At 45.3% G+C, this 72,089-nt stretch overlaps 1 protein-coding gene and 1 long non-coding RNA gene across 4 annotated transcripts in view; both read left to right on the top strand.

The window, feature by feature from the left end:
• Window positions 1-4,316: 4,316 nt before the first annotated feature.
• On the top strand, window positions 4,317-45,588 carry parvin (beta-parvin). 3 transcript variants are annotated; one of them, XM_084583906.1, is made up of 14 exons: window positions 4,345-4,770; window positions 6,850-7,198; window positions 10,533-10,933; window positions 14,488-14,744; window positions 29,605-29,694; window positions 29,859-30,032; window positions 32,456-32,599; window positions 36,667-36,782; window positions 37,047-37,105; window positions 40,681-40,700; window positions 41,736-41,797; window positions 41,880-41,948; window positions 43,334-43,508; window positions 45,120-45,588. In XM_084583906.1, exons 1-14 carry the CDS (start codon window positions 4,733-4,735, stop codon window positions 45,191-45,193), a joined length of 2,028 nt encoding a protein of 675 aa, XP_084440032.1. In that variant the 5' UTR covers window positions 4,345-4,732; the 3' UTR covers window positions 45,194-45,588. The 3 variants fall into 3 exon arrangements, with proteins under 3 accessions (XP_084440033.1, XP_084440032.1, XP_084440034.1); XM_084583908.1 differs by lacking the exons at window positions 4,345-4,770; window positions 6,850-7,198; window positions 10,533-10,933; window positions 14,488-14,744 and adding an exon at window positions 28,934-29,091; XM_084583907.1 differs by lacking the exons at window positions 37,047-37,105; window positions 40,681-40,700; window positions 41,736-41,797; ... (1 more) ...; window positions 43,334-43,508; window positions 45,120-45,588 and adding an exon at window positions 35,440-35,494 and having other exon boundaries at window positions 4,317-4,770.
• A 21,759-nt stretch (window positions 45,589-67,347) lies between these two features.
• LOC146172933 (uncharacterized) overlaps window positions 67,348-72,089 on the top strand; it is a 6,777-nt gene continuing 2,035 nt past the window's right edge. The window contains exons 1-2 of the long non-coding RNA XR_014701941.1: window positions 67,348-67,478; window positions 67,766-67,928. This is a non-coding gene — a long non-coding RNA (uncharacterized LOC146172933). The remainder of the gene's footprint in view (window positions 67,479-67,765; window positions 67,929-72,089) is intronic.

Consider the following 72,089-nt stretch of genomic DNA (forward strand, 5'->3'; position numbering starts at 1 on the left):
ACCAAGTCCGACTCAAGCGTTCTCGTCGCCGATGCACTGGTTGCAAACTCTATGGTGGGATCGGCGATTCGGCGCGTCTTGGCGTCTTCCGAATCTTCTTGCTATACGACCGGCTTCTTCTTCTCCAGTCGAATGGAGCAAGAAGATTCGACCGGCTTCTTCTTCTTCTCCACACCGCCGGGGTGGCACAGTGGTTACGGCGCTCGACTACTGTTCCCAAGGACGCGGGATCGAATCCCGGCCTCGGCGGCCACTTTTCGATGGAGGCGAAAAGCAAAGCACCCGTGTGCTGTGCGATGTCAGTACACGTTAAAGAACCCCAGGTGGTCGAAATTTCCGGAGTCTTCCACTACGGCGTCTCTCATGGCCCGAGTTGCTTTGGGATGTTAAAACCCACAAACCGAACCAAACCATCTTCTTCTTCTCCCTCTTCTCGCTTCCCTTCTTCTGTGGATCAGAGTAACTAGTTACCATAGTTACAGCGCATGCGTAGTAGCGACTAGCGACTCTTACCCTCAATGATCCGCTGACTAGCCTGCAGTGCTGATTTCGCTACAAAATAGCAGGCATGCCTCTGGATGGCGGTTGGTAGGTGACATGACCGGGCACTGATTGTACGTGGGTTTGAGCGAGACGTCATGCTACCCCGTCACCTGGCCGATTGAGGAGGAGCTACCGACTCGAGATTCTCAATTCAGATCGGAAGCTGGGGGAATAGAACCCTCCAGGACCCTTGCATTCCGAGGCAGACATGCTGCCACCAGGTATGGTGCACGAAGGGACGAAGGGGGGTTGGTACGGCTTGGTTGTGCGAACCTTTATATCTCTATCGGATGGACTTTCACGTAATATGAGTTTACAATTGTATGCTAAACCATGTATAAAAGCACACCTATAATGCCTATATTACCTATATACATATATACCTATGCACATGTAACCTGTAATAGAGGTACACATTATAGGATTAATAATTATAAACAAATGACAAAGCCCATTTAGGCTAAGGGGAGTCTAGAAGGAGGAGCTTTCACATCATACCTTTAAATACGGGGCTTAAGTGCCATCAAACTTTTTTCAATAGTTCAGTTCAGTTCAGTCGTTCAGTCGTGTCCGACTCTTCGTGACCCTATTGACCATGTCACGCCATGCTTTCCGGTCTCTCACTATCTTCCTAACATCACATAACTTCATCTGCAGTGCCTCGAGGATGCCATCTAACCATCGCGTTCGCTGCCTACCCCTTCTCCGGCGACCCTCAACCTTTCCCAACATCAAATCTTTCTCCAGCGACTCCTCTCTTCTCATCAGATGACCAAAGTAGCTGAGCTTTAACTTTAGAATTTGACCTTCCAATGAGCAGTCAGGGTTTATGGTCGACAATATTGACTGATTTGATCTTCTGGCAGTCCAAGGAACTCTCAAGAGTCTTCGCCAGCACCACAATTCAAACGCGTCAATTCTTCGGCGGTCAGCCTTTTTCACAGTCCAACTCTCGCATCCATACATCACAACTGGAAAGACCATAGCACGAGTTATACGGATCTTGGTTGGCAGACTAATGTCTCTGCCCTTTACTAGGCGGTCAAGGCTAACCATTGCTATCTTTCCCAGAAGCAGGCGTCTCCTAATTTCATGGCTGCAGTCTCCTTCCGAGGTAATCTTGGAGCCCAAGAAGAGAAAATCTGTCACAGCTTCCACTTCTTGTCCCTTGATGCTCCAGGACTTGATAGGGCAAGACGCCATGATCTTTAGTAGTACTATGTTAATTAGGCAAACGACATGATTACAATATTTGCGCATTATCTATTGGGCGTTGCCTGCGCAACTAATTTCATTATACGCCAGCTACTTCCAGTCGTAACGATGTCAGTGCACGTTAAAGAACCCCAGGTGGTCGAAATTTCCGGAGTCCTCCACTACGGCGTCTCTCATAGCCTGAGTCACTTTGGGACGTTAAACCCCACAAACCAAACCATACCAATCTTTCCCTGTTTTGGTCACTCTTCATTTTCTCTAGTACGGTGGACTCCAGACAAGGAACAAGTTACTCCGGCCTTCCTATCCGCCCTTCCTTAACATTTAAGCTCCCCTCTCTTTCCTTCGCAATTAGAGAGGCATCAGCCAACATATGATCACACCCTTGGCCAGCCCCATACGGGATAAAAGTGCACGAAGTTGTCTTCATCATAACGTATTTTGAGGAATCAACCAGCATCGAAAACTCTTATCGGCAAAATGAGCGACAAAAAATCTGCTCCGCATGCTTTCATATCCCCTTGGCTCACTATAAACGTCATTTTCCCGGTCGATTAATTTCATTCAAGAACACTAAAAGACGACACCTAAATCAGCACTGAATTTAGAGAACTTTACTGTCGTGAGGAATGCATTTGTTGTATCCGAAGTTCGTAGTAAGTGGACATGCTCTATTCTTAGTACATAAAAAGACTAGCACAAACAAAAAACGGGGACAAAGAAACACAAAACGATAGGACAGCGCCCGTACTGTCGTTTTGTGTTCTTTTGTCCACGTTTTTTGCTCTGGTCTTTTTATGTAATAAGTATGAACCAACTGGCCCAAAAGAGCTATTTTGTCCTATTCGTAAAGTCAAAATTTCCAAACCAAACAAAGGCGGTGCTTATTTCTTTAAAATATCCGCTTATGTTACAAATCAGTCTATCAGGTCGCTTTGTAAGCACTCCAACGGTGTCATGTGCTCCTAAGTATGGGCCCTTTCTACTTGCTGCGGATTCAATCATCTACAAGGATGTAGCGATGAAAATACTGTAACTCCTGTGCGCACAAGAATTACAGGGCGCATCATCCGTAAAAAAGCACTACAGTAACGCATCGTGCTCGAAGTAAAAGCGACAACTGCTAGGCTCTTGAAGCAATCTTTTCACGGATGTCAAGCAGCATGGCTGGCAGCAGTTGGAAAATGGCGCCGAGAACTATACACGCTTACTGGTCAGCTTTCATTATTTCGTACATACTGCTGCAGTATGATAAAACTTTCTAAAATAAACAGCAGTTGTTAACTATGGGCAGGAATACGCGACGTGTGTATTACATCGCTGAACAGTAAGCAAAATCAGTTTTGTACATTTGACCAGATATTCGACCACACCAAACATGCCAGAGACGTTCAAATTCTTGAGCTTATAATTCGGTCTGGCCTTTCGTTTTTTTTTTGTTTTTTTTTATATAAAATAACTGGAAACAATTTACCTCCGTACTACTTCCTGTCGCGAAAGAATTATGCGACGGTTAATGCAGACTTAAATTATATCCAATCAGTTTTAATGGATTGGCACGTACTGCTAGACCCCTCTACACATCGGTGACGCTGTCTGCACACTGCCTGCCTCCACGTGGCATGCAGCAGCGCAGAAGATGGAGATCCGACTGGGCAGGTGACGCAAGCCACTTAACCGGTTGTGTCAGCGAGGCATGCGCCTTAACTAGTATTTGGACTTTTGAAACCGCATTCAACCAGTTGATCATCTGCCGTGTGATATAGTTTCGCTTTCAAGGCACTTAGCACACTTCTGCTTTAACATGAGACGCTTTGCTCAACTAACACACACACTCGCACTGATTGCCCTTGTGGCCACCCTCAGTGCGTTTGGCTGGCGGTTAACTTTACAGACATTTCCTCTTTATTTAGCACTATAGAGCTATGCAGCACGTTATACAGAAAATTCCGGCGTCGTTGGCGTTGTGAACGAAAAACCACGAGCCTGGCGTTGACAGTTTGTAGCTGGCAGCTGACGTGACTGAGCACAGATTCTTCGATGGTATGTGCGACTTAACGAGACCGCATGATATCCGTAAGTTGGGAGAAGCTTCCAGCTCGAGTTGTTCATTTGAGGTGGAAAGGTGGAATACGAATACACCTTTCAATGCTCTTTATGTTCTTTATGTTAACCTTATATGTAAAATGTACTTTTTGGCGCCATGTTCGTCGTTCCGGAATTCTAACTAACTTTTTTTTTTATATGCAAAACTTTATACAAGTTGTTACCATTAAAAGAATAGCGTTTGCCACACGAGAAGGCGAGAGGAACGCGTGATATCGAGCGGACCGTGCACCCCGAGAACCAGCCTGTGTTCCGTCATCGTCTACCCTTTCGGCGGAGTCGCAGGAAGTCGGGCCTCACAGCCGTTTGCAGGGGCAGGAAACGGCGCAGCCCGGACACCGTCCTCCCCTTATCGCCGTTCATTTCCCGGCCCCGCACGAACGGAGCGTGAACGCCGACATACCCGAGCGAAAACATTGTTTACGAAGCGCGGCGTGGTATACAGAGACGGAAGGCCTGACTCCTCCTCCTTCGGTCAACTGATCGAAGTGACATCTCACGTCTTCGGTGCATAAGACGTCGTCCCGTAATTCGCTCGATGCAGCGTTCTAACGTCGTTCAGCGTTAAGATAGTTCACCGACAGATGGCGCGACAAGCGCAAGCCTGTGCTTGAAAGTCCCACGGCTCAACGGAGTTGGAAGTACCATCCAAGCGTGACTCCGGCGGCAGTGGTGGAAGTAGCAGTCATTGACGTGGTTCCACAGTGTGATGTGCAGCTCAGTCCGCAGCCAGTTCCGGGGAGGTCTGTCGCTTCACGGCATGCAGCCTTTAGTTCCCACTTCGTAGTGATACGGTCCCTTTCCCTCGGACTGATTCTTAGTGGAGTTGTTCCGTGCTGATTTACTACGTAGGATTTACTGTTTGACGATGGATTACCCAGGTCGTCAGGCTACGCATGACCAAAGGTGATGTGCTATTTTTCATGTTTTCGTTGCGTGCAACCTTTATTTTTAGTTTCGCACAATGTCACTTCCAGTGAGACAAATAACAATAACTTCTTTTATTACTGCGTATAATTTATATATCACTGCGACTCAGAATATTTCTCAGTTTTTCCTATCTCTTGACGTTATTAGGACACGGTGTTTTCATCGGGGTAATCCCTTAAATAGCAGAAGTGAGTTCAGTAGAGAGATGACACCGTATAATCATCTATCGATAAGTTCATTTATCGTTATATATATATATAACGCACAGAGCCAGATAAATCACTGTGTAGCACCGCTTAACGCAGAGCGGTGAATCAAAACGTGTTGGACGCGCATTCGCACCCCACTTAATCACTCAACCCCTTTATTTATTTATTTATTTATTTATTTATTTATTTATTTATTTATTTATTTATTTATTTATTTATTTATTTATTTATTTATTTATTTATTTATTTATTTGTGATTACCCACACCCTCATTTGTGGCATTACAATTGGGGGGGGGGGGGGGGCATGCACGGATTACAAACAAGAAAATATGTGCCGATTGGCGAAATCTTCAGGCGCCGCTCGGTTTGCTAGCAGTTGACCATTCTTTTTTTATTTTTTTGCCTATTGCAAATCCACAGTATTTCTGCCTCTATCGTTAATAACCAAACCGCTGTACAAAATAAAAAACAATGAAAAATAACTTAAGTCCAATGAATGTTTCGTGACCGCTTTTACGCATCTTGTCGCCTCACACACATAGTATGCCAAAACTACTATGCACTACTATTACCAGACCGAATGCGAGGCCGCGAGAGTGAGGGTGTTTTTGTGAGAGACGCTGTCAAGCGATTTCGTCAAACGCTGTCGGACGCAATGTCAGTAATGGGGTTTTCTTCTGGCAGCTGTCTTACGATTCTTTCATACCATTACCAGGCGTTAATGAGCGCCATAGTTCAACGTACCGTTTAAAGATTATGTAAACACGAATGATCACCGTCACCCTTGGGCAACAACCTTTGCTGGACAAAGAATTCTGCTGATAATATCCAATTGTCTCGGTCCTACAAGTGCAGCGTCCGCACTATCTCAATAAGTCGGGTCTCGTTTTGGCCCTCGATCCACTAAACATTTAAGCTCCCTCTGACATGCGAGAACCGTGAGGTTTTCAGGACGGGGCTAATTAAACATTGCCGGGATGGCGTGATAGGTGCAGACAAAAAGAAAACGTGACCGGAAAGTTTGAACCTGTTTCAAAAGAATTAAAAGTAGAGTGCGCATAAATAGCACTAATGAATAATGAACCGTGCAGGCGTGGACACGCGTAGACTAAGTACGTTGTGATGATTTTGTCCCCTAGCTAGCTACTTTTTGCCCCATTTTCCGCCGTGTCTGTTTAGCAAGAGCAGCTGTGAACACGAGTGGAATCTATCCAAGTCTCGCCTGCCTTATTTTGATAGAAGTTATGCGTAAAATGGGTTGCTTATTGAGATAAGGCACACGCTGAAGAACATCGTTCGGTGGAACTCAATGTGGAGCTGTTCACTGCAGGGTGCCTCGTGGCCCACAGCGTTCTACTGTCACGTTCAAGCGAATTAGCAGGAGCTTTCAGCAGCGCGAGGACGTACTAATGTTAATTGTATACCGATTTACCGGACCCCTCCTACGCAGGCGGAATGGCCGTGATTGCCCCCACCCGTGCCAATGCGTGTGCGTAGAAGACGTCATGTAAACCGCTATACGTCTACCACAGTACGTCTCCGGCAAGCCGATCTCTCTATTCACATCAAAGTGTGACTCACGTACTTGTGAAGATATCGTTCATAATAGAGAAATTTATCAGAGCGGAGACGTACGAATGTAGACATATAACGATTTACGAGACGCCTCCTGCGCATCCGCAGTGGTTACAACTTGCCCCTCCCACTGAGCGTGCGCTGGAGGCGTCCTGTAAACCGGTATACGTCTACACTCGTACTTGTCCAGTATGCTCAATCTCTCTAATTTTGCGCACGTAATCACGACTTTGTATTCCTCTTTGTACTCCGCTCTGACTCTAATTCAGGTTCGAGGATGCGCCGCCAGAGGGCGACACTGTCTCCCGCCGCAAGATGTCCGCTGAGGAGATCCGAGCGGTGAGCAAGAGACTTTTCCGGCGTTCCACGCTCCTGGAAGCGCACAGTGTTGCTACCGCCACAGCAGACACGGCGGCCTACTGTTCGTCCGAAGACGAAGACCCGCCGCCGCCTCGCGTCGTTGGTATCCAAGTGGTCCCCGAAGGCCCCATCTACGAACTGCCTCCACCACCGCGCAAGGTTCCGCCACCGCCTCCGGTCAGAAGGGATTCCCTGAAGGCGCCTCCCGGGGAGTCTCTGCTACCGCCACCTTCTCGAGATCTGTTCCCCTCCGACGATGTAAGGTCCATTGCGTTACGTTGAGTCAGGAGTATGGTTTGGGCTGCATAGTAATTAAGCGCTCATGTTGACTAGGCGGTGAAGCAGTCACAGGGACACGAGGCAAGAAATACTTGCACTGGAGCCCTTCTAACAAAGCCAAGCGGCCGCTTTGCTGTGTTCTCATTGCTCCACATCCAACGAAAATTTTCGGAGCACACGAGAGGCATGGATATAGGATTGCTTTGGTTATTGCGGTGTGAGGAGGAGGAGGAAGGTCGAGCTTGCGACCAAACTGCTCCTAATTGATCCCGAGGGGATAAACTGAAATTCAGGGAGACATTTAAGTCCCTCCTTAAAGGATGTATACCCCGGCCACGTCAATGGCTTCCCTCTGCGGCTCCGTTTTCGGATCCTCGTTTGCATGCATGCTATTTTGCAGCTCGCTTCGTCACTAATCCCTCAATTTGCCTTTCTGTTATCTCATACATACCCATCAGCATGCAGTGATAAGCGACCACACAACATGAAAAGCCACCCGACATAGACACAAAACATCGCTTTCACCTGTAGGCGTATAGGACGCGTGACTCGCGGTATCCAAGGGTCCCGGATTGCTCGATTCCAGGTTACAACGCTTGCCTACTAAAGCCATGTCGTGCGTTCTCGTGGCGTCAGACAACCACCCGAACAATCAGTGTCCTTCCAGGTTGCCTGACAACTATACTGTTAAAGGCCCGCTAGTTAATTTTCGCTTATACGCGGACGCCGGATTTTTTGGGACAACGACAGCATAACATGTGAACATCTCAGGCGGCCAATATCTTCAAATTAGCAGATAGATTCGCCAGCTGGGATATATCGAGCTTGCTATTAAGTTGATATTACCCACACTGTCGCTGCGCTTCATTCGAAGTTTCCGGCGTCCAAACAAAGCTCCTTGTGCTGTCATAGGTATCTTGATTTGCCTTGACGGTCCGCCAAAATTCAAATTTAGGACCAATCAGTGGCCTGAATATTAAAGAACTGACCCAACGGAGACATTAGCGACTACTGTATTAATGCAATAGCATTAAAGACTCGGATCTGCAGAAAATTCGCCGTTGCCGGCGTTATGAGCGAAAAGTCATGTGCATGTGGTTTTGGAAGGTGAGAGATGGCAGCTGAAATTGCTGGGCTCTCGTTCTTCTATGGGTTGAGATGATGCAACGAGGCAACATTATAGAGTTCGAAGGAGATGCCTACTCTGGTCGCTTGTTAACGCGATGGCGTTTAAGATCCCGTTCACCGAAAATTTGGTGTCGGCAGCCGTCCGCCGGCGTCGTCGGCGAAAAATCAAGAGCGTAATGAAGGGAGGCGGTAGCTGGCAGCTGACATGGCCGCGCACTGAAGGAATGTATGGTTACCTGACTTTACGTCTGACAGGAGCTGCCAACTCGGGTCTCTCATTTCATATGGGAGGGTGATACCAGATTCAGCTTACCAGAACCCTTGCATTCACCTTACCCCTAGGCCACGCAGGCCCGTTCATACGGCTTGGTTAAAGTGGTGGCCTACACTATCGCGTCACACCCTAAAAGGCGGAGCTTAAGTTTCCATCATAACTTTTATTAGAGCTGTGTCTATATTTTCAATTTGTTTTAGTGCATGTATGTGGTCCCAGTGATGATAAATATGAATAATTAATTCCAGTTTACCCAGCCCACGCTCAGAGGAGTTGAAAGACTGATTTCCGTTGAAGGTTTGGTAGTTTGTCAGAAGAGCTGCGATTTTTACTCGCACAAACTTAGGCTTCTTATCAGGGTAGTTGTATTAACACGACAGCCTTAGAGACCCCATTCTAGAGAAATTATGGTGTCGGAGTTGTCAGCGAAAGTCAACAGGCACACCATTATCAGGTGGTATTTGACAAGTATCATGGACGGACAACAGAGTGGTCGTCGGGGTGTGTGACGCTTCTAGTCCACACGACACGGCCGAGTTGGCAAACACTGGCAGCTCGAGATAATCCTTTGAGATGAGGATTGAACGCTCTTGAATCCCTGGATTCAGAGTCAGACCAAATACACCACGCTGGCACGTTCGTACGGCTCCCTTAAAGCTTGGCGTCGCTTTGTCATGAGCTAACACATCATGTGGTAACTTATGTCTATGCTAGTGAGCATGCGCAAGATAATAAAGGCACAGACTGGTTTGTTTTAATTTATGAAGTTTAACGTCCCAAATCGATTCAGCCTATGTTAGGCGCCTAAGTGGAGTACTCCGGTATTTCGACCACCTGGCGCTCCTTAACGTGCACTGACATCGCACAGCACACGGGCGCTTGCTTCTCGCATCCATCGAAAAGCGGCCCCCGAGTTTGTCAGTGCACGTTAAGGAACACCAAGTAGCCGCGGCCGGGATTCGATCGCGCGTCTTTATCTAGAGCGGACGAGCGCCCTAACCACTGCGCCACCGCGGCGAGCAAAGGCGCAAACTAAAGGACTAGTCATTAAGCGAATAGACACGTGTTAGAACAGGAACAAGGATTCGCATGAGGAGCCGCATACTAGATCCGCTAATTCTCTTCCGTCAAAACCTTGCGTGGAAACATGGAAAGTCCAATTAGTCAGTAAGGCATTTTTGTGGAAACAGCTCAAAACACGGCAGACAAGCCAGAAGGAATCGGGACGAGCTGTCGTCCTGCTATAATCTTGCTTGTCTGCTGTGTTTTGCGCTGTTTCTGAAAAAGAAAAAAAGAAACCTGGCGTAGCTTACGTTCCCCTCAGTGTTTGTTTGTTTGTTTGTTTGTTTGTTTGTTTGTTTGTTTGTTTGTTTGTTTGTTTGTTTGTTTGTTTGTTTGTTTGTTTGTTTGTTTGTTTGTTTGTTTGTTTGTTTGTTTGTTTGTTTGTTTGTTTGTTTGTTTGTTTGTTTGTTTGTTTGTTTTTACAGTGCTGAAGTTACACGTGAATAAGGGTGCAGCATGTAGGCCACTCTTTTGCATCAAGCCGTTTCATACGGTTGTAGATTGCAAGTTTAGACAGCAGTGTGACTCAGACATGAAGAAGCTGCGAAACCGCTAGAATGGAAAATGAAACCCGTGGAGGCTGTGCTCGACCTAATATCTGAAAAGCAGTTGCATGCGTGTATTCACATCTGTAAGCAGGAAAATATCAAGCTTGCTATTGGCTGATTCCATAAATTGATTGATGGTGGCATGAGTGGTTCGATGGCTAAAAATCATGTCCCGATCCAGCCCCGAATTAGGTACGTAATTTTCCTCCAGAAAGAAAATCATAAATTCACTGATCGAACACTGAACAGATGGGCGTGTTGATCAAACAAACAATGAACCGACTCTACTCTGTTAATTCAGGAAGAATCCCAGTCGACGTCGGCTCCCACCGTACCGCTGCCGCCCAAGAAGTTTCCCAAGCACGGCGGCCTCCGGCTGACTACCACTGCCCCCGCGTCTGACGCTGAAACGCATCCTGGCCAGAGCTCCGCTGAGCTCACAGCGGAAGGCTTGACGTCACCGCCGCCTGGCGCCGCCGGCGTCAGACCTGGAGTTCGCTTCGCCGCTGCTTCGCCCACAGTGGTGCTGGTTCCGCTAAGTCCCGAGGGCGTCAGTAGTCCTCGCAAAAAGTCCGCCACGCTGGGAAACTTCTTGGACACTCACGAGACCAGCTGGAAGTTCACTCCTGGTCATCTGAAAACCGCAGCGGCTGCCCACGAGTCACCAAGAACGATGCTCGAGAAAGATAGCAAGGAAGAGGCGTAAGTGGGCCGAGCTGTTTCTGCGTAACTTCTCTCACGGCATAGCTATCTTAATCTTATTGAGCTAGAAGCATAATCCTAAACGCCAGCTAAATTCCCTGCTTTTCATTGAAGAGTTCTCTCTCTCTCTCTCTCTCTCTCTCTCTCTCTCTCTCTCTCTCTCTCTCTCTCTCTCTCTCTCTCTCTCTCTCTCTCTCTCTCTCTGTCGATCTCTCACTTTTTATCGTAGCGGGAGTTGTATGGCGTACCGAGCGCATTAATCTGGCATAGAGCGCTGCACTAACGTGCCTCTAGCCGAACAATATGAAATTAGGAAACTAGTTTGTCTGAGCTATAATACTCAGACCTTTTTAGTATAGTACATGTCGCCTTGTTTGCCTGTGAAGTGCTCCTTTATAGCTTTGTGCACAGGAAATCATGCCAGTGTAAACTGCAGAACCTGAAACGCTTGTCAATTATCTCCAGTGCGTCACCTGCATTCACCTTGCCTTAGGATGTGCTAGATAGATTGTAATGCATAAATTTTGTGGCTGCATTTCATATTATGTCAAGGCCTAGTTAATAACGACCTGATTACTACATAAAAGGGATGATGTCGTTACTTTGTTCACTCGACTGTGCATATTGCATTGTCACTACCACGTGACAATCATCGTCATCATCATCATCATCATCAGCCTGATTATACCCACTGCAGGGCGAAGGCCTCTCCCATATCTCTCCACTTAACCCGGTTCTGTGCTAGCTGCATCCACTTGACCCCTGCGAACTTCTTAATCTCATCCGCCCACCTAACTTTCTGCCGCCCCCTGCTACGCTTTCCTTCCCTTGGAATCCAGTTTGTTACCCTCAGCGACCATCGGTTATCCTCTCTTCGCACTACATGTCCTGCCCATGCCCATTTCTTCTTCTTAATTTCCACTAGAATGTCGTTAACTTGAGTTATTTCTCTGACCCACTCTGCACGCTTTCTATCTCTTAATGTTACCCCTACCATTTTTCGTTCCATAGCCCTCTGGGTTGTCCTCAACTTAAGTAGAACTCTCTTGGTTAGCCTCCACGTTTCAGCCCCATAGTTGAGTACAGGCAAGATGCAACTGTTGTATACTTTCCTCTTGAGCGATACCGGTAAGCTGCTAGTCATAATCTGCGAGTGCTTGCCAAATGCGCTCCATCCCAATCTTATTCTTCTTGTTATTTCCTTTTCATGGTCCGGATCTGCGGTTACTACCTGTCCTAAGTAGATATATTCGCCTACTACTTCCAGTATTTCGCTACCTAATGTAAACTCCTGTTCCTTCCCGAGGCTGTTGAACATTACCTTAGTCTTCTGCATATTGATTTTCAAGCCTACCTTTCTACTTTTCCTGTCTGGGTCATCAATCATTATTTGCAGTTCATCTCCCGAGTTGCTTAGCAAGGCAATGTCATCAGCAAATCGCAGATTACTGAGGTATTCTCCATCTAGCCTTATCCCTAACTGCTCCCATTCCAAGTCTCTGAATACTTCCTCTAAACAAGCTGTGAATAGTACTGGGGAGATTGTGTCTCCTTGCCTAACACCTTTCTTTATGGGAATTTTGTTACTTTCTTTATGCAGAACTATGGTTGCTGTGCAGCCACTATATATATCTTCCAGCACTTTCACGTACGGCTCGTCTACCCCCTGATTTCGCAATGCGAGCATCACCGCCGAGGTTTCAACTGACAATACCCTAAATTACGTGACAATACCCTAAATTAAAGATGTGCTCTTTTAATCTGCAACAAAGTGACTCCGCATTTGTCTCCTTGCCTTTTATTTGCATTCCTTAAATGAGCCTTCTCGGAGTGATGTCTGGTTAGGCAGGTGCTTTGTTTATTACAAATGAAACCTTCTTTAGTGAAACTGACTTTACTCCTGTTCTTCATGTCCCTGAATTTTAAACGGACAGTGAAGAGAACAGCATACAATTTAGGTTACTGGTAAAAATCGACTCTTCACAACTTTATGGTCATGATTATGCCGTATCGAAATGCTTATTTGTGTCTAAGAAAACCGCGTTTCAATGTTTTGCGCCACTAGACTGAAACTGATGACGCCCACACAGAAAAGCGCTGAGTGATCACCGCTTTGAAGTGAATTGCAGGGTATACCCAAACTTTCCAAATTCAGAAGTCGACGAGCGCGCAGTATGTTTTTTGGAATCGACCGGTGGTAGTCGGATTTGTACTAATTTCTTACGGTCGTCAGAGCTGTGAAAAAATTATTGCTTGTATCTCGCTGGTTGTCATAGCAACTGTGACAACAGCCGTTGTGAAGCCACCGAAGCGGCGAGTGGGCATGCCCAAAGATGTCACTGAGGAGGGACTCCTCCCCTTTGTCGCCTCTGGAGCGCCATTTGCTCGTATGTCGTCACTAACAGAAATCCATGCGGCGCCCGCAAAATGTTAATATACTATGCATTGGTTTTTAGGAAAGGAAAGGCGCATTTTCTGTCACACTTTGTTCGTGAACTGATTTATTTATTTATAGGAAGGGAAAGGCGCGGTAGCTGTCTCACTTGTTTTCTGTGGACACCGCAACCGTGCCGTAAGGGAAGGGAGGAAGGTGGGAGTGAAAGTGGAAAGAGAGAAAGAGGAGCCGTAGTGGAGGGCTACGGAGTAATTTCGACCACCTGGGGATCTTTAACGTGCGCTGACATCGCACAGCACACGGATGCCTCTTCGTTTCGCCTCCATCGAAACGCAGCCACCTGAACCGCGCCGTAAGGGAAGAGAGGAAGGTGGGAGTGAAAGCGGAAAGAGAGAAAGAGTGCTCATAGTGAAGGGCTGCGGAGTAATTTGAACCACCTGGGAATCTTTAACGTGCGCTGACATCGCATAGCGCACGGACGCCTCTCCGTTTAGCCTCCACCGAAACGCAGCCTCCGGTGGTTGGGTTCGAACCTGGGTACTCCGGTTTAGTAGTCGAGCGTCTTAACCACTGAGCTGCCAAATTATCGAGGGGTGGCGCAGTGATTACGGCTCTCGACTACTGTTCCCTAGGATGCGGGCGGCCTCGGCGGCCGCTTTTCGATGGAAGCGAAAAGCAAGGCGCCCGTGTGCTGTGCGATGTTAGTGCACGAGAACCCCCAGGTGGTCGAAATTTCCGGAGTCCTCCACTACAGCGTCTCTCATAGCCTAAGTCGCTTTGGGACGTTAAACCCCATAAAACACAAATCACAGATATAGGGAGTAAGGGCACTAATGTACACCAAATCGGCTTGCCACTGGGCCGCAGAGGCTAGAGTTTCTGAGTTCGACCCCAGCCCCAGCGGCTGCGTTCAAATAAAATGAAATGCAATATACGTCCATGGATATACTTCGGTCCGCGGCATAACAAAAAAAAAATCAGTCATAAAAGGTTCAGGTTGTAGAAGTCAAGCATGCGACAGCTATAGTCAGAAAAGTCATGGCCTTCACCGTCGCTTTCACAGAAGGCCTTTGATCGAGCATTTCAGAATGGTTTCAAAGAACTGTTTTTCGCCCCGGTATGCAAGTCATTCTTTCTCAAGCGCTACCACTTTCTGCAGAATCACATCGTCCTCGGACACAGACGACCTGGATGACCTCCCACCGCCTCCACCCGAGTGCTGCGTCGAAGACTCCACGGATTCCAGCGAGAACATATACGAAGACATCGAGCCGATTCCCGAGCCAGGACATCAGCGGCCTGAGGGTTTCGTTAGTGTCGCTACCATGTCGCTGGTTCGGCCTCCCAAGAAAAAGAAGTCCGCCCGCACCTTGCAAGAAGTGCTCAGCGCCCAAAGTGATACGCCCAAGGCCAAAAGTGAGAGTGTGGCTCTTCTTAGTTCGGCTTGTTTTTAAATTTATTCCTGAGCATCGCACACAAAAAAAAAGTGATGGCAAAATAGAGAAATCAGCTTCATTTAGCCTAGCTCATGACGTAGTCGTTATGCCTCCATATCTGCACTACTGGTACAAGTATATTATCGCAACCATTCACAGTATGTTTATGTCAGTTGACGTCTCCGAAACCATCAGTAAAATAAACGTTACTCTCGACATAGTCTGAGAAGACAAACTTACCGGACGCTTACCCTGGTGGTGATATCTGGGAAGGCGCGAAATATTGAAGCCAAATCAAGTGTTTAGTAATTAGCAACGAGTAAAGAAGTTGTGTTCAGTGTATGCCGCTACACTTGCGTCATCATCTAGAAAAGCTCTAGTGTCCACTGACAGTGCGGGAGTGGCCATGCATATGCTCCAACCAGTATTTGGTATGAAAAGGGGACGGGGGCTATAAAATATGTGTCCCGCATAGTCGCCCATGGTCATTTGCATCTTAACGCTTTTCAAAGGGTCTTCGCTAAATAATGGCAAGATTGATGCTCAAATATGAAGCGAAAGTTTATCCCAGAAGGCATTTTTATATAGGCATTCCACGGTGAACACAAAAACTGTTAATGCAGAGTCAAGGTAAGATATTTCTTATCCTGCAAGAAAGCACATGAATTACCCTGTATTCTTACCACGACTGACAATATCTTGCTTCCACTTTTTCTGAAATTATTTCTCCTGCCTAGGAAGCAGTACTTCAGATCGGATGAGACACTAACACACGGCCCTGCTGTATTTTCACTGAAAGTCATTCATCGATCTATGTATAGCTTGTGTGCAATGTGGCGGACTGAACGAATAGGAAAACCGGAAAAGGCAGGGTGGTACGCGCGAGATATCGTTAATTGTTGAAGCTTTTATCAGCTCAGGATAGGGGCTTGTGTTGTGAAGTAGGAATGTCATGCTTGTGACAGTGAGTCAAATACGACCACAGTAAACAGTCGAGGGGTGTGCAGATGGTGTTACCAATGTAGAGGCGAGGCAGGTTGACTTTTATTTGGGAAGAGAAGGGTAGTTTGGTAAGTACACAGGTTGTGACCTAGGTTGAACTTACGGTTTAGTAAATTCGAGAGTGCGGCGTGTGGCAGATGACACGATCGTGCAGAGCATTCATGCACGAGTGGCTGATAAACACTGAATCTAAACTAGTTGTCCTTTGTGCTTCTGCCTAAATATCAACGCGCAACAATATGATGTTATATGCCAGTTAGCCCACAACGAACATATGCCTGTGCTAATCAGAACCTGCCTGTTTGAATCAATAGCGAGATCAACGTACTGTTTACAGGAGTCTCAAAACTGTACCTAGATTTTCCTCGCATGACGTTCATGTGTTCCCACATAAACTAGGCAACTATACGTTTAGCTGCAGGTTGGGTCTGCTATCAGGTGGAAGTAAATCAGTTTTGCTTGTCCGGCAGCCAAACAAAGGAGTGAAAATATAATGGTCTATAACTTGTCTGTGTTATGAAATGTCTATGTTGAGCGCACTTATCCTGAACTATACGCTACGCGCTGTGAGCACAGCCTAAAGGGGTCGAACTCCTGAAATACCTCACACGGCAGATTACGCAAACAGCGGCTTGATCTGCTTGCCGTGTTCACATTGTTGCCACGCGCGTGCCGTCGGCACTTCCGTCTTATAGCGGCCACTACGGCTCGAGCTATCAGCTGATATTACTATTTGATGTTGTTTACCTGTACTCGCCTATGGGGCTGAAACGTGGAAGCTAACGAAAAGGGTTCTACATAAATTGACGAAAACGCAGAGAGTTATGGAAATGAAGATAACGAGTGTAGCGCCTAGGCAAGAACCGAGTTTACTAGATCAAGAAATGAACTCGTAACATTCTAGTTGAAATCTTTATTAAATGGACATGGCATGTAAAGCGAAGGCAAGACAACGAATGGTCGCTAAGAGTACCTAAGTGATTCCAAGAGAAGACAAACGTAGCGAAGGGGGCGCAGAAATTTAGGTGGGCGGATGACGCTAGGAAGTTTGCATTGATGTAGCGGGCACAGGACCGGGATAGTTGGATGGATATATGGAAGAGCCCTTAGTCTTGAGGTAGGTGGATTTGGATTTGGATATGTGGCTTCCCATTCCACGGATGGTCTTTGCGAAAAAACTTCCGCAAGTGTCCTAGCTGAATTACGTAGGGGTCCTACAGTCTATTTCCCTTCACGGGGATCTCTCTCCACAACGTAGGTCTCCGCTTTGTAAAAAGGGAGTAATTACTCGCTGGCATCCACCCAAGCGCAGCCATACGGCTACAAAGGAAAGCTCGGAAACTTCATTGTTAAAGAAAATTCGTCCTGGGCCGATTTCTTTTGTTGCCGTATGACTGCGTTTGGGTGGACGTCAGTCATTATTTACTCCCTTATTACAAATCTCCTCTACTTTATGGGATTCCTCTAAACATCCGACCAACACCATTCCTATTTTGAGTTATTTATCAATGCTGTCCCGCCGTTTACCATCTGATCTACTTGCCGCCCTGGTTAGTTCAGTTCGTAGAGTGACTGTCCCGGAAAGGCGGTGGTCCCGAGTTGTATCCCCGGACCAGGACGAATTTTCCTTTAAATAGGAAGTTTCTGAGAAATCTGTATAGGTTTCCTATGTAGCCGTATGGCTGCACTTGGGTGAATGCCAGTCAGTAATTACTCCCTTATTACAATCTATACTCCACCTTCGGGGATTCCCTGAAACATTTGACCAGGTCGTAGCTTTCTTGTTACCTCTGTTGCTTTCACATCCCTAACCATTTCGGCTGTCTCTGCGCTTATTATCACCGTGTCTCCGGCAGCCTAACAGTCATCGATCAGTCGTCGAGGCGGGAATTTAAGTGCATTTTCGAAAGTCATTCCGGCCTGATGCCGTGGTTGAAGTACTGCTTGCTAGCACACCCCATACATCACCTCTGTTCTGTCTGCATTCCGTCTGCCGCACTTCACCCCCAAAGCTTTGCCCGTATACAGTTTCCGCCAAAGCAGAGCATGGTTGATTATATCATATATTTTTTTGTGATGACTATTACTTACACTTTGTTTTCGACAGAAGGAAACTTCTTAGCTGCAGGGATCAGGGACAGAGATGGAGCGGCGCTCTACGAGAGTGGTCGAATCTTCGATGTCACCGCAGTATGAGGTACCCAATGTGCGTGTGCGCTAACTGCTTGGGACAAAGGTCAACGACGGATACGAAGTACGGTTGATTCTAGTTACTTCTCTCCCAAGCTTCTCAACGCCGCATGTATGCTGTGTGTGGGCTGTCAAATCTCGGCACGTCATGCTAATATCTAGAAAATATATCTAACCCACAAACCGTGCACCACGGAGCGAGCTATATACATACTCACGCGTCGCGCCTCTGGTGTCATTTATTTGGTTGGTTTGTGGGGTTTAACGTCCCAAAGTGACTCAGGCTATGAGAGACGCCGTAGTGCAGTATACTCCGGAAATTTCGACCACCTGGGGTTCTTTAACGTGCACTGACATTGCACAGCACACAGGCGCCTTAAGTCCTCACCATCAAATTATCAAGCCAATGTAGAAACGTAGGTTTAGGCGCGGGTACCTCACAGTTTTGACAATATATTTCGGCACCATGCACTGCACATCTAAGAGTTATACACAACTTTCAAAGGCGTGACCCTGTTCATGCAGAAATGCAAACATGCAATCCGGATCACATATACGAGGTGACCAGATTCCCATGCCAGTTTCTTTTGTCCTGATATGAAGCTCAAGGCACTGTTGCGATTCACACCCACAATGATTAAGGTAGCAAGCCTGATCTCCGCAGCCACAAAACTCCGGTGTTGCAACGCTAAATCCGTCTCGGAGATTAATAGTGCGCTAATCCGATCATCACTATATTCCTTAATGTCTGCCTACGGCAGCAGATGCCATCATGTCAACTTTGGCGTTGCAATCATGGGCGAAAAGAAAAGCGACAAGCCAGCAACAAGCTGCAAGCAAGCAGTAGCATCCCGGTTACTGTTTCGCAAAAGCGACTGCAGGCGGCATAGCCGGCGCAGCTGGCGTTGGGTTGGTATGCAAAACATGACTACCGGCAGGGCCAGAAGGAAAGTGGTCGTGGACTTCTGGTTTGTGGTTTGTTGAGTTTAACGTCCCGAAACGACTCAGGCAGGCTATGATGGACGCCGTAGTGGAGGACCCCAGAAATTTCGACCACCTGGAATTCTTTAACGTGCTCTGACATCGCACAGCACACGGGCGGCTTACTTATCGCTTCCATCGAAAAGTGACCGCTGAGGCTGGGATTCGATTCCGCATTCTTGAGAACAGTGAACGTGCTAACATGACTGGTTTGTAAGCTATGTAAGTCAAAGCCTAACAGTTGAACGCCTACCAGTAAGAAATCTGCTCAAAGTGAACTATTAGAGTTATAAAATAACCCCTTGATGGGCAAATGCCCCAAGCACTTGGTACCTGGCGTCATCCTCCGAGAAGGCCACGAACGCTGCCCGTTCGAATCGCGTTTCTCTCTCTCTCTCTCTCTCTCTCTCTCTCTCTCTCTCTCTCTCTCTCTCTCTCTCTCTCTCTCTCTCTCTCTCTCTCTCTCTCTCTCTCTCTCTCTCTCTCTCTCTCTCTCTCTCTCTTTCTCTCTCCCCCTCTCTCTCCCTTTCTTTTTTTGCGGCATGGTAAACGTTGAGTATGAAATCTAGGTGCGCTAGCAATAATTCCAAAAGATGGAAAATGTAGCTTCGTGCTTCAGTTCTTGCCCCACGTTTTTCACCAGCACAGGCCGTTGATACAGCGGAAAATAAATTTTGAAAGAGTAGCACTCTGTTCTTCAACTTTAAATAAAACTCTTTCTATAAGCTTTCACGGCCAGTCCTCAAGAGCGCACCAGATTTTCCCGTATTCATAAAACGGTCACCATCATCGTCATCTTGACTGCACCCATAGCACCCATATCAGGGCAAAGACTCGGACACCTCACATATATTTCCAAATGAATTGTTCCTGTGCCACCTGCCCCATCTTATCTCTGCAAAATTATCAAGCTCGTCCGGCCACCTCATTATTTCCTGCTATGAAGCCTCCTCTTGGAATCCAGTCGGTTTCCCTTAACGACCAGTTAGTTATTTCAACCTTCGGATTGGTGCCCTGCACACCCCCTTTTTTTTTTTTCTTAATTTTAACAATGTCATTAACTCGGGTTTGTTCCCGACCCACTCCGTTCCCTTCCTGTCTCTCAACGTTACACCACTCATTTTCTTTTCCATAGCTCGCTGCGTTTTCCACCATATAAGTTTAACTCTTAATTAGCCCCGTTTTTTCATCACACAGCAGTGTCTGTGATAATTTAGCGTAAACCACAAGTTCTCGATTTTTCTCTCCCTCCCTATATGCGAGTACCTGTAATTTACAGCTGTTATATACTGCCTCTTTATGAATATGGTACAGTTCTATTCGTGATTGTACTCTGGGAGCCCATTCTATTAGAAAAAGAGCGTTGATTAGCTAGAAAACTCATAAAACGAAATAATGTATCAACGTTCCTTAGGGTGTCACAGTAACAGCACGTCATTACGTCAATTCTTTCACTGAGAATGCCGACAGTCGACCCCTTTTTAGGCCATAGAGCCGCCAGAAACTCTCGATGGCTCGAGCTCTTTGCGATTGGTAAGACTAGCTTCAGCGCTAATTAAAAAAGATGCTGAGGACAAGACCACTCGATCAGCTGTTGAGTTCATTAAGCATTGCTTTTGTGACAGTCCATTGATGTTGAGACTAGCTTGTCCAGCAGCAAAAGACGCATTTGTTGCCAAGAAAACCAGATTCAAAGATCTTCTTACCAGTCGATTGGAATCTGTGACGTCATTACCGGAAAGAACGGGTCGTCACCATTTTCAAAACGGAGGTACGTGTAGCATAGCCTCTGAGATCCGCGCAGAAACATGGGTATTTATGCGCGCATTTTACTTGCGAAATTGGCTCAAATTTAACGGTGGTGCACGTGACGCCAAGATTGACATTTTAATCTCTTCTAGCTCGTAAACGAGAGTGATCGCTTCGCGATTAAAACCTGATAGCCTCGACGCAGGTCTGCTTACAAGGTTTCCCTACACGGCTTAACCTAGATTAAATAATTGATATAAAAATGTCTCATATCAATGTTGGGAAAAGACAGATCTGTTTATGTTGTTTGTAGGGCTTAAAGTCCAGAAGCAACTCCGGCTGTGAGGGATGCCATAGTGAAGCACTCCAGGAATTGGGATCACCTGGGGTTGTTTGACGGGCACTTGCATCGCACAGTACACGGGCGCCTTGCTTTTCGCCTCCATCAAAAAACGGCTACCGAAGAGGAGAATCTTCATCTTCTTCTCCTTCTTCTTCTTCTTCTTCTTCTTCTTCTTCTTCTTCTTCTTCTTCTTCTTCTCCTCCTCCTCCTCCTCCTCCTCCTCCTCCTCCTCCTTCTTCTTCTTCTTCTTCTTCTTCTTCTTCTTCTTCTTCTCATTCTTCTTCTTCTTCTTCTTCTGCTTCTTCTTCTTCTTCTTCTGCTTCTTCTTCTTCTTCTTCCTCGTTATAATGGCACACGATCACGCGTCTTTGGGGTGCAAGCCTGTTTCTGTTCTTTTATTAATGGATTTTTGTTGAAGTGATGATCACGTTACGTTATAGGCGTCTCGTAAAGGTGTAAAAAGCTAAAGATCTCAGAATCTCATGAGTTTTTCAGCAGTGCGGTCACCTTTCCGCGCAGAGAAACCGCGCAGCTATTATTGTCAGCCTAGCCGCGACAGCTTCGGCCTTTGTTGCGTTTTGGAGGAAAATAAAATGTTGGGTTCTTGCTTTTTAACCCGAGCTGATTTGGATAGGCCCACACGCCACGTGCCTCCATTACCGTATACCTCTGAAGCCTATCCATTGCGACGCCTACCCGTAGGCACCCAAGTCTCGCCTGGTGTCCCTGATGACTGATCGAACCCGAACCAGGGGCCGTATTGCGCAATTAATCACATCGCAGGCCTGTCACAGAAGAAAAAAAATTTACAGGGGTGCACTGAATGCATAGCGTTAAGGGCTACTGTTTTGTTTCTGTTTGCGTGTTTTTAATAGAGCTGGACGAGCGTATCTCGGTGAACGCTCGGTTGACGTGGTTGTTGCGTCGTTTAGCATTTGATGTTGGATTCCAGTTAGCACCGAACGTTAGAGTAATGTTATAAAATTGTGGTCTAAGTTGCCTGAATGTTTCCTAGCGGTCTGCCACATAGCAACAACATTAGCAGAACATTCAAAAGAAACGTTGTACTAATAGAGAGATTTAGTTTAGCGGGCTTTGCGACGATTGCGTGATTAGAAGAAATAGCGGGTCAGAAATGCGCATGCGCTGAACGCTAACAGCAAAATAGCGCTAGCGCTTGCACGCAATTTTGAGGAGTTAGTGCGCGTCTTTTGCGCATTTAGCGTGAAAACATGGCGGCGTCCTTGGATCGGGCAGCCTTTCGATTTAGACGAACAAGGAGTCGTTGCAGTTCCGGTTGGCACGTTTATGGGCAACTACTGGTACTGTCGTTTTTCGCTTTCACCAATCTTGCTTCGGCGACGATGTGCATGATGTAAAGAAGCTTTGTTGTTATAATTGGGCCTGGAATCTGATGCTCCTAGGCCTAATCGTGTCGCCTACGACGATGCAACCGCTCTGAACGCAGCGAATAGGTTTAAAGTCGTGTTTCAGTGGTTACTATATTTAACTACTAATTTTGGCTGCTATATCATTATAAATTACGGGAACGTATTGAGCTGGCTGTGAAGTTTGAAATGCACCTCTTAAATAATCAAAGTCTCACTTCAAAAGGGCATGCAAGCGGGGTTCTTGCAGTATACAGTGTTCTGCAACTTTATCGGAACCGTCTTAGAAAATTTTCCCGCCTCGACCGGTTCCGATAAAGTTGCAGAACACTGTACATCCATCAATCCTCAGAGTAGAAGAGAGCAGACGACAAGCGCCATTATCAAAATATCCAACGCCAGAGTCGGAGCACAGTGTAACGGAAATATGTATGCACGATTCACTGCTCATGACAATGTCGCACTTCTGCGAAAAGTGCAGAACCTGTATCTGTTTCGAGCATCCGAACACCCGCTGCTTGACAATCGTGGTCTGTGCATAGCTACTTTTCACGTAGTATTAGCTTTGATTCGAAGCATAAGCGACAGGCGACAGCAAAAGAAAAAAAAAACATGAATTGTTTGAATACTCACTGCTGCGAATTTCTCCGTCAGAACACTGTGATTGTTGCTTCCGTCAGCTAGCTGTGATTGTTGACATCGCTAAACAGGTGCATAAAACTACCAACAATATAGCTGGTAGTTTGAACCATGACGTTGGACATCACTGGTGAATGCAGACTGAAGATATGTTCAAATCGAACCAGCGGTTGGAATACGAAAGCTGTCTTAGTGCAATGCAAAGCGCCTGTCGGCCAGGGACCATAACGCCTTGGGCAATGGTGAAAGTGTCTGGCACAGCAAGCCAGTTGTACAGTTGTTCAAAATCCTCTTTTCGAATCGGAACGGCAATCTGAATAGCGCGGAGTCCACAGCAGATACACCCACTGACCATTCTTCGAGCGGTATATAGCGGCATACATTCGGCTCACTTCTGCTTTGCAGCGAGATTTCCAAACTGTAGGCTTCAAACAAGTCAGCGCGAGCGAGCTCGCGCTGACTTATGCGCTCCTAGATAAAGCTCTTCGTACTCCACGCATGTCAACACCAACAGATATCGTGAATCATTCAAGACGCTCGATGGTATAGTTGAAAATCGCCTGAAGAATGTGCGGTTCAGTAGCGCAGCGCTGGAAGGGCACGCCGTCTGTGCTTTGGAAGCAGACGTGCGGAACGTTTAGAAGCAGAAGTACGTCTGTATCACCTGTAGAAGCAGACGTTCGCCACTTCTAAACATTTCGCACGTCTGCTTCCATAGGCGCCACAGGCATTCGTCTGCTTCTAAAGGTTTCGCATAGTTTCGCTATAGTGCCTAGAATATACTGGCTAGTGTGCCGAGGGCGCGCGCTGGCGTGTCCGCCGCGGTGATGCCTTCCCGCTACCACCGCGGGGCGGCGCTACCAATAGCTAAGGTGCTATCGCTCCGCGTTCGCGGCCTCGGCAGCATAGGCGGCATATAGGTCCGGATAGCGCGCTGCGCTTTTCACTATGAAACCTGTCTCTCGACCGTTTAAGCGCACTTTGTGTCTAAAAACAGTCTTGGTGGAAGACATTCATACCGTCCTAGTACTGTGCGGAGAAAATTATACGCTCAAATAGCGCTCGAGGAAGCGTTTAACAAATACTGTCTGGTCCATGTCTGCTATATATCTGTTTTATTTATTCAGCTGAACCGGATAAGGTCTTAAGCAGAACACATATTGACTTCCTGATATCCAGCGAGAGAAGAAATTTGAGAAAACCACCTAAAGTTGACACGTTGGTTGCAATAGTTTGTCAGTCTTTGATTAAACGATCGAGTCCAGGCCGGATTCAATATATTGCTATGAAATATTCCGATGACGATTTTATTTGATCTAGAGCCACTCGATTGCGATCCACGCATCGCGATCGCGGATGTTGCGTATCGTATCTATCTTCCTTCTGAGTGAGCGCTCAGTCAGCTCATATCCAGGTGGTTGTCCCGAATTATGGCAACTATATTCTCAATCGCGATCTAACCCGGAACGGATCGACGACGACTGTTATTGTCCGTGTGACACAGGTATCAGAAAATGCCCTTAATATTTTACACTGTTCATTAATCCAACTTTGAATTTTATTTACTCTTCGGTCTTTTCTTATGGTCCATGGTATATCGCGATGCCGCAGTCAAGTGCTACGAACGTCAATACGGGCCTCATGCTTTCGGATAGTTTACGTCGACGTTTCTGCAATTCAGTCATGCTTATTGCTAAGGTGATATAGGTGATAGGTTAGTGACGTTTTATAGCGTCACATATATGCTACAGAAAAGAAGGGCGCTTTTTATGTTTTCAAAGATCGCATTCGACAATAAACACAAGCAGTCTGAATCTGTTCTTACTCTTTATTCATTTGTTTTATTAGGAAGTCACTTAATTGTTGCTTCATACATAAATGATTATTATGCGGTGCGCTTTTTTTTGTAACAGAAGGAAAGACAAGAAACAAAAGTGGTGATTGTATCACTGATTCTTTTTTTTTTTTTACAAAGTCTACAATATAGTAAAATTTGAGCAAAAAGTCGCAGCAACAATAAACAAGTAAAAATATAGAAATGAACCGCTAAAGGTTTTGGAGAAAGGCCGCACATATGACACCGCAATAATTTTAAAGTAGTCTGATACCAATTTTTGGTGGTATTTTTTTTTTCACTTGCTAATGATGCGCTAGATATTCCTGTAATTCTCCACGTGGTTTCTCGCTTACCACCGCTAAGTAATTTATAATTAATTTTACTTTCTTCACCAGTTTCGGCTTCGCGGTTTCAGCAGCCGAGCGGTTGTTGTACGGTCACAATTGTCTAGGTCACGCGCGGGATTAAAAAAAAAAAAAAAAAAAAAAAAAAGCTTTAACCACAGACTCACTTATTAGCTCCTCATTTTGCGCTTTCAATACAGCCACTTGTTCTGCGCTCCATGCCAGTTTTCTCTTAGCTCTTCTCAGAGCGCGAGAAATGTTGCAGCATTTATTTGGCTAGTTGCATGCTTTTAACTTCTTTCTGCGCATCTTGTGTAAGCCTCCGCTGGTATTTGCATTAAGCGCAGCTAACCCCTTCAGAGTTGACGGTCGAGCGACACTTTTTATGCAAAATATATTCCCATGAATGATATGTGCTTCCTGAATCAGCTGGTTGCAGGCCACATTCGGAACAAAGACCCTCCAGTGCACTCTGCCTATATAGCTCTATCTTCAGCTTTAGATATTGTTGTATTGTACGCGCTTGTTTTTTTCTTTTCCGAGAGTATACACTGTAGTGTCCACAGAACTGCGTTCAGGCTTCCAAAAGTTATCACTTTTTCTATGTACAAAGTGACAAAGTTCTTTTTTTTTTTTTTTTTTAAGGCTCGATAACGCGCGTAGGCTACAGATCCAGCAGGTGCTTCGGTTAATTTGGTCCAAGTTGCAGGTATGTAAACTGAGTCAAACGGATCCCGATGCTCAAAGCTGCACGTCTGCTGCTGCGGGCATGAGTTCTCGCTCGGCTCTTCTAGCTGCTGCCAGCTCCTTGGAAGCATTGTCAAACATCCTTGACGGTGCGCATGGCTGCCGTCTGCACCACTGGCATTACGGCACTGCGTTTTTTGTCGTTTAGCGGCCGGTTGGTCACAGAGGTTCCTCAACTTTCTTTTAGATGTCTTCTTAGGCAGAAGATAGTTCGGATAATGGTCGAATAGCATTGGCACGGTTTCAGGATTAATTCGTGGTCTATCTCTATAGCGAGCTCGTTGACGATGCCGTTTACTGTCACTTTGAACGTTCTCTTGATGTAGCTCTCCTCAAAATATTTTTCGCAGACAACACACGTTGAAGTCAACTTGCGGTCCTGTCTTTTAATCAGCCGCTTCCACTACGCAAGCTGCGCAGGGTCCGATGGCACACCGAACATAGAAACCTAGTCCTGATTCGAGCGGTAGCCACTCGACAAAGCGACACGAAACATGTCTTTTCCCTGCCCTGATGCTTTATTTTTAGCATCATTAGTCGTTGCAAATTTAATTATCTCATATGAATGCAAGAAACAGAACGACTAAAACAAAAGAACAGCGTAGACGCGTCCAAAGCGCTCGAACCCACTGATGGCTCGGCCAGCGCAGCTGCGGCAAATCAAGGGCGCGCCGGCGGCCGACGGCGTCGACGGCACCTTTACGATGAGCAGCGCCCCTGGCGGCCAAAGTTGGAAGGCATCGCCGGCGCGGACACCTCCTCCCATTGAGAGAGCCCTCCGCACGGCACACTAGCCAGTATATTCTAGGCACTATAGTTTCGCTTTGCTTGCGGCTTCAAAGTAGCTTGTCTCGGCTCCTTGCGGCTCAACCTACGCCTTGTTTCATTTCAATAAACATTTCTCTTACCAGGCGGCGCTGGCAAGCACCTCAAATTTAATCTCAATCGCTGATACATCATGTTTGTGTACCGTTTGCTAAACGCTATACTAAAACTAGCTCTGATGGTGAGTCTTTTGCGGCACGCTAACTTTATTTCCGTTAGCACGGCTACTTACGCTAAAGCTAAACTAGAACTCGCTAATGTTGACTTTTGAATGTTATTACGATGTTAGGTAATGTTTATGCTACATCATAAACATTATACTAATGTTACAAACAGATGTTCCTTCTATATTGTCCTCTAAACGTTACAGTAATATTTGAGTCATAACTGTAAAGCAACATACCATATATAATTCCCACCCAGCACTTTTACGCTTTTTCTTCCAGTAACCATGTTTGTTTGTTTGTTTGTTTTTTTGTTTTTTTTTTTCAATAACACTGTGCAATTAGAGCTTTGAGATAACGCCAACCGTAGAATGCAAGCATAGCCCTAATATTTTGGTAGAAAGTTTTGCTTATTATCCATTCACCACTATTACTCATGGAACACCCGTCGGCGATGGATATAAAAACTTGACTCTGTGATATTTGTTCAGAGGTGAATGTAGGAGTTGTGCTGTATTATGGAGTTTATTGTACTGCATTGTGGTTTTTGCAAAGCGTGCATGCTGTGTACCCTCACGAGTCGTGGGCCTACATGCTCGATCAAGGTTGCTCTACATTTTCACGAATGTTACATCTATGTTGCATGCATGCTATATTCACGATGAATAAACAGCGCTACAGACTAGGACGGAGGTCAAGAACAAGCAGGACGGGCGCTGTTCTTGACCTCCGTCCTAGTCTGTAGCGCTGTTTATTCATCATGTCACCGTACCAACTCGCCCAGGTGTCTCTTCTATTACAATGCTATATTCATATTGTTTAAATGTTTATCGAAATATTATAACAACAGGTATATGTAACACTGCTAAAGCATTAGAAAAAAAGGACATTAAAAACGTCAAAATAATGTTTGACTGAAACAAAAAGGTAACATCACTCTAATATTTCGGTGCTACCTGGGATGCTACTCGTCGAGACCTTTTCAACGATGGATTGATGTTGATGTTGCCTAAAGTTTGATTGTTAATCAAAACTATAACTGATTAAGAGCTATTATAGTGTAGTTATAGTGTAGCGCAATGGTGTTAGATGTGCACTATCCAACAATGCATTACTAGATTACATTAATCACAACTAATTAACTGTATTAATCAAGAACAGCAATTATCCCAGTGCATTCATGTTCAGCATAAGCTACCAACGATAGATGACTTAATGATGCAGCCAGGAGTTCAATTTAATCACAATGACCTAATTAATGGTTATCAAGTAAGACTGTCAATTAGTCCAGATCAGTTACACCCGACATAAGCTATGGAACGATATAACCTCTGTGGTTATTACACTCGACATAAGTTACACAGCAAGTGCGAAAACATTCCGTACACGGTGTCCGACCTCCTCTAAGCCTGCACAACCGGTCCTTTGACTGTGGTCCCCTATTTTTGGGCGTAATAAAAAAGTACACCGCCCCCACCACCGCAGAAACAAGTGTGACAGATACCCTAGCGTTTCCCTTCCTGTGAACCAATTATTATTATTATTATTATTATTATTATTATTATTATTATTATTATTATTATTATTATTATTATTATTATTGTTGTTGTTGTTGTTGTTGTTGTTGTTGTTGTTGTTGTTGTTGTTGTTGTTGTTGTTGTTGTTGTTGTTGTTGTTGTTGTTAGCCATGTGATGCTATGCGGTAAAATTCACTAACCTGTCAATTCCGCGGGTCAAAATCGGCTCATAGGAGCGGGGCTGACTGATCGTTTCGTGACAAGCTCGTGGCAGTTTTTTAATTCATACCGCCCAACTAGCACCGTGCCTGCGCCGACATTACAGCCATAATGGACTTCGAAATTTGCGGCCTGTTCTCCGACTCGAATATCGGAGGCGTTCGCTTGCAGTGTTTTTTGCCGCTATGAGGTGGCGCCACCTACCCAAACTGGCACGTTGGTTTTGGTTTGTTTTTGGCTCATTGTAGAGCGTGTAGGAGTAAACTGAAAATGGCGTCCCCGCGGCCGAAGTCGCCAAAACCTGTGACTCCTCAGAGGAAAAAGGACGAATCATTCTTGGAATACTTGGGAACACTTGGCAGGAGAAAGAAGATTAAGGAAGGTAGTAACCGATCCATTTATTTGAAGTGTCATTTAGGCATTGTATTCGCTTAATGTCGTCGAAATCGAGCGATCGAGTGGCGGTGCCGCTTTTCGTGACCATGTATGGTGTTGGCTTTAGTTCTGCACTCACAGCTCTTTTTTCATGCCGCCTTAATTGTCATCGACCTAATAACGAGCAAACGATTCTGTGAAGTTGCGAGCATAGTGTACATCTGTTTCGTCGCCCTCTCCTATCAAACCGACGGAGTACTTCGCACCACACCCCAATCTCTTATGTTGCATTTTAGCGTAGCAAGCGCCGCTTTGTAAGTATACCATCGCCTAAAGCAGTTATTGTTCTGCACATATGTGACTTCTGGCGCTTACATTTTCCGACATATCGTTCTCGCGCGCACTGAGTACCTCTAGAAGTTCGTTTGAATGAACTCACTCGTTCAATGTGGCGAGTATGTTGGAATGGGCTGTCGAGATTTCTCTCAAATTATAGTACTGATACATGTTGTTCGTGCAGTGGTCGAGCTCCAAGAAGAGGGGAAAAATGCTATCGACACGCCAGGAAGTCCGACCCTTCCGGAACTTCCACCGCAGGATTATGTTCTTGGTATGAATACTCATGTTCAGCTCTTTTCATCTCTTGCTACGCATATCAGTTTCGTTATTTCACATGGACAAATATGTGTCATAGCGCTCCTTGCTTTGTGTCGCAGTATGTTGTTCTTGTGATGGTAACAACTTACACGCTTGTTTAATCCCGATTATGAATAGATGAGATGGAAGAAAGGGCCATGATTGAGCCATTGTCCTATGAAGATCCAAAACTGAAGGAGTTGATCGCTGTCCTCATTGAATGGATCAACGATGAGTTGGCCAGTCATCGAATTATTGTCAAAGATATTGAAGAGGACCTGTTTGATGGACAGGTTCTACAAAAGCTTCTTGGTAAGTAAGCTTAAAATTATTTGTTGCATATGTGAGATTTCTGCTGATAGAAATAATCATGCATGGACACATTTCCCACCCAAAAGGTCATTCTTGCTCTGCGTGCAAATATTATTTGATAATTCACTCTAGTTGCCTAATCATTGTGTACGGCTCTGGTAGTTAGCAATTTAAAAATATTTTTAATCAGCTTTTCCACAAGTCTTCTTTTCTACTTCAAGGGAAATACTGTGTGTATAACCTCCATGACATTACTACATGGTTGTCATTCTCAGCATTTCACTTGTATGATAGAAGCCATGATAGAACAAAATTGTCCTTTACATTTTGCTTACTATCAACTGTAAGTTCTGTTAGATCTGATTCAGCAGTTTATATAAGTGTTTAATCAAGGTACAATATTTTTTAGAATCAATTGAGGCCAGTGTATAGTAATGCATTCTTTTATTTTTGCTTGCTATATTTGACAGAAGTACGAGCAAACAACACAAAATGTCATTTTATTACTTCAGATATCATTGCTTTGTAAAGTTTCTGTCAACTTTTTCTAGTCTCTCTACCATATTAAAAAAAATAATAATCTGCGGAACAAAAATGTAGGCTTAAACTTTTGAGTGATGACAAGGTTTTTTATGTGACCGGTATGTTAAATAGTTGAGCATTCTGGGGTTTCTTTCATCAACCTTGTAAATTTTTCTGAAAGTGGACACATCTAAAGAAGCTTCGAGCCCATCTTTAACAATCCAGGGACCAAACACCACCAGCCCAAAAAGTGGCAGAAAGGGTAGATGACGGTTACTACTTTCTATAGGAGGTATTCACTGAGGTCATACTACCAGATGGCGCGAGCATCGTCCCGCCTCGTCCGCCATGTCGGAGGTCGCCGGCGGCATCGGCGCGCGCAGTTTCAGGTTCGCTGTCAGGTGCCCGCCGTATATTGGAATTGATCGGTAAAGTTTTATCAAGCTGGTAAATACGTCCACATCCACTTTTCTTTGTCGAGCCCTTTATGCGCATGGAGTCTGCAGCGATATTTTGATGCTCTGGGACATAACACTAGCTGTTCAGTGTTGCAACTAGGCATCACCCGCGCAACAGCTCGACAGCAAAAGTAGCCGGTTACCCACTTCGCGAAAAACTACTTGCAGCTCGTTAAACCCGTTGTTAGCTGCCACTGAGGCAGAACACATCTTGAAAAGACAGTGGGCGCATTAAATTCCCCAATTCCAAACCTGGCGTGGCGGCGAAACACACACTGCTAGTGGCGGTAGTCGGCAAACTGCCAAAGCTTCCACAGGCGTTCCAGCAGTAAAGCGAATCATTGCAGTTGCTTAATTTGGGTGACAGAAGGTCGAGAGAAACAGTCCTGTCACGCACCCGCAGAATAAACGGCACACCCAGAGAGCATGTTTTACAAATTCAGTATCGGTTACTTAGCTCTGCTTGAAATGCACATAGCCCATGGAACCTAGGTTCGCAACAACGCGACATGCAGCGATAACGCTTGATAAAGTTGTAACATGTCACTTCAAAGTCGGAGGAGGTGACAGCGTTAGCTAAGCGAACAGACACGTCGCAATGTGCTCACCTCTAAAAACGGTACGCCGTTCATCGACACCCTCACGCACGTGTGGCTCTTGGCCTCGCTTTCTTGCCAAAAATTAAAACACATTCATGGCTTATTACGTTTTAATTTCTTCACCTGTCGCAAAACTTAAGACCGCACTTCACATGACAGGCACCGATGTCTGGGAATTCAACGCGAAGCAGTGGTCTTGTAGTACACAGCACACCTTGACGAAGTTACCGCGGTCGTACGAGCTGGTGTTTTCACAAAGTCAAACATTTTGTCCAGACAGTCATTTTTCTTGTTCCACAATGTCCACGGGTGTATCCACTCGCTCGCTGGCGTATGCAGAGATTCGGTAAAGGCGCGAAAGGCTTACCCCACGGATCAGAACGAGTTGAATACTGCGGCTGGGTGCGGCGCCCACACACACGACCACGCGTATGGCGAATTCTGCGCTGGTCGCTAGCGCCCCTAGTGGATAACGTCACGTGAATACCTCCTATATCAGTCGTTGCAGTTTTCTTTAATTTGAGAATTCATTCATGACTTACTTAAAATTAGAGATGGGCAGGATGTGTTACGCATGTTAAAATGCAAATGTTCTCTTGAAAAGTAAAGCTACATAGAGAACATAGTTACATGAAACTAACAGTGTTTGTTCAAGTGCCCCAGTATGTAATCCATAAACAATTTAATATCAGGTAATGCCGCAGTACAAAAACAGCATTTTTGTTATGATACAACTTCATTATCTGACATCCTGAAGTTGTCGCAAGGTTTATAGTGCATATTGAATATTTAAACCAACATTTCCACATTCCTCTTTTTTTTTTCTTTTCTTTTTTTTTGACAGAAAAACTGACTGGGAAGAGGCTCGACGTGGTGGAAGTGACCCAGTCCGAGGAAGGTCAGAAACAGAAGCTGAAGACAGTTGTCGACTGCGCCAATCAGGTGCTTGGTCTTCCCAAGTGGGGCCAGTACAAGTGGAGTGTGGAAAGTAAGTTATGGCAAATGGTTGGAGAAGTAGCCCTTTATTAAAGCACACAGTTTTTTCATCTGATTATTAAATACTAGAGTTCAGGAAGGTGGTGGTGGACTTAAAATTGAGACAATGGCAGGCATTTGTGCCTTTTGGCAAGAAAACTTAATGGAAATACATTGACTTGTGTTTTTCAAAGTCCAACAAACGCAAATAGGGAGAAATAAAAAGCAGGTCACAGTGCTTACAATTTCTGCATAATGAAAGCTCATCAATTTAGACTTAAAGCATTCAAATTATCATATAATTCGAACTCTACTACCCGTTTGCTCAAACTCAATGGCAATCAATGTATGAAAATATTGGCAGTGGCTTAGCTCGGCTACACCAGGATATACGCAGCGAGAAATACTTTTCTCTGGTTTCGGCATGTTGCCCAGCCTATTGTTGAGCCTATATTAATTAGCAATGAAGAGACATTGGTCGTCCACATCATTTTTTTTATTCACAGAAAGGAAGACAGCCTGGTGATCAGTATAGCCACACGCGGCCGTTAAATCTCATACATTGCACTACTTACCGGTGTCAAGTCCTTCCTGTGCCACAGTCTTTCACACACACTGCACATGTGTCCAAACTGCTTCAAATGTTCGAGTCACAGATGAACTTTCTGACACTCGAATGGTATGATCAGTTACACCACGGGACTTTACATCCTCTTCTGTCGCTGTCGTCAGTTCACCTCGATCTTCCGAAGGCTCCATCTGAGCTGCCCTGCGCCTCCTTTTATGCTCTGCATCCTGGTGTCTCCGCTTGATGAAGTGTTCTTCTCTCTGTTGAGGTGCCTCTACTGCTCGCTTGGCCTTTCGGTATTCATTATTTTTCTGCTGAATGGCCAATTGCCAGATGACAACTACTTGATCTGAGGAACTGAGTCGGTCTTGTCTATACCGCCGCAGAGCAACGGCCCGACTCTCCTTCTCCACGCGAAGTGACTATGCTGCTATGGTGCTGCAGCCGCCATGTCTCGTTTCCGCTTATACACGTTACGCATGCGCAGTTATGCGCATACCTAGCACGTGGCATACGCACGTGCTAACATGTAGCATCCGCACGCGGCAGCGAAGCTCTGATTTCACGCTTCTCGCACATTCTCCTCCTCTCCGTGGCGCATTCTATACATTCCAGAGTGGTTCCACAGTGAAATGCTCGACTGGAAGCCAAATGTTACTTTCGCTACCAAAGCCCGTTAATTCAGGTGTAAGTCGATCCCACCACGGAGAATTCAAACTATGCACTTGAACAGCATGGCGCATGACCTCCAAAATGGGGAGTGAAGGTCAAACCGGTTAAAACCATGAAGGAAGGCGTAAAAAACTACAACCTTCACTGGCGTGGCAGCCGAGGGCGCCAAAAGGCAGTGGATGACCCTGACAGTAGCTGCCTCCTCTATATTCTGCAAAATCTGCGAGTGCGGTAACTATTACCAAATCTAACTGTCTATGAGGTCTTGGCCAAATTATAAGGCTATGGCATTGGTTGTACTCTATAGGTCTTACACTTGTTAGTAAGGCAGGGAGTGCATTGTCAAAATAGGTGTACTCAAACCATAACTGCATGCTACTACAGAGTCAACCTCACACCTCTGACATGCGCTGAAGGGCAGGCATAGTGTAAAATGGGTGGCTTCGGGCTTCGAGAGTAGGTGGACCACATAGTTTCAGTTCCACTTTTACGAGCTTCACACCAGCCCGCAGCTATGGCAGTCATAGACTGCGCGTCAGCCGTTGACTGGGGCCAGCTGTGTTCTGTTTCAGATGGTCATTGGTAGCAATGCTCGTTTTCCCGCCTCCTCGTCCATGTTTTTCTCCTATTGCGCGGCAAATCTCGCACTGTCCACTCGTCAATTGCCATTCACATGTATTGTAGTGAAGCCTCCCTAGTTACTGCACTGCACTGTGGAAGATGCCAGGGAGGCCCTTACCATTTTCAAACAGTTCTGCTTGAATACCCCTGATAGTGTCAAATGTGCATGCTATGACACATTCATGAAAATGAAAACCAAACAGCAAACAAGCATTGTCCAGTCTTGCACCAAATAAAATTACTATGGTGCTAATCTTTTTTTTTTCTCATTCAATAATTCATTTTCTGGGTCCTTAAAATTAAAAAAAACAAGCTTTGACTGTAGTATTTATTTCATGAATTCTTACAGTTTCCAACTATATTGACAGTTTGTAATGAATTTTTTACATGGTTCTACAAAGTTAATCATTGCCAAGTTCGTTTGTTTTTTTGTTTTAGGAACCAATCAGTTGACTTTGTCGAAGCCTGGAAATGAAAAATTATTTTCTGTTGAAATAATAAATGCACATTTTAGGGTTAGCTGTTCATGCACATTGCTAGAAAAATTATTCGTGGCCTCCACTATCTTGTATAGAGGAGAACCGCGAGAGTGCGGTTGACATGAAACCTGACCTTGCTCTCAAGAGCTTGACGCACATTCCCTACCATAACGTTCCACTGCCAGTCCCATTTAATGTAAAGATTCTGGCTGCTCTACGCATTACTATGTTTTACAGTATAGGTTGTCAGCAGATAAACAGACTTCAGAACCCATTACTGTGCCCAGGCGTTCATGAATTCTCAGAATCAAAAGAACTAACCAACATCGTAGAACACATAAGCACCTACCTTAGCGATGTTCGTTGTCAAGGAAAGTAGGGATTGTCGCCAAAATAGAGTCTATTCACATGGTAATGTTTTCACTCTTCTGAAGCCATCATGGCAGTTGCATTTTGATGGAGGTGAAACACAAAAGACGCCTGTGTGCTGTACGATGTCACTCTACATTACAGATCCTCAGGTGGTCTAAACTGCCCGGAGCCATCCACCATAATGTTCCATTTAGACGTGAGTCATTACTGGACATTAGAGCCCTACACGCCACACCATATCATCACTTTTCTGGGCTTTTTAAGCGGCTGCTCTTAGCCCCACATAGCCAGATGAATGCAGCTGCATGTGATATGAGGTTCTGAGTGGCGTTTCATTGTTTTTTATTGTTGGTTTCTTTAAAATTGTTCATGAACGATGAACAGGATGTGATGAGCGCTCTGTTTTGGCACGCTGGAAGAGTAGAACCACGGAGGCTGATGTGAAGAAAACACTTGGTGGAATTAAAAGCGGAGAGTGAAGTGGGGGATGAAGAAAACGCTAGCATCTTAAACATCGATTGGCTGGTCGAGCCAACACCTCTGGGGGCTGACGTAAAGGTCCAAAAAACTAAATTTCAAACTATGCAATGACTCCTCAACGATGGGGCTGTACTTTTGTCGTCACGCCTCTGATTGTACGCTGCTGTCGGGGTGTGGCTGACTCTGCAGCATACAATTCAGGTTTTGAGTGTTAACTATTTTGAAGATCTCTGTCTAGCCGCACTGGTCTTGCATAGACTGAACCTCTCTCTGGGAGTGCATACAAAGTATCTGGGGTGAGACCCGGAGCGTTTGAATAAACTATCTTCCAATGACATAGACTTACATGAACATTGGCCAGGACCAAGCTCGTTGTTCAAATTGTCCAGATTCTTTAATTAACAGGGGGGAACTTCATGATCTTTTATTGCATTCACACTACATTACAGCCTCCTCACAAAGAAGCGGCCTCTTGTGATGGGGAAGAGGTCATACAAACCCCCATCATCCTCTCATACTTCTGCTTTGGCATTCCTGATGAGGCACGAAGTAAATTATTGAAGTGCAGAAAATTTTTATTCACACAAATTTTATCTTAAAAACAGCAGTAACTACCAAGCTTTTCACCAAATAAAATAACTCTGCTGGAATAAACTTTCGCAGTTTTTAGGGAGCTGTTCAATAGTTCAGAATTTTGGATAGTTGGAATATTCTTTTAAAGTTGAAATTGTCAAGTTTTTAGTGTAACGCAAGTTATTGTAATTGCATAATGATTTCTTTAGTTGATAAATATATACCCTAATGTTGCCAGTGAATGCAGGGCTCAGCTTTGGGAGGCCTAGCACAATCTATTTTGTAATCTTTTTGTTGCTCTCTTTTTCTTTTCAGGCATCCACCAGAAGAATGTTGTGTCCATCATTCATCTCCTGGTTGCTTTGGCGAGGCACTTCAGAGCTCCCGTGAGGCTGCCTGAGAATGTGGTCGTCAATGTAGTTGTGGTTCAGGTAAAAACACTTCACTGCACCACTCAGTATAGTAGTATTAGCCTCACAGAGTTCTTTACGCTTCTCGCTTTAGCAAAACCTACTTGTCCACTGTTATACATATTCCAGATGGGCTGAATTGTCCCTGATGCTTTCCTAAAACTCAGTTGAGGCCTTATACAGCATAGACCGTGTACTTCTTTTTTTTTTTTTTTTTTTTTTTGTTCTAGAGTACTTAAAATTTTTCTCAGTGATACCAATTTTGTATTCATATCAACTTTTCAGAAACGGAATGGGATACTGCATCCAAGAACTGTTCAGGAAGAGCTAACATCAACATATGAGTGAGTGCAAAAACTATGTGAATTCGTTCTTTTTTTATGTCTTTGCCATCTAAGCATCGCACACTGATGCTGAAGTATAATTTCTATATTTGCCCTGTTGGTGTCCTGGGAGACCTCGTTCGCACTGTTTCACTTCAGAGACCCAACAGCTTGATGTTCCTTTTTTTGGTCACCAGATTCTTCTGCTTTCATGGCCAACATACAGGAAGCAGTAGTTTCTTATTTCCAATTTTTTTTTTTTTTTTTCACAGCACCGCATACTATTTATCCAGATTGGTGTACAGATAGATAGGTCTCTGTTGGTGTTTAATTGCAAAGGCCAGTTCAAACCAAAGACAAAGTAGCTGTGGCTGGCTGCATAAAAAATATGCTGTTCCAGTTTTGACCAATTGCGGCGTGGTGATTGTTTCTTGTTGGCGGCGGCGCGCAGACGTCTCGGCGCATACGTCTAATCACATTTCATGCTTGCGCGTATGTTTAGGATTAGGCCGCCTTTGTGCAGTGCACTGTGTAAGGTTTGCTTCTCGTGCTCTCTGGAGTTATGGCGCTCTCAAAGCCCAAGAGTGGATATTATCAGAAGCTTCTGCGTTCATATACCATTTGATTCCGGTGCTTGCGATTTCAAAAAATGTGAAGCTACGCGGAAATTCTTTAAACTAGCGAGGTCGGCGACAGCAAGTAATTGGGTCATTGGACACTACCTGAAATGGCTTCCGCCTCCCCTCCATTGGCGCAAATAAAAGATCTTTCTTTTTTTTTTTTTTTTTTTTAATCATGCTAGGTTGACAGGTCTGATATTGTATGTGCTTAGGTATCAGTACAACCTTTAAGTGATCTCCATTGTGGTATAGTAGCGTTTGCTTGTCTTCTACAGCTATACTCCCAGGCAATTTTTTCTGGCTACACAGCCGAAGTTACAGAGCGGAAACGCATCAGCTCGCTGCACAGCAGAATCCTTCATAAATTTTGTGAATTGAACTCTGCAATATTATACCATTACGGCATTATTCACGTTACTATTACATCGTGATATACTACAACACAAGACAGCACAACATTAGTGTAGTGCATTTTCAAATTCATACAGTACGCCCAGCAAACAGAATAGCTGCGGCATTTGTCTGTAATCTCCCGAAGAGTATGTCGGCTGCTTCTACTGCATCTACCCCCGGGTTTCTGTACGCTTTCGCAATGCGCTTGTTTCGGCAATTTACACGCCACGATTTATTCATTAACCACGAATTTACATTCACCTAGGCCTTCAGTATTCTAAAAGTCTTTTGTGCCTCGTTAGCAGCTCGAAAACTATAATTTTAAGCAAAGGTTGAACTGAAAACAAAACTGTACCTGAGGCCGATATGCCAAAACTACATGGTGTAGTAGCACCGTGACAGAAGCTCCGTCCCCTTAAAAGTTGACTGGGAGTATAACACTGTCCTAGCTTAATTATTAGCAGAACTTTTTCTATGCCATGGCCGCAATCTTAAGTTTGTAAAGGACAGTGAATTAAGTCAGGCAGAACAGCTTATTACTAGTTAATTTTTAATGCATGGTTGTGCAAATTTTTTTTCATTTGAATAGAGGACATTGCACTATTTAGTGCAGACTTAAAATAATTTATTACCCGAAATATAAATCTTCAAAAAATTGTTAAACAATGGGAATGAATTTTTTAGCAATTTTTATGTCGGCAGACTTGTTTCAGCTATTTTCTTATATTCTGCAAAAGACAAGAAAGCCAGTAAATTGTTTCAGAATTCAGGAAAAGTATACCATGCCATAAAAGGTATTGTAAACTTCGGGGGGAAAAAATTTCTGCCCAGCATTATTCAGCCATCGGTTCCATGGTGAGCTGGTCTGGGTAAAGATATGAAAGATCACAGTACTATAGTGACATTTATTTCAGGAAGCTTAATAGGACTACTCCTTGGTTTAATCAAGAAAGCAGTTTTTAAGTTGCATTGAGGCATCCTGCTCTGGCTCTTCTCTAACTCTGTGAAGAAATAAGTATGAAGCGGTTGCACAGTGCGAGCGTCACGTCACCTCACGTGGCACTCTAGGTGAAGGTCAAAGTTCACTTCAACTTCACTCCTCGTCCCTGGTCTAAGGGAAGAGCCGTAATATTCATGTGGTCCCTCTTTAGTCATAAGCACCACCACAGTGGCTAGTGTTTCTGTGCACAAATAGTATAGAGCTCGGAATGTCAGCTTCTGAACCCGCCTTTCTATCGGGATGTGACTTTGCAGTCCGATAGCAAGAAAGCGAAAACAATTCGGAGGTATCGGGCTTTATGCCGTGAGCAAAGTGGAGTCACCCCTTTCATCGGTTGGACATTTTCCTCGAAGGGAAGGTGTCAAGGTGAACCTGTTGATGACTCTACGTCTCTGTATATAGGTCAACTGCTGACCTCCCGTCAGCTGTTTACACGAGATGGGAGATATATATTCCAAGAATGTCATACACTTCAGAGTGCTACAAGAAATTGTTTGAGAAAAATAAGTGAACACATGAAGCCTTCGTTATATTCAACTGTGCATGCTGAACTTTGTCGTGTTCGGGAGCCCATGAGTATAAAACGACAAAATGTCGGTGCAGACTCAAAGCGACTTTTCAACAGCGAAATGTTGGGAGCATCCAAAGTCCCCATTTGTTTTGCACTCTTCACGTTTTATATTTGTTCAGAGAACAAAAAAATAATCTTCTAAAGCTGTGTATAAAATTGCATTAGGGAAAATTTTATTTCTTATAAATTTCCTTGTTTCTCTTTTTTACTATCATTTGAGAACTGTAGGTGACAGTCATTTCACGAAAAATAAACTTGGTACATTATCACTGTAAGCCACACATTGAGAGTTCTTGTTTTCAAAGAAATCGAGAATGGTCTGCTTCAAAGTTCATATCGCTCATTATTATAAAATTCCCTATATTTATTACTGTCCATTAATTTTTTCTTTATTCTGCACTTTCCTTTGAGGCATTCCTATAGCTGCTCTCATTGTAGCACTGTGCAGTTGTATGTTACAAATGCATATAATGTAATTAATGCCAGCTTTAAGTGACGTGACCACTAGCCACCACTTGTAAACTGGGGCTGGTCTTTCCTACCACTAATTTGACGAGTACTAGCTCGCACTCTCCCATAATCTAAACTGTTGCGGAGGTCACTTCTAGGTACACTAGCACCTCATAAAATCGAAGCCAATCAGGTCACACAAAATATTGGAATAAACCGGGCTTTGAAATAATCCGAAATCAAAGGAAAATTAAAAATGCCAGTGTGAAATGTAACTGGTCGTCATTGCACACAGTACAGCTGCATTCAATGTATAACAATTCCTTCTACAGCAGGCTCATTGGTAGTTAGTTGAGATTACAGGGACTGCGCCACTTGCATAAATTTCGATCACTCTAGTTTGTGTCTGCAGAACATGGTAGTGCACATTCCTCTATGTAACTGAAATGCTGACGAAGTTTCTTGCCGTAAGCCGACACTTTTCTACTCCGACATTAGCTGTGTTCTCGTCGTAGTTAGATTGTTATCGCAAATACTTATTCATTTTCTTTTTTAATTTCAGGGATCTTGGGATGAGAGTTGGTAAGTGTAATTGTTTTCAAGCTTATTAAAGTCTGCTTGCGGCACCCCGCTGCGGTGGCTCAGTGGTTAAGGCTCTTGGCCTCTGATCCCGAGGACCCGGGTTTAATATTAGCTACCGTGGCCGTGTTTCCATGGTGGCACAACGCAAGACACTTGTATACTGTGCAACATCAGTACAAGAACTCCAAGTGCCAAAATTTCCTGAGCCCTCCGCTGCGGCGACCTCAGTTGATGTTGCTCTGGGACAGTTAAGCCTAGAAACCAAACCAAGTGAGCTTGCTATTCGATAGTGTTTCACTATATTATCTGATTTTCAGCTAAAGCTTTCGATCACAGAAATGTACGCTTGTCACAAACGTTCACACCTATGTGAAGGAACATGAAGTGCCAAGTCTGGCTTAAAGGACTATAGACACCTAGTTTTGGGCTCGAGTTTTATCATTTGTAATGATGTCTAGGACACTACTGTACACGGATTACCACGTCGCATTCGCCTACGAATGCTGAGTAATTTATAATCGAATATATTTTCTCACCTTTTTCTGTTTCTGTTTCAACAGCCGAGCAATGGCTCTGACGTCACAGTCAAGTCTAGGTCACGCGAGGGATGAAAATACAGTGATATAATTATTGCTGTGTCATTCGAATTCATTACAATGATACAGCCAGCCTGCTTCAAGAACAGGAGTCGCTACAGGTTTAGAATGAGCGATTATATCGCTTTTTTTCTCATGCCGCACATCAAGACATGATTGTGACGTCACAGCGATTTCTCAGATATCGAAACCGAAACTGGTGAGAAAAGAAAATTCAGTTATAAATTATTTAGCGGTCGTAAGCAAAAACTGCGTGCGCATCGTTATACAGGAATGACTTGTGCATCATCAGGAAGAAAAATGCCACCAGAATTTGATGTCTATGGTATTTTAATATTGGAACAAACCTTATCCACATTTCGTTTAGTAGGTGCACTGTATTTCACATATAGACGCAATGTATAGTGTAACCTAACAGGAATTTCTTTTGTTCATCTAGAACGGGATGCATTCGATACCTTATTTGACCATGCTCCAGACAAGTTGCAGGTTGTGAAAAAGGTCGGTTCTTGCCTTAGTATTTTCTGCTTTTGTCAGCTGCATTATGGCGTTCATAAACAAAATATTCTGTCATGCTTTTCAGTCACTGATGAGCTTTGTCAACAAGCACCTGAACAAGATTAATCTTGAGGTCAATGACTTGGATACCCAGGTTTGTATGCAGTTTCATAATATACTTTTCAGGTCCAGTCTTATAGTGTATTTGTACGTGGAGCCAATTTTGAATATCTTTCTGCTCCGCAAGGGGTGTCTTGTTCACAATTGGAAGTATTGCACTCAGTAAGAAACCATTTACACAATTTGGGAGCATTCTGCACAAAAACTAACAAATTTGCACTGGTTTTAAACTGTGCATTGATATAAAAGACTATTCAAGGGCTATGCAGTCGAGAGCCTTCAAGATTCTCAATCACCATTGGACTCGAAAAAGATATGTTATGCTACACGACGAACTCGGCTGCCGTCGATAGATTCCATCATCTCGCATCAAGTTGCTGCGACACTGCAGTCACTGACTGATTTTTCAGACATCCAAGCAATCGGACTACAAATTTAACATGAAGAAGTTAACAGCAAAATGTATATTTATTACTTTACTACTAATCATTCTTGAAATGATTTTCATTTCTTTAGAGAAGCTGTATGTCATTTGTGCACTTTTAAGGAAGGTAGCGTTAGTTGCTTTTTTTTATTGCCGGAAGCAGTGGTGTTTTGCTTGCTACAGCGCTTCAAAGCTGCAGCTTTTCTCTTTTATGGAAGGTAGGTTGTATGAGGTGAAGCCTCATAACTTTTTAGCGATCATTCTGCTCTGATATCATTCCCTTGTGCATTACTGGGAACATTCTGCATCCGAGAATGCAAGTTACTACTACTAAGTGGCCTCCGTAACATCAACTGTGTTCCACGCTTCTCCATTGGCTCGATATACTGTTGACTCAATGGTCATTAGAACCATCCGTGTAGCGGCGCTCAGGGGCCTTTCAGTCGACAGGCTTATCAGTTTGAGGGCTTTCGAAACGCCCCTGTGGCAAGCTTGTGAGTCTTCTTACATCATATATAAGTATGTTATGAAAGTCAGTGTCTAAAAAGGCTAGTAAAGGCTACCCTTGTGAACCTAAATGTACTCATACTCTGAGTGAAGATCCAGATGTTCAAAATTAATCTAGCCCTCAGCTACAGCATTTCTTGCAGTCCATGTGCAGTTTTGGGACGTTTAATCGCATATTCCATGCCATGCCATCTCTGGGGCGTGTAATCCTTTTGCTGTCATTGATGCACCGGTACACTTTCGCATTTCCGTCCCATATTATCCTTTCTTCACAACTTCTTAAGGGTCAAAATCCCCATTACTACCAAGATACTTGTATCTGCAGGTAGCAGAATTTCACTATCATTATTTTGCTAGCTTTCTTTTACCCGGGATGAAACTGAGGGGCAGCACTGTATTATTTGCATGGCGATAAACTTCCTGCATCACTGTGCATGTCAGTGCATTGATAATTTTCTGCAGAAACTAACAGGATTGGTTGTCTTCAGTTCCAGGATGGCATCTACCTAGTTCTGCTCATGGGCCTCGTTGAAGGATACTTCGTGCCACTGTACTGCTTTTTCCCAACGCCTTCGAACTTCGAGCAGAAGGTTCACAACGTGTCCTTTTCATTTACTCTGATGACGGATGCAGGGTTGCCAAAACCAAAAGCGAGGCCAGAAGGTGAGTCCTTGGCCTGTGCATGCACTTTCTGTCACAAGGCTTATAGGCTAAACAAGCCCATACTGTCAGGCTGGGCGTACTCACACATTGCATTTTTATATTTCGCAGCGATGCATTGCTCTAAAACCACTCTGAATGTATACTATGATGGACCCTTCCCTTAAAGAAGGATCAGGCTAGCATTATATCACAGCTGAAAAAACGGAAGTGAGATAGCTTTTTTTTTTTTCTCTTTTTTCTTTTTTGGTCGCAATAGAATGTTCTTGTTCTATTGTGGCCAGACTGCTTATACTGCTGAGGAAAGCAAGCCTTTTCCTCTTTAGTGGTTATTGATTTGCCTACACTACTGTAGCACACAGAAGTGCAAATCGCATGCACAGGCTGTGAATAGGGAACTAACATTTGAGTAAATATGTAGAACTTTGCCTTACAGTTAGGATTGTATGAAATAGTAGCATGAAGTCCTTCACAGCTGATGGCCACACAAGACTGCATCCCATGACATTGGGCTGGCATGTCAAATCACGTATCGGTTTAAAAGGCTGAAATTTTTCATATAACTTTGTACGCTGTGTGTAGCGCTGCCATTCGCTCTTAGCTACAAAGAGAAATGCACAAGCAGGGGGGTATGTCCACGGCTGTCAGGATGACCAGATGTGTAATCCACAGATGTGATGCACATTTCCTGGTGCTCTTGAGGCCCCTGCCTTCAACACAGCGGCATGCTGTTTGGTCCCTGGTCGTAATTTCACTCCTCCCATCGCTTTTTCGGCCATACAGCATCGAGCGTTTGTTCTGGTTCGCACAGCCTGAGGCCTTTGCAGCACTTTGCGTCATCTCCAGGATATTTATTTGATGACTTGGCCAGTTGTTGATGGTGTTCTCTGTATCAAGTATTTGCACTTATGACTCGTGCTTTTTCTGTCAGGAGTACCGGTGCTGGCAGCAGTGTCGGTGTAGAGGAAATGGTTCTGTTCAATTGTTAATCCACATATCAGCCATAAAAAAATAGAGCCTTCACGGTCATTTGCAGTTATGACGTACGTTATTGATCATTTTGAGACATGCAGATGTCATAGGCTAAGAACTCTCTGCACACCACTTTCTCATGCACCATAGGGATGTGAGGGTTGAGCTGGTCGGTAACCTTGTGAATATTCATAGCGCAACAAATGTATAGGGGTGTAGGTGAGAAAACCAATCGACTTGAGCAATAATGCTCACTAAATTCGTTATTTCAACTATTTCACATGCTTAGTCGTTAAAGGAAGACATAATTGAAGGGAGGGAAGTCATCACAAGTGCTAACGGCACCACGGTACTCATGTCCATTTTTTTTCTTTTCTCCTACATCACCGCATGTTTGTTGCACTATGAATATTTGCATATTCTTTTGTATATGTTCCCCACTGCATCTGCAGGTTTCTTTTGGACTTTTTCATACTTCTCTTGGTGTGGTTCGTTCTGCCTAAAGATTTGATTGTAATGATTATCAGCTTACTTAATTTTTTTTCTCATTGTTAGCCAATAAAGTTAGAAAAATATGCATACCATCAGCGGTTGTCATTAAATATGATTCTATTGAACTTCACCTTGTCCTTTTCCCCGCAGATCTGGTCAATGCTGACCTCAAGTCTACTCTGAGAGTGCTGTACAACCTCTTCACAAAGTACAAGGACACATGAGAGAATTTGTCCGAACATCTGGTGGTTTCCGTCTTCATAGGCTCCACACTGCCGTGAAATCTGCATTTAATGTTTTGAAGGATAAAAATCCCTTTGTGCTTTTAATTAAGAGTGCCTTTCACAAACGTTGAATAGCTGATATCACCAGCTTTACTTTCACAATGTAAATGCCTAGGGTATTTTTAGTGTAGTTTATTAATACGAAATGGCTGACGCTAATAAATCGCACATGTGTACATAACAGTTCAAATTAAAAGCTATTTATGCTGCGCTTTTACCCAATCTAGTGACAATGACTTTACTGTTGTTTTTCCACTGTAATCATTTCATGCTGCCTTGCAATACATTGTTGTTTTAGAATGCAGGTCTACAATAAATGCTTTTACTTATTGTTGGAGGAGGTGTTTTCCTGGGTCGTGGGGTCTTCATTATTGACAAGGTAACATTCACTGTCAATTTGCTTACGATCAAGATAGCCTGCTAGTTGTGCAGTGTGTCTCATCATTCAAACTCTACAGGGTTCTAGAGGGTGATTTGTACTATGGAAATACTAAATCATTATAATTGGTGAGCCTCCCACTGAAGCATATCAGTAAAGAAGTGCTAGTCATTATTGATTACTTTCCAATTTTATGAAGGCCACGCAGAGGTAGTTCAGCGGTTAGGGCGCTCGGTTGCTGACCCAAGCACCCCATGTACTGTGGTAAGTGATCCTGACCATGGCAGCTGCATTTTGATGAAGGCACAATGCTAGATGCCTGTTTATTGTGCGTGTTACTCCTGCTGCTTGTAATCCAGAGCTCCCTAAACTATGGCATCATCATACTGTAGCATCAACCTACTCTTAAAATGTCTGTTCTTTGAACGTCTGAAAAACCCTAGGCCTAAACAGATTTTACTTGTTAAAGTCATACTGCCAGCCATCTTTACATGCATCATGTGAATTTTTCGTTATGTGTTATGTTTCGTAGAGCGTTCCAGCAACAGTAGTACACTCCTTAGTGGCCTTTATGTTCTAAATATTTTAATGATTTAACAGTTGAATGTTACTTTAGATAACCTGATACAAGATGCAAATTCAGCAAGTCCAGAAATTGAGCTCCCATGTGAAGTATTTCTTCAACTTATATATTAATATATCCGGATGGATGGATGGACTGTTTGCGATCATCCACGGTGCCGACTGTGAGGCCGGCTGTTCTGCAACACGAGTCCCTGAACACTATTGCGTAAAGGCAGCATCGACCAGTACAGCTTGCAGGGGGTCCAACATTTGAAAAAGAACAAGAGCCGAACATTTCAGGTAGGTTGACAAATGCCTTGATTCGTCCCGTTCAGAACCAAGCCGCTTTCCATTCTATGCATCTCTAACAGCAAATGGGAAGCCAGGAAAGTTTTAAGGTTCACTTTAGGCAGATTTAAGCTTATGCAAAGCACTTAGAGTTCTGAGCTCCTGCATTGAAAACTGTGAAGAGTTGCAAAATGAACAATCCCTTATTCTTTGACGGCCTTAGTTCCGTGCTATGCGCTGCTTTCAATGCCGAGAAGATATACGTGCTCTTATGGGCTGATGACATGGCAAGTTCAGCAAACGTGTCATTTTGAACATATCCCTTCTCCAAGGAGCTGTCAGAAGACTAGTCATGTAATGTGAGATTATTGTAAAGCTCGAGCTCAATAAATACTCTACAACTGGCCAGCTCTGCTGTGAGGCTTATTCTATGCAAAAGTAATTGCATAACTTATATTGTTATTTAGGTTTACGTTTTTGGCGAGTAGGAGGTGGTGAAGATCCCAGCAGGCTGCACAAGGAATCGAATGAAACATACCACGCGACAGATATATCGCGACTGTCTTCAGTTCTGAATTTCTTATGCGAAATTTCAGACTAATGGAAAGGATTAAGCTTCTCTGTTTTCGGCTACGGCTACGAGGAGTGCTGCAGGCCCTGTCTCCGTATAGCCCGCGGGCACGTTGCATTTCGCATCCATCGAATCGCGGCCGGCTCGGTAATCGAGAAAAGGAATGCTGTGTGTCCTGTATTTGATTCAACTACTGGCTATTTTTGGGAGCATGGTTATCTCAACTGTTTTAACGCCTAATGTTGAATATTGTTGCAACTAGCTGAATATCTAATGACGGTCCGAGCAGCTGGTTGATGCTAGCTGGTTACGTTCAGGCATGAGCCGTTTCCACGTCATGGTCTTGCGTGTTCAGCATCTCCATGGACGTCACATCTACCTAAGCAGCTGAAGCCCGCAGGGCAAGTTGAGTCACGTGCCTGGGTGGACTTGAAACGGGAAAAGAATCGTTTTAGCAGAATGATGGCCGCTTGCCGTCAGACGCGCTGTGCGATGCATTAGCCCGATGATTCTGTCAATGATGGCGTGGTGGTGGTGGTGGTGGTGGTGGTGGTAAAAACGTTTATTGATTCTTGGGCCTTATGATTACTGCCTATACTGATGGGTCGGCTCAATAACGCGTAGGGTGGCCGGTAGCTTGTGGGTCTCGGCCACTCTTAGAGCCCAGCCCACCAGCTCCTTTTGTGCAGCCGGGTCCGAGCTGGACATCGCGATCTACCATCGCTCTATGTCTGTTAGTTGCCAATTTCAGGGTGGCTGGAGCTCAGTGCAAATGTAGAGGATATTGTGAAAGTCTACTTTGGGTGCCCAGCAGAGGGTGCATACAGAGGAGAAAAGGCCGGGGTGGATATAGGCAAGCAGAGCTGGCGATAGAAAGGAACGGGACTGGTGCTGGCGCCAGGTCACCTGCTCGAGTTTAGAGAGAGGTTGGTGTGGGGACGGATACTGAAGCCGTTGCTCCCTATAGTGGAGAGTAATTTCGTTATAGGTAACCAGGCGTTCGCGTACACTGCATGGGTCTGTAGCTGGCCCTGCTGTTGACGCGTGCGCTCGAGCTCTTGTAGAGCACCATATAATTGTGGGCAGCTTCATTCCCACAGTTGCCCGCATAAGCTGGTACCCATAGAAGTTCTACTGATATGGGTTGAATAGAATGGAGAATTTTGACAGCAGGCGCGTGAATCCTGCCTCGTTCAAAATTGCTGTTTCTGAATCACTAAAGATTATAGTGTGGCAGTGATTGAGGAGATTGCCAAGGCAATTGCGACTTCCTCGAACGAGGATGGAGCTTTAATCAAACCAGAAACTATAGGGTGAAGTGTATTGGAAACCACACTCAAAATATAGGCTTGATGAGAAGCATATATTCTGCGGCGTCCACATAGACAGCACTGGTATCTGCGTAACAGTGTCTGTGCAGCGCCGCGGCTCTGGCTTCTCGCCGAGCTAAGTGGTGGAACGGGTGGACGTTTTTGGGGAGTGGATGGATTTTTAAAAGAGAATGAATTGCTCCCGGAGTGGAGTGTATGGGTCTGAGTTAGCTTATAGGTTTGAGGCCTAGGGAAGAGACAATATGCCTTCCCGTTGTGGTAGATTATAAGCGTTCAAGTTGCGCTTGCGAGTGGCTTCGATAAGCTCATCTAGGGTATTGTGAACCACGATAAGGAGCAGACGGGTATTCGACGTGTGTCTCATTGAGGCCCGTTTTATAGGCTTGCCTGATGAGCGAATTTACTTTTTCTTCCTCCATCTTGGAAAGAAACAAGTATGGAAGGGAGTACACCACTCGACTCACCACGATGCTTGTATAAGGCGGCAGAGGTCGCGCTTCCGCATCCCCCGGTGACGTGTCGCAATTCGTCTAATCAGTCTTATAGTCTGGGACTGTTTTGATGAGCTTATAGTAACGGTGGCAGAATTCTTTCCGTTGTTCCGAATAATGAGGCGCAATATATACGCACCTTATCAACCTCGGGAACTTGTTGATCGTCAACGTTGGCTCGAATGTTGGGCAGTGTACCCATTGTCTGTGCGGCACCTTGAAGGGTGTTAGAGCAACAGCTCTGATTTGCTCGGTGAGCAGGCGAGGCCCACCGCCGCGGCGTGCGCCGCGACGATCTCCGCCCCATGCAGTCTGGAGGGTTTCCTCCATTTGACCGACATTACCCGTGGATGTCCAAAGAGTAATGTCATGCGCGTAGAAATGAGTGTAATATTGAAAAGAAAGGGAGAAAGGACAGAGTCCTGAGGTGTACCTCTGCTACTTATTGTAGGTTGGTGAAGAGAGTGAACCGAATATTTGCTCTGTATTTCGGTTGTGAAGGAAGGCCGCTACGTAGGAGTGCGTTCTTTCTCCTGCTGTAAGATTCGAGAGAGCGTCCGAATGGTGTAAGTTGTCAAAAGCCTTGGTGAGATCCAAGGTTGCTCTGGTGCGTTTAGAGTTCATGGGGTGTAGTATATCTTCCTAGAGTTGTAACATAACGTCTTAGATGGAGAGACGGCTGCGGAATCCAATCATAGAGAGATAATAGGTCTTGTTCTTGCATGTGTTGCTGCAAGCGGTCCAGAACCACATGTTCAAGAAGTTTCTCTGAGAAGAAGTTTAAAATGATGGGTCGGAGATTTTTGAGATTGAAAGGTTTCCCTGGTTTAGGGATGAAGGTTATTTTCGCATGTGTCCACTGTGCTGGGAGCACTCTATTTTGCCAGCACTTGTTGAAGAGGTGCTCATCCAGGTTAGCGTCTTTCGTAGTGGCAGAGACTTCTGGGACAAAACCCGTTATCTGATGATGGGGTCATCAGAGCGCGTTTTAGGGAGAACGCGAAAGTGGTCAAGGCAGCGGGCTTTTTCAGCAAGAGGGTGTGACTATCGGGGAGTCTTCATGAGGGCCTGCAGTAAATGAATGGTGTATGGAGGGGGAAGGGGGGGTAGGGGTATAGCGCTTAGAGTAGGAAGTAATTATCGTTGGTGAACGGCGCGCCAAGCTCAGTTGTGATAAGAACCGACATACGAATATGTTGATAGCACTGTGTCGACCTTTCCGTTCGTGATTCACTTAGGTGGTAAGGCGATGAATATGAAAGGATTAAGTGAAGGAACGAATATGCTTCTCCAAACATAATCGCGCACGACCATGGCTGAGAACATACTATGTTTCAGAGCATAAAAGAAGACAAAAAATGGCTCCGAGCACTTTTGCGCTCACCACTAGTGTGTGCAACTTACTGCTATACCTAGAAGAGATGTGATTCAGTTATTTAACCCGTGATTATAACTAATAGTCGCTAAGAAATGGCTCCATGTGTTGTTAAGACATGTCCACGGAAGATGGTTGGCATATGCATGGATGGATAATATAGATGCCCACATTAGACAGCTATTTTCCCGTTCTCAGCGTCCAAGCCCTATAGGAGCACGTCCGAATGCGGTGTATCGAGAAGTGGCGACACCGTAGGGTTTCCGAGCTAATGTCTTCCATGTCGTAGAAAATGTGGCCCCTCAGGAGCACCTTTGATAACCCTTATAGGTGTCGGTGTGTTCCGCCACCACGGACTCTGAGTGGTACCAGAGCTTCGTTTCCCTGGCAAACATTGGCCTAGCTCGCAAGTGTTGACATGTGCGCCTGAGGGTTTCCACTCCGAAGCCCACATTTCAGGCACATCTGGGATAAAGTTGGGGATGCAAACCACACTGCAGAAACAATCAGGGTGGCACACTCTGTTCGGTGACTAGCGCCATCGTGGTTATCTGAGCTAAACGTGATTCGTTTCCACATGTAATGGAATGGAACTTTGCAGGAGCACTTCGGCTAGCGACCCTGGTGTCAGTGTTGTGGCGCACTTGCAAACTGACTTTTGCACCAAGTAACCTGTTAAAATTGAGGGCTTCTCTGAAACATCCGCTATAAGGACTGTTACGTTTTTTACTGCCAGGAGTAGAGTGCAGACTAAATGATTAATGCACTGGTGGGAAGGCAGCTATCATGTGAATTCGCGATTCACAGGGTTTCTCGGCCCCTTAACCTACATTTTACCCCGCTACGTTACGAAGTCCTTCAGATGCGCAGGACGGCTGCTTATTGACGCCGTGACTGCTCGAAATGGCAGAGAAAGACTAAATGGGAGGATGCAGTGCTTACTGCACAGTGCACATCACTGAAACGTGATTCGGGAATAGCAATTTCTATCTCGTCCTTTGCTTTTCTTTGTCTTCAACCTCCCGGGTTTCTACGAACGCCAGTTGCTGGTCTCGCTGGAAAAGCAGCCAACGGTTCCCCCTCTTCTTACACCTCGGAAGTGGTGTCATCACAAGCACAGCTAGCAGAAAGGCTTCTGAGCTGATTGACAGCCATTCTTAGTGATAATCATGCGACTCCGCGAGAGCACCTGCTTCCAGCACCGTTGCTAGCTTCCTGCCCATTATCAGCTCGGCTGGACTCTTGCCAGTTGCAGCATGAAGCAGGATATGCTGGGTCATTCAAAACTTGCGAGACGAGTGTCAATGTTGCCTCCAACCAAGCGCTTGAGCACTTCGCACCATTCGCTCTGCTTAAACATTAGAAGAGGAGCGATATGGTGCAACGATCACATATGTATCTGATTCTGGACAGGATCGAAGTTTGTGAACTCCTTCGTTGTCGGAAACAATTCCTGTTATGCCGTGGGTAACAGAAAGAAAACTGAGCTTGTAAAATACTGCAGCGGTTGACACGCAATTCGTCACACTTCCGTCCGGTTTGAATGAGACCGCCACAATGTGAAAGACGTTTATTTGGAATGGCCCAGCAAAATCTGTGTTCCCGTCCAATGCTGCTTTGTGAATTGCCTTCGTTGAATTCTCGCAGCTTCTGGTGCAGGCCTGGATTCTTGATAACTCATACCGTCCCTTGCTTCTGCTGAATACCTCAATCAATAGCTCGACACCACGGAGTTCGTTATGCAAGCCCTTTCACGTTGACAACTCTTGGATGAATTGTGTGAATAATTTTCGTGGCGTGCAGCACACAGCCTTGGTGCACAGACAGTTCATGCTTGCGTCTCACAAACGCCGTAAACTCTTCCGGTGTTCTGGCTACTCATGATGCACCCAATCGCAGACTATTGAAACAAACCTTGTCACCTTCCTTGAGTATGTCATGTAAGGCACCATTTACAACATTTATGTTTCCCAGAGGTGTTACTTTTACTTTAACTTGCTTCCCAGCAGTAAACAAGTGAATGCAAGTATTACAGAGCTTCGGTGTTCAGTTTAACGTACGCAGACAACATGAGACCAACGCGACATCCTTTGGGGTAGCACCTGAAGAATAAACTTGGTTCGATTTGTAGGGTTTAACGTCCCAAAACAACTCAGACTGTGAGCTAGAGACGTCGTAGTGGAGGGTTCTGGAAATTTCGGCCACCTGGGGGTTTTTAATGGGCACTGACATCGCACAGCACACGGACGCCTAGCTTTTCGCCTCCATTGAAAAGTGACCGCTGCGGCCAGGATTCGATCCCGCATCCTTGGGTTCAGCTGTCAGCTCCCTAAACACCGCACCACCACGGCGGGGTGGTATGGACATGGCGTGGTGCGACAATCCTGCGAGCGGCTTGTGGTCAGGCACAATTTTGAAATGCGTAGCATACAGGAATTGATGACCTTTCACGCCGGAGCCGATAACGATTGCTTCCGTTTCTTCTGTGGTCATGATTCTCGACCCGTATGCAACTGGCCTCTCTCTGCCGTCTTCACTCACATGGCTTAGCACGCCGCCCAGTCCATACGGATACTTGTCACAAGCAAGCGCTGGGGTCTTCTCATCACAGTGCATTAACACATGTGATAACTGCAACATGTCCTTCCTTTGGCAAAATGCTGCTGCCTCATTCTTAGTCCGACGCCACTCGCCACTATTGTCTAAACCGTCTGTAAGTGGCTCCAAGTCGTGAGCTGAGCTGTGCTTGTAAAATAACGTTCCGATTTAACCAAGACGTGCGGATGTGACTGCGTAAACTAGAGGAGTAGCGCGCCTTATTCCTCGCCCAGAAGTAGGAGGAAGGTTAGATTCCCATCTAGCCCTCCCATCTCAAAAGAGAAGCCCGAGTTTGCAGCGCCTGCCTGTTGTGTGGTGTGGCGTCCCACAACCCACCGACCAATCAATGAGCGGCCATGTCACCTGCTATCACTCGCCAGAGCCATGTGTCCGTTATTTTTCGCTCGCAATTAGGTATTTTCTGCGGAACGGGCCTTTAACGCTGCCATGTTAAAATGGCGGACTGTGCTGCTAGCTGTAGTTCACAAACTTTTTGCTCAGCACACTTCGGCTGGCAAACTTTCAATTTTTTTCGTCAGTGAAACCTCTCTTCAACCATGGCGGTGTCCTGTTTTGAATGCGAAAAAAAAGCACTCATTCACCCATGCATATCCTCAAGTTTGTGTGATGCCTCTGAGCCTGGTTAATTGAGTGGGACGTCGTCATGCACGTCGGATACCTCCATTTGCTCGTGCAGCATCACTAACGGACCTTCACATAGCGCCAGATTTCGTTCCTTTCCACTGCGCAGAAGAGGGCGACGATTCAGTCTTCATGTTTTCTCAAGTCGAATTGTTCTTAATAGAAAAACATTCGGCGCTTAATGCGAAGATTACCAAGAAGACACAAAGGTTTGTATCCTCTTCTTGATAATCTCACGTTATGTGCAAATCTTTTTCACAGGGTCGATTAAAGCATTTCCTTAAAGCCTGCAACGGAGTCCCTTTCTCTAAGCGCATTAAACCGTATACTTTGCTACCTGCCACCGAAACCAACCTCCACCGCTCGCGTAATCTGTCGCTCAAGAGTTTACTACCTCCTGAATAGTAATTTTGTCACAGTTCATTTTACCAATTTGTTTGAACATTGTACTGAAGACAAAACGACTTACCTGGTCCTTACCATGTAATTTGTGTTGAGTGTGTCAAGAAAGTGGTATCGAATATTCACTACATGTCTAACAAATATTGCCCTCAGTAATGGTTGCTGACTGCTGTCGACGACTGCTACTGCTATCTAATCGATGGACTCCTGACCCGACAACCAGTGAGTTTGATAACAGCAGAGAACAGTGTGCCTGCTCACTGCCGTTAAGAAGGAAGTTTTGCGTCGCGACAAAATCTCCAGCTTTTCGAAACAAGCTTTTGTCTTCGATTATTCATTCTTTGCGTACAGTTTCCCAACGTGTCAACTGCTGTTTGTGGACAGCAGTCCTTCAAGGTGACAAGTTTGCTGTTTTCTTCCGCGAGTGGACAACACCGCTCTTGTTGTCCACCTTCCGTCCACGACCTCGACGACAGTTCGTTCACACGGCGGTCACGAATATGGCATGGCAGAGGCGGTTCACATTCTCCGTGCCGACCTTTTCACTTCTGTCGGCGTTGACGCTAACGTTGACCGTGCAGTTATCTGCGCAGAAGCTGCTGTGGCTGCGGCCGAACCCCAATTCATCTTCGAGGGGACAAGCGCTCCCTGAGTTGACCGTTAGTAAAAAAAGCGCGCAGGTTTCTAGCAGTTTCAGATGGGCAGCGCCGGGGGTCCTCCTGGGGCGTCGACATGACAGCCACGCAAAGGTCGTTCTCCACGCTCCAAACGATCAACTTGAAATTTATGACGTCCGCGATTAGAAAGACTGACGTCCAGAGCGACCCTGTTTTTGTTTTGTACAAGAAAAAAGTACCTTCACTTTGTAGTCACCTGAAATGAACGACATGGTCAGCACAGTGCACTATGGGCTAGTCACTTAATTTTTCATAATAACAAGAAAATACTTCAATTTTTCTTTTATCCAATAGTCAACAGGTTCGCATCCGAACGATTACTTTACTGTGACGTTCTGTTACCATATTTCTCTCGATGATACCTCTTCATATGAGTTTGCGTGCGGCTACAAGTGATAGAGAGACATACAGTTACGCTCCAATTCTTGAAACGTCTACCAGAAAGTATTCTTAGGCATCATAGTAGACATCTACATATATTCACACGTTGGAAAACGCAAAGCATCACCGACGCTATTACTGTTTTATTACCGCTGATGAACTGCACATTCTTCTCGAATGTGCTTGCCCAGACGTTCCTGCAAACAAACAAAAAATACAAATAATAACAAACCTCAAAAGGAAAGGAGATCGGTCGATAGGTGATAGGCTACTACAGCAAAAGGAAAACGTGGATGCGTGCCGCTACACATGTCTACTACTGTCACTGGGCGCAGAAACCAAAACCAGAATAAATTTTAACAATATAGAGGCTTAAAATCGGTGTGCAACAAGCCGGCATGGTCCGCTGTGTTTGTTAGTAAGTTTGTAAAAGTAGAATTAATATGCACCGGTAACCTTTATACGGCTACACAACAAGAGAGAAACACATCTGCGTGCCTTACACCAGGCGTCCTGACACCCGGCGAGGTACCCAAAGACCGACGAATTTGTGTATAAAATTAATTCAAGGCTCAAGCAACCGTCATCGTCAAATTATAAACTAAACATGCAAACGCACAATAGCTACAGCGTCTACCTCTTTAGCAACGTTGTCAAACGCATGCAGACTCCTGCGATACTAAAGAACATGTAGTGCCCACTTGGAATCTCACTTCCATGAAGACTAATCAGCTAGGAGTCAATTTGGGCATGTATTACCGGAATGATTTACAATAAAAGGATGGTGCGCAACGAGACTCATTCAGCTGCTCAGCATATCTGTGTACTTTTGTCCGCCATATTTAGACGGCAAAGTAGCATGCATCGAAGCTAACTCTGGCAAAGCAGTCTTTTTGGACTGCTTCGTGAGAACTGGAACGTGTCCCAAGATGGTGGCTGTCAGGTTAGCCGTCCAACGCCTAGTGAGCATTGGAAAGCGCAATCCTAGAGCGGAACGTTTGACTAGCTGTCTTGTAGACACTTGGGCTGGTTTGGTTTGTGGGGTTTAACGTCCCAAAGCGACTCAGAATATGAGAGACGCCGTAGTGAAGGACTCCAGAAATTTCTACCACCTGGGATTCTTTAACGTGCACTGACATCGCACGGCACTCCGCCTCCATCTAAAAACGGCCGCTGAGACCGGGATTCGATCCCACATCCTTGGGCACAGACAGGGGCAGATTAACAGTGATCAGGGTCCGGTTCAAAAAGAAATTAAGAGGGCCCCTGCCTTCCATCCTCATTCCTATTATCTATCTACCTTCAACTGGAACGTCACACGGGTTTCGCACGACCGTTCGTTTGGCAGTGCGAAACCGGTGCCTAACTTTTTTGTAAATTATTCCGAAAAACGCGCCTCCACTGGTTTTGCGCGTCAGACTGAACTGCTTGTTGCGACTTTGGGACAAACTTTGAAAGCAAACTTTCGCTACTCATACGAAGATTAGACCAAGTTCCTGCCAGTAAGTTCCTTGCAGTGTGTGACATTTTTTTTTTTTTTTCGCAGTTTTCTCACAAAAATAAAAGTGATGTTATAAAAAGCTGGACTTGAAATTAGCAAGAAAAAAAAAAGAAGGCGACGTGGCTCAACCTCTGAACCGTGGCGCATAAGATGTGCGATTTACAACGGAAAATAGAGTGGCACCAAAATACTTCCTTCCATGTGAGAGGCACATGCGAGATGGGTCGTGCGAGATGAAACGAAAGAAGAGGAAGCCATATCGTCCTCCCAGAGTGAGTGAGTGAGTGAGTGAGTGAGTGAGTGAGTGAGTGAGTGAGTGAGTGAGTGAGTGAGTGAGTGAGTGAGTGAGTGAGTGAGTGAGTGAGTGAGTGAGTGAGTGAGTGAGTGAGTGAGTGAGTGAGTGAGTGAGTGAGTGAGTGAGTGAGTGAGTGAGTGAGTGAGTGAGTGAGTGAGTGAGTGAGTGAGTGCTTTATATAGTGTCCGGCAGGGTTTAACACGACGGGGCATATAGGTCTCCCATGTAGGAACGTCGCGATCTTGTCTCTTCGCCGCCTTGACGGCCTGCTGGAATTTTTCTATGTGTGCTGCCACTTGTAGGAACGTCGCGATCTTGTCTCTTCGCCGCCTTGACGGCCTGCTGGAATTTTTCTATGTGTGCTGCCACTTTAAATTATGCCTTATTGACTAGTGCTCGGTTTTTTTAAAGCACACTTCCTCTCCTTTGGTGTTCTATACACATTTTAAATTCCTTTCCCTTAGATCTCCATCCTCTGCCAAATTTCTCTCACCCCTATTTCAGTGACTCCATTTCACACGGAACTAAAAACATTTCTTCGATGAAAAAATGGACCCCGGGCAGTTCGTGGATATTTTTTTCTTCTTAGACTCTTTCATCATCATCAGCCTGACTATACCCACTGCAGGGCGAAGGCCTCTCCCATATTTCTCCACTTAAACCGGTTCTGTGAACCTCATCCGCCCACCTAACTTTCTGCCGCCCCCTGCTACGCTTTCCTTCTCTTGGAATCCAGTTTGTTACCCTAAGCGACCATCGGTTATCCTCTCTTCGCACTACATGTCCCGCCCATGCCCATTTCTTCTTCTTAATTTCCACTAGAATGTCGGTAACTTGAGTTATTTCTCTGACCTACTCTGCACGCTTCCATCTCTTAATGTTACCCCTACCATTTTTCGTTCCATAGCCCTCTGGGTTGTCCTCAACTTAAGTAGAACTTTCTTGGTTAGCCTCCACGTTTCATTCCCATAGGTGAGTACAGGTAAGATACAACTGTTGTATACTTTCCTCTTGAGGGATACCGGTAAGCTGGTACACATAATCTGCGAGGGCTTGCAAAATGCGCTCCATCTCAATCTTATTCTCCTTGTTATTTCTCTTTCATGGTCTGTATTTGCGGTCACTGCCTGTATTAAGTAGACGTATTCGCCTACTACTTCCAGTGCTTCGGAACCTATTGTAAATTGCTGCTCCTTCCCGAGGCTGTTGAACATTACCTCAGTCTTCCGCATATTGATTTCCAAGCCTACCTTTCTACTTTTCCTGTCTAGGTCATCAATCATTATTTGCAGTTCATCCCCTGAGTTGCTTAGCAAGGCAATGTCATCAGCAAATCGCAGACTCTTTATAACTTTGCAATAAGTATTTGCACGTCTCCTTTCCCCTTTTGTCCTCCTTGTACGTCAGCTACTGGAAATAATTAGGACACAAGTTGCCAAAACGATGTACAGTCATGAGCAAAAGTGGTATACAACATGAAGCCGGTGGCGGAGCTCGAAAGAACAGCACTGCAACATCCAGTCTAGCAGCAACTATCTTGGACCGAGACTAATCGTGGTAGTGCCCCATTTTATCGACATGCCTGTGTCGCTGTCGCTAGATGGTGTTTCGGTGCAGTTTTTCCCTAGTGTTCCTGTAGGGAGCATATACAGGAACACTAGTTTTCCCGACCTCCGCCATTGGCTGCCTGTTCTATACCACTCACGGCGGTACCGGCAAGAATCCTTGGCCTTCGTCCCCGTGCATCATGTGCCTTATACTGAGGAATGACATAGAACAACTAGAGTAATTGCCATGCGGTGCTTACTAATTTCCATGCGTTCTCGTATTTCCTTCTTTAGCTGAACCAACTCGCATATCCTTATGTTCATATGGAACTAGAGACGCTTGATTGCGAGATATGATCAGGGAATGCAGCCGAACGCATTGAAAGGCACATCCGGGAGACCGAATCAAGCTAGGCTGACCCACAGACTTGTCTGACTGCATCTCTCTCCAAGGTGCAACCAATGCCCCACCACCAGGGTACAGGCGCACCATCACAGCGCATCCGAAACTGGAACGTGCGTGCAAGCCGAGATGGAGCTGACCTCGGCAAAGAGGCGTCCTGGCCGGGCGTGCTCCGAGGTCTCCCGGCTTAGTTAGGGTCGAAACCCGCTAACGTAAACACAGATGTCCCGGCACTGCGGCTTGGGCTCCAGCCACGACCTCGCATGGCGCGGTCCCTCGCCCGATTTACACAGGACCGCGCCACTCGGGCTAGCAGGCATGCGAGGGCCCAAAGCGGCGTCGTTTTGTTTGGAGTGGAGAGCGCAAGAGCGGTGCGCTGATCGCGGCAGGAGCCCGCCGCTTTTTTATGGCTGCTTCAGACTCAGGGCTGAAAAAGAAGACAGTATCGAGCGGCTACACGGAAGCACTGAAATAAAGAACTCGATTTGTGTTCATCGGTCCGGGATTTTCTTCAAACATGGTTGGACCTCAAGCCTGTTGCGCCAGGTAGAACAGGTTAAGGGTATACTAATGGCCCCTGCATGGGTTCCTCGTGCTGCTGGCTTCTCCCGAAGTTTGTTTGCCTTTGATATGGGCGAAAATCCCCTTGTATTGTGTCGGCTGCCAAGGTCGGCGGCCTCACGCGACGTCACGCATGTATTGCAGCGTCTTCCACGATACCCACAAAGGAGCAGCTGAGAAATATGGCCGCAAAATAGCGATGGAGTGATTTTTCGCGTATTTTTGTTAGTTACTCGAAAGCAAGTTTTCAGTCGTATTCAATACTAACGTGGAGGCTTGGGCTTGTTGATGGTACATGATCCGAAAACACCTGAAAAACCCTGCATCCTGTTCTGTTTCTAGTTCAGATACATGCTCCGAACCCAGTCCTGGTCTTATAGTGCTAAATCATCCATGCTCACCACTCCCTCATGAACGTACCATATCATCACGAGAAGCAGTTGCCAACTTACACGCGAAATTATCGAGACAGAGATCATTGATACTTTTCAAGAAGAATGTGTATGGAAGGCGTCTGTATCTCTATCTCTGAAAGAATTGTTGTACTTGCTTTTGTCACTGAGAGCTTTCCACGCCTGCACAAAGATTGGCCACTCTGGCATTCATTTCCCTCCTCTGTTGTTCCTAACTAAATGCGTTGCAAGTTAGCTCTCGTGTGGCCGCTGTACTTCCTCCGTCCTCGTCTAGACGTGCGCCGTTGTTTTATTTGTTTGTTGTTTGTTGTTTTTTTTTTTTTTGTTCTTATTCGGTATTTTCGACATCGGTAAGAAGAAAAGACTGCCGACGCTTAGCACGCGTGCTCTTTTCTAACCCTGTGTAGTGCTCAAATTAAGCGGTCACAGATAAGAGATATGCTGTTCCTCTCCTCAGAAACCTGTATAATAATAATAACAATGCTAATAATATACTTTCTGTTGACCGTTTCTGAGTGTCCCGCATCAGCTACTTGCTGGTTACTAGAGCTCTTAAGACTGACTTCAGCAGACTTCAGAGGAAATAGGTCGTAACGCCACAGCTTGTCTCTAAATATCCCTTTTCGCCAGCGAAGTGTACTGTGTCAGGCAATTTCTACTGGCCTTCTCGTCTCGATGGATTTGAGAGCGTCTTAAATGAAGGTCATCCATGGATTTCATTTCAAAAGCAAAATATAACTACCGGTTGGGTGGGGGGGGGGGGGGGGTGCAATTGAATTCAAACTAGCTTATGATATTTTTCATAATTAATCCGTCTCCCTTCATTGTGATCACATTTCGGTCTCATCGCTTGGATCAGCGAATAACAGATTGTGTAAAGAATGACCCAAGAATTTTTTTTTTCGCCTCGGGAAACCATTCATTGGAACCACCTGTCTAGAAAAGCAAACCGTTCTATAGCATTCAATAATTTCAATACATGTACTATACTTCAGAGCCCATATTTGTGCTTGTGATCATTCTTCCTCTCTAGCACCCTTATCTTTGAGGCACAATAGTTAACCGCTCAAACAGTACGGATGGCATCCCAGAAGGGATTTGAAGAACGAAGTGTGTGCTACCGGGCTGATCTGTTCAGGGGCAAGAAGCACTAGGACCCCTTCGAGAGGAAGGGAAGCAACAACAAAAACGAAGCGGGCGGCACGACCTTGCACGAGGCACGCAGCGATAAAAATGGCTCCTTATTATTTCAGGTTTCTCGCCGCCGCTGGTTTGCTAAAGGAAAACAAAGCGAGGCAAAAAGAAGCGTGTTTGTTTCCGTTGCGAGCGCAAAACCAACAAAGGCGATCCCAAACGGGCCGTCGCCCCTTTGTGAGCCGCCGACGGAACGCTTATACATATACGGGCTACGCGCCGCGGCACAGCTCAAGCATTCAGTAATGTACTGCCAGGAAAATAAGGCTCTTGACTTCAAATGAGTGCAGACTCAAGCGATGAGGATGACGGTTTAATGACAATGCGTCAAGAACGGCAATGTTTCCATACTCAGTCCTCCAATGACTTTCATTTCAGTGACATAGCCTTTCGATGACAGGCGATGAGGCAGTTCAGTGGAAATGCAAAGGTCGATTGACTGGCTGATCGATTGATTGATCGTTTCTGTGGTAAACTGATCGATTATTTCATTGAATATTCGGCCTGGAGATCCATAGATTGATGCAGTGTTTTATTGAGTATTGTATGATTTAATTAATTAGTTAACAATTGATTGATTGATTGATTGATTGATTGATTTATTTATTTATTTATTTATTTATTTATTTATTTATTTATTTATTTATTTATTTATTTATTGATCCTTTTTGCGCTTTATTCGTGGTTGTACAGCATTAGCTTCCCACTGGTGAAATTAAGGTCCCAAGAAGCAACCCCTGTTAGCAGACAATGGGCCGAAGTAAGGCGAAATAGGCATCAACGTGCTCAGAGGATAAATCCAAAGCCCACCACTGTCCAGCGCTCTTTAAGTGACAGGTGTTCCGCCGCAACAGATACTCTTAGGTAGATAAGAGTGGAATTACGTCAGTTAGCTGCCTGCCTTCTGGAGCGCATGTGTTGTATGCTGTTTGGTATCCACAGCATGCAAAGCCGGCCTTTACGCAATTCCTGAAGTGTCAGTTGTAGGTAGGCCGCGTACTTCCCGGTGTTTATTTTTTGAAAACGATCGGCGGATGTTTTTCGGCTAGTTGCGTGGTGCAAACTGTAAAAGACGGCGATTATCGACGAAAACTTTCTAAAAGCACACAAGCTTATAGAAGCGAGAAGTATTATTAACCTTGAAACAAACGCTATTGCAGGTGTTTTTTTTTTTTTTTCTTGGCGATGTTTATTGCCTCAGGGCATAAAAAGAATGTTATGACAGATGAAGGGTGTGGTCTAATAAGTGAAAAAAGGTTGGCTCATGCAATGAAATCGAGGAGAGAACGATGATGCGGTCCCTGCGTCCAAACGGCATATGACTGCGGATTATGGGGAGAGAGGCCAGCTGCCATCAGGTGCCGGATCCGCGTCGGCTTCGTCGCTGGACATTCCCACCACAGGTGATGGATGTCAGCTTCTATATTTCTGGATTTGCAGAAGGAGATTCCAGAGATTGCATACAGATTCCTCATACTAAATTCATACTAAACTCATACAGATCTCATACAATCTCATATATTTCTCATATGTTGAATGAGATTTGTATGAGATGATATGAGATTTGTAGGAGTTTAGTACAAGTTTGGTATGAGAAATCTGTATGAGGTTATTGTGACTCATAGGGGTTTTTTTTACTAGGGATAGACTTATTGCAGTAGATTTTAATAGATCAAAGCACACTTAGACAGGCTATCATCAGCCATGTCAACGCGTTGATTTGTGCTGACAGCACGCGATATTTGGAATGCTCGCTCAACATTAGCTCTTGACACAGGAAAAGCTAAAATGTCCAAACACGCTTAGGCCAGTCCCATGCATACGGTTTCCAAAAAAAAGGAGGGTCGACGACAGCGCCCACTATGTACTGGCGATGGCTGTGCAAGTTTAACTCGAGCTCCTTCATATCACCCCGCAGTACGAACGTGTAGATCTGTTCGTATCAAGTGAATTCATCCGACAGCTCTCCTAGCAGGTCGCCTGAAGAACACGGGAGTGTTTCTGAGAATGAGTTCAGTTGGATGGAAAACAATGGTTTCAGGAGAAACTGACTTGCAGGTACTATTCACAAATGGTCCATTGCTACAGCAGGCAACGGAGATGCTAATGGGTGCGTTTGAGTGGCCGGCGAAGCGAAGCCTCGGGCGTCTCCCCCATTCCTTGGACTGCTTGTTTGGGGACCTGCTTGCTCGTTTCTTTACTCTGAAGGGAAGGAAATGGAAAGCTTTTTGTAAAGATTGGGATATAGGTCCTGGGCTACCATGAGCACCGCCGAAAAACAGCGTTTTTCGGTTTTAATTGATCCTGTAATTTTTTTAACCTGCGAACGTTTATCGGTGTCTTTCTGTTAAAACCGGAAAGTATACGTGGCCTAGTTTTGGTATGACCACCATTGAGTCCGTTGTGCCACTGAAGGCACTTAACCAATGCTAAATCCCCCTCCATAGCGTTTTCTGTCGCCTGACCTCCTAGCCTGAATTACTTTGAGACGTTAAACCCCACAAAACAAGCAAAACCAAACCTTTCCTTTGCTCCAAAAAATGTTAAAGGCCATTTCGAGTGGTGCAACACGAAGTAAGATTATTATTATGTGTTATTTGTTTCTTATTTTGTGTTCTATCTGTGTGTGTAAAACTTGTGTGTGCATTGTCATTTTTTTTTTGTGCTGCAGCACGAAGACCATATGGTTGTTCCTGCGCACGTTATAATAAAGATTGATTATTATTATTATTATTATTATTATTATTATTATTATTATTATTATTATTATTATTATTATTATTATTATTATTATTATTATTATTATTATTATTATTATTATTATTATTATTATTACAGTAGGAAAAGTAGTAGTCGCACTATGCAACACGCCCTGTTATGCAGGGGCCCGTAAGGGGAGGTCGTTATTTCGTTCTGAAACCGAAACACATTCTAAAATGAGGCACCTACTGTTGTGGTTAAAAGATTCTGGCATTTGGCTGCTGAGCGACCTCATTTGGTGGATCGAATATGCAGCTACGTCCACATTAACAGATCCTTTGTTGAGCCCTCGATTGTTGTTTTGACCTGTACAAATCCCACAACCCAACACCATAAAAGCTCCGGATAGCAGCGTGTATAAAAGCTAATAATACAGGGAGCAGTGCTCTCGCCTTACCCATCAATGCTCCAATAATGCGAACCCACGACCGCACCGTTACGTACGCAACTGACGTTAAAGTACCCCTCCTCGTGTTTAATAAACACTATGGGCTCTGGTACCCAAGTCAGGCCGCTCGACTTCTGCATATGATTCCCCGTGCCTCCACTGTTTCCCCATAGCAACAGTACGCTCCTTATTCTCCGGAAAGTGACATCTTAGTTGCGGCGTCACGCGAGACGCTTCTTCTTGCTCGCGGCGTAGGTGCGCAAGTGAGGGATCGCGTTGCCCGCACTGTCCACGCTTGTTTTCCGAGAGAAGCGGTGCGTCGCGATGCCTGAGAGATCGGCCAGACAACAGATCCGTCTTTCGAAGCGTGCGAGGCATTGTTTCCCAGGGGCTGTCGTCACGCAGGTGGCTGAATTCGCGGACGAGCACGCGGCCGCGGGATGGACAGACGGAGACACGGTGACGGAATGGGCAGGGAATGCTAGCCGCCTGTTTGGGATAGAGCGGTGTGGTTGCGTTACGGATATATCCGGCAGCGCTTCGGAATGCGCCACGCTTGTTTTCGATCTCTTTTTTTTTTTCTTTTTTTTTTTTTTTTTTTTTTTAGAGCGTAGCTCTTATGCTTGAGCAGCGTTGCTCGTGCAAACGTGCGAGACACAAACCAAAGAGAGTTTCTCAGAAGAAGAGAAAGAAGAGACACGAGCTCTGCGCCGCTCGCTCCAGGCTCTTCTTTCTCTTCTTCTGAGAAACTCTCTTTGGGTAGTGAGAAACATAGAGTGCATTGTAACTGCACATACCTACATACAAGAATCTAAAATTGTTTGCCTGAATATCGCAAAAACGCTTATACTGCTGGGATCAAATTTCGCGTTAGGGAGTATCGTGATCGTCCTTTGAATTTTCTGTCTGCTGCACAGAGCAGATGCTTGGGCGATATCGTCCTACGCACACCGTGCAGTAGGTCAGAATGGGCGTTATCTGCATCTGACAGCTTGACAGCTTCGTTTTTTTGCCTTAAAGACACCGTGAATCCGATCCACCTTCACTCTGTAGCTTAATCCAACAAACCGTTCATTATCAGCCCCACGAGTTCGGCCTATTCATTATACGTGTAGCGTATCCAACAGGCCCTATATTATCAAGGTTTTTTTGCAACATCTGCTACGTAGATATCTGTTGCAAAACCTGTATTGTTTCCATTATCACACAGCATGCTTCCAGTATTCATATCATCGTTTCCACTTAATGCACTTCAATAAGGAGTTAGTGAAGACCTGGAGTCTGCTGCGTTTTTCACGTACGGTGCCGCCGCCACGCGGTCGCTTCCGATACTGCCCTTGAGATGATACCCGGCGAACATGTGCTTCACCAGCTTGGTGCTGAGTCTCCCGCTCGACTTCCCTGTGTGTGGTTCGTTCGAGCAGCAGCAACACACAGCGAGATCACGAGGGCGACTGCAGTTGCTGTGAACTCATCCCAAAACGAGGTTGTCAGCGCATAGTTGAAACACACGACGATCACGGAGTCAGAAGCTGCTGCAATCCTGCTAGCGATCCAGTATGGCGATAGCGTAGGCCAGAGTGCACACGTTATGAGCGTCTCTCATACCCTGAGTAGCTTTGGGACGTAAAACCCCACAAACTAAACCAAAACTATAATTAGCCAGGTTACCTCAACAAACAGACTGTTGCCTCACACGGTTTTCAAATTAGTCCACGCCGCGCTAGTCAAGGTGTAGCGTGCACTGCCAGTACATTTGTTTTTCGGGAGCTTTCTTTCGTGCTGGTTCCTCGATTCATCACAGTTGTCAATGCAAATAAAAGTCCGTGTTATCACAGTTGTCAATGCAAATAAAAGTCCGTTAGTGAGGCCGGATCTCCACTGTATAGGTGCGGAGAACTCTTTTCTGATTCACAATGGCTCGTACGTAGTTGTCTGCTCAAAAACACTGAATTCTGCTTCATTGCTATGTAGCAGTATGTAAAGGGGAAGGCACGCTGGTGTTTGCCGTGTTTAGGCTATAGCTAGCTGACTCCTGGTATGCATAGCCAGACATGATGCAGGCATGGAAAGTGTACATTTTGGGGGGACAGCTTTATTTGGCACTAAACCGAAGCTGAGCGCTACAGGGAAGAAAAACAGGCATCTGTATAAATGGCTTTGAATGTAAACGAGTTTTTAGTTCTTTTTTATTTTATTTTTTTTATTTTTTTGCTTTTTGCTTTGTTCCAATTGCCAAAGACCGAAGAGGGAACTTATCGGCCTTCGGTCGCGGACATAGTGCCCTGGGCGCTATTTTCCCTCCAACTGTCGTTTTCGATCTGGAAATAATTGCGTTTTAAGAGTCTCTGTTCGCGCTACTTTGTGTTTCCGTGTTAGTGTGCTGCTGCGCTGTACATTGCGATTACCAGGCATCGTGGTAACAGTGCCACATGATTTATGCTTCTGTAAGCTGTATTATTGCCTCAATTCTAGGTGTATGAGACCGAGCTCGCGATGCAAGTTCCAATAATGGTCTCAAAGAAAACCTTGAGAATCACGGTAGTTTGATGTTAAAGTTGGGAAAATGAGAGTGCACACTGCCATCTGTACAGCAAGGAATTCAGTGATTGAAGTTACTTTTGTGAAGTTGGCGCTCAGCCGACGCCGAAGGAACTGGCTGAAACGCGTATATACAGTTTTTTAACACCTCTAAATTGCTCACTGTCTTCCGAGAACTGATATCGGCCCCACTACCTTACTCCTACGCAAAAACGTTCAAAGTATGGACAGCCGCACAAATCGTACCCTTTCCAGCGTTGTACCAGAGTTGCCGACAGATGGCGCCACACTAAATCTTTGTTGACAATAATATATCGGCCAACGACTTCGTCTTCTGGGTAGTGTCACTACCATGTAGTGACACTTACGCTTCAGCAAATCAGTCCTCCAGGAGCATTGGCTGCAGCTCGACAGGAAGATGTCAGCTGGCTTAAATACAAGGCTTAGTGTCTAAGGAGTCATTTTCTGTCACAGTGCTTCAAAGAAGTGTCCCGCTTCACTCAAATATTTTCATTGTTTTCAAAAGGAGAGAACTATACTTTCAAGAAGCCGTCATCCACTTATACAGGTGATGTCCCCTACAGCTCCGGGTGTCTATGGAAGGGAATTCGTTAGCGACCCTCTGCGTTTACAATTTATATTTAGTTTCTTACAAGCACACATTGCACTTGAGATGATCAGCCATCTTCATCACAGCCGACTGCTGTTGTCAACGGGCTGTCTCGAAGATGCGTGCGTTGAACGCCGGTGGATTCAGGGAGGCATGACTGACAGACAAGACAGTCAGGCAAGCAGTCGGCGGACGAGCAGGTAGCGAAGCACAGACCCGCGTGAAGATTCGCCGTTGCGTGGATAATGAAATTCCGCCGGTTCCCCCCAGCGTATCCGTTTCTTGTGTCCGCGCACCGGACGCGTAATTGAAGGTAATGACGGAGAAGAAACCACTTTGAGGGCACAACGCTGGCCTGCCTGTGCGAGTGTTTGTGCCTACTTGTGTGTGTGCGTGAATGTTCTTGCTCTGCGGTGGTCTTGTACATCGAGACCGGTCGGCAGACCCGTCTGAACGTAAAGGATGAGGCTGTCTAGTGCGTTGGCACTGCGGACGAGGCCTCCTTCTTGCAGCATGCGTTCGCCTCCTTTTCTTCTTTTTTTGCAGAGTTCTTTCTTTTTCCGCTCGTCTAGCTGTCTGATCATGACTACTTCTTTTCAGACTGTACGCATCACAGATGTGGCCTCAAGCGAGCCACTACGGTTGCCTACTTGTTGCTAAGTGACCGCTGGACATGAAGGCATGGAGTCACGCTTGACTACCGTTCATATGACGCCGCCGGTCCACAAAAAGACAGCGATGAGCTTCCCTGACGATGGAACCGGTGCGTTTCTTTCGTCCTTGCTCAGCGGCCGTTTACCCTTGCTTCCGCTTTGGAAGTGTCTTTTTCGTGCCTTCAGAGCGACAACAGTCACCTGGACATTGCATATCTTGACTAGGTGATCTATACCCGCAAGTGCGCCAGAGACAATGCGTTATACAGCACTGGTGGAACTGGAGCCACGGTGGTTGGAAAACCTATACATTCTTCAGGTTTCGGCCTGATAATCCTGACTTAAATATAGCGTATTCCTGTCCGTATGCCTTATACGATACAGAGCGCATGAAAATGATCAGAAGTGAACCGTGGAAGTCTCGCTATTTTCTATCCTCGTCGACGTCTCCATGAGCCACATATGTCTTCTTGAGGAAGACCAGAAGTAAGCAGCTCTTTGCGTGATTATCTAGCAATTTGCATTCTGGGAGAAGGATGTACAGCGTAGTGTTTGTCGAAGGAACTGCTGTACTGTGGTCCGGTTAGTGCCGCAAGAAGTAGAAGAAACAACAAAGGACACAAAATATAAGTCATGACATTCACAGCAGTGGCTCGTGTTTGTAATCGAGACATTGTCGTTGTTAGCTCTTTTAATTTTTCTATAACCTACTAAAAAGCACGTGCTTCCTATGTGCACGCTTAGGCAAGGCTATTTTGAGCTAGTTTGTGCTTCTAGAAGATTAGTTTTAACTTTTAGTGCTCATATCTATTCAGCCGCCTGCGTGTAATAAATACGCGATTTGTTCGGTTAGGTTTACTTGGGTTAGGTCAGTTAAGGTTATATTAGTACAGCAAGTAGTCCAGATACATTTGAAGTATACCTTCTCGTTAGATTAGATCAGTTTAGGCTATAAATTAGATTAGTATAATGGTGCTCTACTCCTGCAACAAATGTCGATCCAGGTTCTCTATACTTCTTTTCACAAGATGTTTGCAGCACTGCGAAAGGCATAGGCACCCCAGTCCAATCAGGATCACGTGCACTACAATAGTCAATAGGCAATTGTGCTCCTACGCGCCTTTCGTCCCCAAATTGGCGGGGGTGAAAGCAGAAGCACAATTATACCTATTATAGTGCGCCGGGGTAAGAGGCACTTTGGAGCACAATTGCAAGGGCTCCTCTGCCTTAGTGCTGCAGATATCTTGTCAGTGTCTGACAATACAGAGTCACTGGGCTTGGTGCGGAAGTGAAGAGGGTTCATCTTCCACACAGTGCTATTCTTCAGCCGAAGACCTAGAAAGCAGCAAGAGTTTGGGTTGGAAAATAAAGCTGAGGTCACGCCCCTGCTCTGCGCACAAAAGAAATGGTGTGAGGATCGAGGTCTTTATTATTATTTTTTTTAGGATAGGACAAACTAATCTCGCGGACAACTTTCGGTGGCTTTACACTGAATTCTGGACAGGCAAGTGTAGGTGACAGGTTTTTACTGCCGTCCTGTGAAGAATGGATACCTCAATCATACGTCCGTCTCTACAACGCCCCCTTCACCACATCGCACCCCTACCCTTCGCGGTACACACAAAGTGACGGGGTCAAAGGTTCGTATCCTTACGTTTACTTCCCCACCATCGCTGCAGAGCCACGGACAGCTGGTTTGGCCTGGTTTGGTTTTGTTCACGTGATTTAACGTTCCAAAATCGACTTAAGTGATGAGATACGGCGTAGTGGAGGACACCGGAAATTTAGACCACCTGGGGTTCTTTAACGTGCACTGACATCGCACAGCACACGGCCGCTTTGTTTTTCACCTCCGTCGAAACCGGGGGCCGCCGCGGCCGGGATACTATCCCGCATCCTTGGGTACAGCAGTTGTGTGCCTATAACTACTGCACCACCGCGGCGGGCTATAAAACAAAAAAGGGCTGAAGTGGGTTTGGCGTCCATGTGCCCCACGGGCAGTGAAAATTCATGGGCAAAACCTTACTGTGTCCTTTCGACATAGGCCCTAGCTCTACTCACCATCTTGAAAACCGGCTGCAACTTTCGGTCTTCGCGACACGAGAGTGCAGTAGTGGAAGATTGCGGATTTAGTGTGCATGTCCAACACACAGGCACTGTTTGCTTGTGCCGCCGCAGATGAGATTGGCTCTCATGGTCTTCGACTTAGCAGTAAAACGTTTTTATCCTAGCCCGTAACGCACTGCTGTCGCTTATCGCTTGTTGTCAGTGCGCAGAGCATCCTGACACTGCGGGCATCCGTGTCGTGGCCACCCGCTTATGATCCGCAATTATGGCAATTACGGTAGCAATTATGACGATATAGCTGCGCTAAATGTCTCTATGGAATACCACATCCAGAACAAAAGCAAAAATTAACAGTTGTGAACTACGGTCTATGGTTCGCCAATCCTACATTACTCCGCTGAGCAATCGAAACCGTAAGTGAAATCAGTTTTCGATATCGGACTATACGAAGCGAGCCAGAGGCGTGAAAAGCCTTGAGCTCATAATTTTACTCGTGGAACTTGTTGCCCAGATAAGATGGAAAGATTTTAACAGCAGGCTGCGTTTTGCAACGGGGGCGTTCTGTGTGGTGCGGTCACTGCAAACTAGAGTGCATCCGACTATAGCATAGCTCTTGTCACTCAGACCACGCGGAGACTTTTTCACGACCCTTGCATATATGCTACGACAGCAGCCCAGCGTCCAATATGGCAGCACCTTTGACCCCTTTGCGAAATTGTGTTTCCACATGTTTAATAGATGGCTGGAAACTATCCGATATCGACGCAGTCGTGTCAGTGACAGCCAAACGTAGATCGGAATAAGGCATCCCACGTTTCTACCTATTGGCATTGTCAACGTTCAACCTGATTAAGTTTTATTCAATGGCGTTTCATTACTATGTCTAAAATTACACGTGTTATACGTGCTTTGCTTTGCACCAAAGGGCTAGGAATCAGCAGCAACTCAGAGTCTGTCGTTTTCTGTGCACACAACAATGTGACAACTGCTTTGGAAAAGAGCATGCGTATAGGTGTTGAAATCAAATATTAAAGAGAAAGAGAACAGAAAGTATAACATTCGGACACGCCATACTGACCTTTATGAATTCGTCTCATGCCCGCGGTCATCGTCGGCAGAGCAGGAGCGACAGCATGTGACGAGTCTCAGACAATGGCAACGCTACAGAAGGTCACTCTGCTAAGGGCACTTGTCGGTCACCTCAAAGTCGCCGACTCGAAGGCGACAGTTTCTTCAGGGAAATAACGGATCCTGACGACAGACACCACGACGCCTCCCATATTGCCCGCGAAGGTTATTGCAACAGGATGTGAGATGCAAACTAGACCCCGCGAAAAAGAATTGCCGATTGCGGACTCGAAGGAGACGCTAAAGCCCTAACAACAAGTAAAAGGTAGAAAATAAACAATAAAGAAGACGCGATGACCGTTACCACAGACGAAAGGGAAACCTGCTTGATGATGGACAACATGTGATTGTGGAGCTTAACAATGAAAGGTCTCGTAAAACGGTCCAGAGACCGTGTCGCGGATATCGGAAGACTATAGAACCACTGACACGCGCGCGGGAAATTTTGCCGCAATCTTTGTCTCGCTGGCATTTCTACTCATGCACGTCACCTTCCGATGTCGTTCTGAATGCGCGTGAGCATGTCAGGCGTACCGTATTTCAAGGACTGCAACTGGAATGTCGCGCGCGAAGAGCTACATGTGTCCTACACTTTCCGCTTATGTCAACAGATTCTGTTTTATTTTTGCTGTTGTCAACAATGTCGCAAGTGCGGCGGTGTCATCCAGAACAAAACAAGGGAGTTTGTAAATTCCACGCTCGGAGAGGTCTTCGTGTTACTGACCTATGCGGAGATGCAGTTGGGTCAAAGGTTGTGAATCACGAATACTGGGAGAGTTTTCTTAAGCCCACACTTTACCACACGTGCTTCGCACTGATTGTGTTTCGATTACATCTGTAATGCACACTTGCATATAAGTTATACGACAATACACGCCACCACAAGATCAATGAAAACATGCACGAAACAGCAAATCCCCACGTTGACGGATATGTTGCCTTGAGCTACTGCTACAAGCCGAGCGGGCGCCAAACGAAAGTTGTGTGGGTGTTATCAACTTATCAAATTCCTTCTCTGCTGTAGAAGAGGCAGCGTCTAGCACTGGGGCACTGGACGCGCCCTAGAAAAGAGCTGA

Source organism: Amblyomma maculatum, chromosome 11, assembly GCF_055883805.1.
Source record: "Amblyomma maculatum isolate TAMU_Amacu chromosome 11, ASM5588380v1, whole genome shotgun sequence".
NCBI classification, from domain to species: Eukaryota; Metazoa; Arthropoda; class Arachnida; order Ixodida; family Ixodidae; genus Amblyomma; species Amblyomma maculatum.

Coding starts and splice junctions, on each gene's coding strand:
- parvin (XM_084583906.1), top strand. CDS start 4,733: ATGGATTACCCAGGTCGTCAGGCTACGCATGACCAAAG. Junction 29,695..29,858: donor ACCGCAGGATTATGTTCTTG/GTATGAATACTC, acceptor GATTATGAATAG/ATGAGATGGAAGAAAGGGCC. Junction 41,798..41,879: donor AGTTGCAGGTTGTGAAAAAG/GTCGGTTCTTGC, acceptor CATGCTTTTCAG/TCACTGATGAGCTTTGTCAA.